The following is a 60,602-nucleotide window of genomic DNA, read 5'->3' as shown; positions in this document are numbered from 1 at the left end:
CCACACACACACACATCCACACATCCACACACACATCCGCACACACACACACATCCACACATCCACACACACATCCACACACACATACATCCACACATCCACACACACATCCACACACACAATCCACACATCCACACACACATCCACACACACACACACATCCACACACATCCACACACACATCCACACACACATACATACACACACAAACACATCCACCCACACACACATCCACACATACACATCCACACACACATCCACACACACACACAATCCAGACACACATATCCACACATACATGCACACACACACACACACATACACATCCACATATCCACACACACATCCACACACACATACACACACACATACTCACAGACACACACACACACATACATACACAGACACACACACACACACATACACACATACACACACACACACACGTACACAGAGCGAGAGAGAGAGAGAGCAAGAGAGAGAGAGAAACAGAAATCTGCTGGTTTAATCTCTTAATTTATAGAAGACAGGAAGCCTAAGGACAGGAAAGGATTCTTATGGCTGATGAGACCCAGACATTCCTGCTGCTAAGCTTAGTGCATTCCCTTAGTAGGTCCAATTCAATATCATTTCTTTGTAGGTAAACTGTTTTGTTTTGTTTTTTCTTCCCTCTGGAAGCTTTTGGGATTTTCTTTTTATCCTTTGGAGTACTGAAACTTCTTCAGGAAGTTATGAGCTTTTCCCTTCATCCTACCTGGCCTACCTCGCAATACGAGGATTTGGGTTTTCTTGGGCAGAGGGAAACTTTCTTCTGTTATTTGCATATCTGTCCTGGGTGACTTGTTTTAATTTGTTCATTCCAATCATTTTCTTTGATACTGTTGGTTCTACTCATTTTGCGTGAACCTTGGTTGCCTTTCTACATTTATGAATGAAAGGTGATGTTATTAATTATCTGATTTGGGATTCTTTTGTAGTTTAATGGATTTGTTTACCCAGAAAAGCACACAGAGATAAATTTAACCTGGTTTTTAGCCACAGGGTATTTACAGTCTAGAGACGGAATAAAACAAGTAAACCAAAAATTCTGTCAAAGTGTCAGAATGTTTATGGTATATCATAAACAAAAAGGCAGTGGTATTAGTTTGTGTACCAGGGAATTCCGAGATGTGTACCTCCTTCAACTTCAGTGGCTGCCTTTGGCTTCTCTGGGGTTGGCCTTGAAATGAGCAGGGTCTGGGAGAGAAAAGGAAGGGACAGAAAAGGTCTGACTCAACCACTACAGTTTGGTGCTGTAGCTTTCTGGGCTTGAAGAAAGTTCAAGGCTTCTGCTTTCTCTTGAAGTATAAATTTCTGGATTTCTGAAGGATTTATCACAGAGAATCTTTTGCTGCAACATTCATGACATAAACAATGCCATTTCTCAGGCTCTTCACTTACTACCTGTAGCCCCTGTGGTCCATTCTACACAGACTCTTTCTGTTTGGGGTCCCACTTCTCTCCCAAGCAGTCCTCCTAGGCGAACAAGAATGCAACCCAAGCCTGGTCTTTTCTCGTGCACTACACCCATGGACTACATCTGGTCCAGGGGAAGCACCTGTACCTCCTTACAGCTATGGAAATGTACCGCTCATTGCTCTCCCATAGGCAAACTGCTCCAGCTACGGCCTTTGCCTTAGTTTTTCTCAAGGATGAGTCAAATGCCTAAAAGTCTTCAATTTCTCATGTGTCCTGGAGATAGGTAATGAACTTAGTCTTAGAAAACTGGAACTGGAGCACCTCTTTGTAAGCTCTGCATAGACTTGGAATGTGGGAATATTTGGCACCTTAATTTTGCTCTCAGTTCTTGGAGTCTCAGCTGAAACAGGAGAGAAAAAGTCTCATTGGAAAAGTCTGTTTCATGCTTCAATGAAAAGTACAGGAGTAATGAAATAAGGAATCTTCCATGCTGTTTCTTGCAGGCAGTAGGCCATCTCCGATGATGGCTTTATTACAATAAAACTGTGTGTCAGAGAACCCTCTGTTAAGCCAGTACTTGTGGTTCTCTGGCAGAGGAAAAGAGAAGCTTGGTTCTCTTCAAAAGCTAGATTATTCTTAGGCTTGGTTCTCCTAAGGAGTCAGCTGAATGTGCATCACTGTGAGAAAAGATTGCTTGGCAGGGAGAAATTTAGAAACATTTTTTACACGAAAGCATTTACAGAGCATGAGCATTGAAGCCAGACAGATCTGAATTTAAATTCCAATGTGGAACTTACTAGCTGTGTGACCATAGACCAACTGCTTAGCGCTCGAAGTCCTTGGTTTTCTGATTTGTAAAAGGGGACTAAGAGCTAACTTGAAGGGTAGCTGTGGAAATTAAATGAGATGTAGTGTGTAAAGACTCCAAAACAGATGCCCTCAATGAGTAGTAGCCACTATCACCATTCCTCCTCAGCCTGGAATTCTCTCCCTCTTCTTTTCTGCCCCATCAATTCCCATTCTTCCTTAAAGACAAGTCAGGCTAAGCCACCTCCTCCAGAGGCCTTCTTGGATTCCTTTTCCCATTCATTATGGTATAGGTTCTTCTAAAGCATTTTGTAATATCTCTATTACTGCATGAACCACACTTACCTAAAGTCATTTGTACCCAAATTTGCTCCCCCCATTAGACCTGGGATTTCCTTGAGTGCAGAGAATACATATAACTCACCCATCATCTCCCATAACTGGGACTGCCAGGGCAGAAATCATTGACCACATAATTGTGACATGTATGGAATCTGTAATTCACACCATCCCATCTCAGAGACATAGGGAGAGAGGAGTTGCAATGTTTCCTCCCTTACATATCTATAAAAAAAAGATATGTTTTTATAGATATGTTTTTATACATATCTATAAAAAAATAGATATGTTTTCTCCCAATCATAATTGAGATAACAGATCCTGATTCCCAGTTTGGCTCATTAAGTCATAGCGTTTTAGGACTGAAAAAAAGCCTTATCATGGGGGAATTATGTTATTTGCAAGAAGCTTGTGTGTATCACGAGGTCAGGAGACCGAGACCATCCTGGCTAACATGGTGAAACCCTGTCTCTACTAAAATACAAAAAATTAGCCAGGTGTGGTGGCATGGGCCTGTAATCCCATAATCCCAGCTACTCGGGAGGCTGAGGCAGGAGAATCTCTTGAACCCGGGAGGCAGAAGTGAGCTGAGATCGTGCCACTGCACTCCAGCCTGGCAACAGAGCAAGGCTCCGTCTCAAAAAATAAAAAAAAAAAAAAAAAAAAAAAAAAAAAAAAAAAAAAAAAAAGTCATATCCAATATTATGAGTTTATAGTGGGAAAATTATCCCAAAAAATCCTTACTTTGTTTTGTTTCATAAATCAGCAAGCCCAAAATACCTTTGGTTGGGTGGGGATATTTATGCCATTAGTCATAATCATGGGGGTGAGGGGAGGGGGTGGTGTGGGGCAACTGGAACTGGTAACAGGGAACATGAGAAAGATCTGTGTTTATCAAAAGGAAGCAGGTGTTACTAAAGCCTGAGAAACACTGACCTATTTTTAACCACTTCTTTATATACAGAAGAGGAAACTGAGGCCCAGAGGGTGAAGAGATGTGTCCAAGGTCACAAAGCTAGTAGGCAACAGAGAGGCAGGATGTGTGCCATGGCCCTGTGTGTGGGAGGAGCACTGGATGAGGAGTGAGAGGTGGGTGCCATGGTGTGACCATGGGCAAGCCAGTAAACCTGAGACCTGGTTTTCTCATCTGAAAAATGGGAAGATAATATTCTGCCACAAAGGGCTGTTAAGGGATCAAAAGAAAAGAGAAAGCCTTTTGTAAATGCAACACATTGTTTAAAACTGGCCTTCCTTGCATTTTAATTATCCAGCTTGTAAAAGAGCACACACTGAAGCTATATATCTAAACTCCAGTTCCTTCAGCATGACCACATACAAGGGTTTCCAGACAGTAAGCAGGAAAACCTATGCTAAGCAAAGCTTCCTGGGAACTTTTTCATCAGGGGTAATGGTATAGGTGGGTAGTCACATGAGAAAAAGGTATAATGGGATCCACTTCTCAAATTGTAAACCAGGATAAATTCCAAATAGAATAGAGACCACATTTTTTAAGATAAAAATATATAAATACTAGCAGAAAACATAAATTAATTCTATAACTTGATAATGGGGAAAACTTTTCTAACTATGGCAATAAGAAAAAGGTTAATTGATTTAATTACATAAAATAAAATAATGCTTCTATAGCAAAACCAAACAACAACAAAGCAAAACAAAAACTAGTAATAAAACAAAAGAAAAATAGCAGCTGGGTATGGTGGCTCACACCTGTAATAATAGCACTTTGGGAGGCTCAGGCAGGAGGATTGCTTGAACTCAGGAATTCAAGACCAGTCTGAGCGATACAGCAAGACCCAATCTCTACCCAATTTTTTTTTTAAATGAGCCAGGGATGGTGGTGTGTGCCTGTAGTCTCAGCTACTCAGGAGACTGAGATGGGAGGATGGCTTGAACCTACGAGGTCAAGGATGCAGTCAGCCATGATCCAGCCTAGGCAACACAGCGAGACTTTGTCTCAAAAAAAAAAGTTAAAAAACAAAATACCATAACTAGGGGAAAAGACAAATGAGAAACTGAAAAAAGAAATTGTAATTTACATCACACACAAGGAGTTAACAGCCTTAATATAGAGGGAGCTTCTAAAAGTAAAAAATTAAAAATAGAAACAAGAATTCCACAGATACATATTAGAGATATAAATAGGCAGCTCATAGAGAATGATACGCAGATGACCCTTATTGACATTCAACCTTACTCACAAATACAATGCAAAGTAAAATTACCCTGAAAACCGTGTCTCACCTGTCAGATAAAAAGCCTCAAATTGGACAAAGTTATTTCGTTATCTATGAAATCTAGGAAAATAGATATCATAGATTGCTGGTGGGAGGGCTTGGGAGAGCAAAATGCTACAACCCCTGTAAAGAGAAATTCAGCAATATCTAGAAATTACACATTCATTTATCTTTTGACCTATAAGTCTCGTGTTTAGAGCTCCACTCTAGGCGCCTGGCGCGGTGGCTCATACCTGTAATCCCAGCACTTTGGGAGGCCGAGGCGGGTGGATCACAAGGTCAGGAGTTCGAGACCAGCCTGGCCAATATAGTGAAACCCCGTCTCTACTAAAAATACAAAAATTAGCTGGGCATGGTGGTGTGCACCTGTAATCCCAGCTACCCGGGAGGCTGAGGCAGGAGAATCGCTTGAACCCAGGAGGCGGAGGTTGCAGTCAGCTGAGATTGTACCACTGCACTCCAGCCTGGGCAATAGAGCAAGACTCTGTCTCAAAAAACAAACAAAACAAACAAACAAACAAAAAACTCCACTCTAAAGATACAATGTCAAAAATATGAAAAGGCATGTGCACAAGGCTTTTAATTGCAGCACTATTTACAGTAGCAAAAAATCTGGAAACAAATGCCCATCAGTAAGGAACTTGTTGAATACATGATGGTACATCCACAAGGGAGCGATCAACTCCAGAGTATTATTAAGTGAAAAAAGAAGCAATATGAAGAAAAGTGAGTACAATAAACTATCATTTAACTAGTGATACATATACATTTTTCAATGGAGGGATAAACCATAATTTTCTTTTTAAATGGCACCTGCATGGGGAAGGATGAGACAGAATGGAGGAGGCAAACAGAGAAACTAGGCTTTTCTACATATACTTTGTTTTGTAGATTGGACTGTGGAATCCTGTAAATATTTTATAGAATTATAAAACACAAAGTGGGCTTAAGCAAACTTTAAAATCAAAAGCAAAATGAAACAAATGATTCTGTGTATCAAGCTTGTGCTATACCCACACAGAGATGAATCATTTCTAGTGACTTTAAAACATGAAATTTTGTTCATTTCTAGTGGGATATACCATAAGGACAAAAAGAACTGCAAAACAATCTTAAGCTGTTAAGTCATTATATCATAGGTAGTTATGTTGGTATTATTTTATTTAGACTGTTATATGTACATTGTGAGATAAAGCAAATGAGCATTTGTGTTGGTGTCATTGAGAATCGGAACTTTCACCATGGGAAAAAAAGAGATGTGGTCATACAATTGATGAAATGAAAACTCTTTTGTCCTGATTTTGAATTGGAAGCATCTGTATAAACGTATCATTTCCTCTTTTTTTTTTTTTGGAGACGGAGTCTTGCTCTGCTGCCCAGGCTGGAGTGCAGTGGCCGGATCTCAGCTCACTGCAAGCTCCGCCTCCCGGGTTCACGCCATTCTCCTGTCTCAGCCTCCCGAGTAGCTGGGACTACAGGCGCCCGCCTCGTCGCCCGGCTAGTTTTTTGTATTTTTTAGTAGAGACGGGGTTTCACCGTATTAGCCAGGATGGTCTCGATCTCCTGACCTCATGATCCGCCCGTCTCGGCCTCCCAAAGTGCTGGGATTGCAGGCTTGAGCCACCGCGCCCGGCCTCATTTCCTCTTAAGAACAAAACTGTATTCCTTCACTCTGTCCACTGAAAAGGCCTAGAAACAAACACCAGTCCAGTAACGACAAGCATCTCCAGCACCTAGAAAATAGTCCAGAGCTCCTTGTAGAAATGGATGACTCCTGGCTGGGCACACTGGCTCACCCCTGTAATCACAGCACTTTGGGCGGCTAAGGCAGCAGGATCACTTGAAGTCAGGAGTTCAAGACCAGCCCGGCCAACATGGCGAAACCACGTCTCTACTAAAAATACAAAAGTTAGCCAGGCATGGTGGCACATGCCTGATGTCCCAGATACTCAGGAGGCTGAGGCAGGAGAATCGCTTGAACCTGGGAGGCAGAGGTTGCAGTGAGCCAAGATCGCACCACTGCACTCAGCCTGGATGAGAGAGCAAGACTGTCGCAAAAAACAAACAAACAAACAAAAAATGGATGACTTCAGATCTGAGGCAGGAAATCTGCAAGAGCCTAGCACATCCTATTATACCAGAAACCAAATAAGCAATAAAATCCAAATAAGATAATGTTAAAAGGATACAAGAGCCAACCTGAAGAGGCTCCTATTGGCTCAGTATGAGACTATTTGCATATTAGTAAGAGTAACTACAGTGGATTAGAATATAACATATCTTTTTCATCATAGCTTCGGTATGATCCTAAAACAAAGAAACCGAAACAAAACCAAATAACAAAAAAGAAAACCCTCACTGATCACCTTTAGAGAATATCTGATTGGGAATTAACTAGAAACATTATAATATAAAGGAAAAGAAGCAAGCATTTATCCTACCTTTCTTATGAGAACTGTACCTCAGGGTTGATGAGAAGTACCTCTTTATAGGGGTATTCTAGTTACTAAGTGAAAAAGGAATGATAGAGTATTACCATTGGGCAACCCTTAGGGAAACAATGATCTAGGCAATGGTCATCAATGGCTGCTAACACAACAGAAGAGGAAACTACATATTACACACTTCTTAATAGATATGCACAATGGAACTTATAAGTATTCAGGTAAAAAAATATTACTTGAATCTGATATTGATCAAACTTCTAGATCCAGTCATCAAGTTTTAGGAAATACAGTGGACAGAGGGTCACATTAAATGACACTGTGGGGAGGGGAATTATGAAAATCTGAATTGGGAAAATTCTATAGGACAAATGACCCAGTGTGATAAACAAATAAATTGGGGTAGCGGAGTAGAGAGAGATAGAGTGAGGGCAAACTTTTAAAGGAGGTTAAGAGACATTTAATTGCAACTGTGGACCTTATTACAACTGTGTACCTTATTACAACTGTGCTTTGTATCAAGTTAAAAATTACCAGATATTTGGGAAATTTAAGCACTGAGTGGGCATTGGGTAACATAGGAAATTATTGTTAATTTGTTATAGGTGTGATAATGATATGGTAGTTACATTTAAAGAGTCCTTATCTTTTAGATACTAACATTTAGAGATATAAGCATACGTTTATAGATGAAATGATAAAATGTTGGGAACTTGCTTCAAAATAATCTGGGGATGTGGGAGTAGAAGGAATATAGATTAAACACATTTTTTCTACTTACATATATAATTGAAGTGTTTCATAATAAAAGTTAAAATAAATAAAACCATAAAAGTTAAAACAAAACAAAAAATTTCCCAGCTGTTGCAGAGACTGTGCAAGGCAAGAAAATCTAAGAATCTTTCAGCCCTTCAGAATAAAGTCAGCTTTACAACTGTGAAGTCACATTCTTAAAATGCAGTCTGATTAAGAGATTCTCTGCATTCTCATTCCTTCTTGTCATAGACTAACAAAATACTTCACTGTAATCTAAAATACATCAGATCATTATATTTCTCTGTTCAAGTCTATCTGTAGCTCCCCAGTACTTTATCTGTACTCAGAAAAACAGCTGATGCCCTTGTAATAGCCTACAGAACTCTCCCTACTTGATATCCCCTCAGTGGTAGCCAGCCTCCAAGACGGTCCCCAAAAATGATCCCTACTTCCTGGTATTTGTTATTCTCTTCCAAGACTAGTCTATGTGATCAGTAAAATAACGAAAATGTGATGGCATGCTACTTCTGAGATTCGGTTATAGACACTGTGGCTTCCATCTTGGTTTCTTTCTCCCTCTTCCTTGGATCACTTGCTCCGGGGGAAACCAGCTGTCATGTCATCAGCAGTGCCATACAGTGGCCACGTAGTAAGAATTCTGGAGAACTGAATTCTCCTGCCAACAGCCCTGTCAGTGTGCATGGAGGCTGATCTTCCAGCTTCAGTCAAGTCACTTTTTCTTAAAGGGTTAGATGGTAAATAGTTCCAGCTTTGCAGGCCATGTGGTTTATATTGCAACTACTCAATTTTTCCATCATACACAACATGCAAAATAATGTGTTCCCAGAAAATCTTATTTATAAAAACAGGCAGTAGTTTGCTAACTCTTCCATGACTTCAGCACATGCTCACAGCTTGATTGCCACCTCATGAAACCCTGAACCAGAGCTATGCAGATAAGCTCCTCCAATTCTTGAGCCTCAGGAACTGTGAGATATATTTGTTTCAAGTTGCTACATTTTAGTGTAATCGATAACTAATATACCATCATCCCACTCTCCACACCCCACATATACCTCTTTTTACTTCTCTAATTTCACTTCTCTCTACTCCCCATCACTCAGTTAGCTGAGGTCACAGAGACCTCCTTGTTCCTTGATTATACCAGGGGTGCTTGTGCCTTTGGGCCTTTGTACTTGCTATTCTCTATGCCTGAAATGCTTCTCCCCAAGACATCTACTTGGTGAGACTCAGTATCTCCTTTAGGTCTTTACTCAAATGAGCCTTTCTCAGTAAAGTGAGGAGGGGAACAGTGAGGATGTTCCCTCATCCTACTTATAGACGCAACACACCTTCCTTCCTACATTCCCTATTTCCTTTATTTTTCTTCATAGCATTTGCCACCATGTAACATATACTTTATTTATTTTATTGTCTGTCTTCCTCTACTGGATTGTAATCTTCATGAAGGCAGGAGTTTCCATTTTGTTTACTTCAGTATCCAAAACAGTACCTAGCCTGCAGTAGCCCTCAATAAATTTTATTATTTAACAAACCTGCCAACACCTTAAAGGCATGAATATCTTACTTGACATAATATACCCAGCCCCTGGCACACAATAAATATTAAATGCTAAATTAGCTTTCAAGAATTTTAAACATGTGAATATTAGATGTGTTTTTGAAAGATCACTCTAGGAAAAGAATAGAAGCAATTGGTGTTTGCTAATACTTGATTCTCATTTGCTCTCCATAGGCAATTTCACCCATCCTCATTGTTCATTACTTCCTAAATGTAATTTAACCTTAAAATTTGCATTGTCCCTGCCCAATTTCCCAAAGCCACCCTCTTTCTCAACTTTGGGTTGCATAACTTACTGTGTGACTTTGGATGAATTACTTAACTCTATGTGCCTCAGTTTCCCTAGCTGCCAATGTGGATATTATTAATACTTATCTCAAAAGAATGATGATAAATGAGTCAATTCATGTAAAATACTGAGAACAGGTCTGGTGCGGTGGCTCACACCTGTAATCCCAGCACTTTGGGAGGCCGAGACAGGTGGATCACTTGAGGTCAGGATTTCAAGACCAGCCTAGCCAACATGGTGAAACCCCATCTGTACTAAAAAAATACAAAAATTAGCCAGGTGTAGTGGTAGGCGCTTGTAATCCCAGCTACTCGGAAGGCTGAGGCGGGAGAATCACTTGAGCCTGGGAGGTGGAGGTTGCAGTGAGCCATGGTCATGCCACTGCACTCCTGCCTGGGCAACAAAGCGAGACTCCCTCTCAAAAAACAAAACAAAACAACAAAAAGTCCATTCTCCACAATACAGTCTGATATTTTTCAAAATGCTCATCTCATCAGGTCACATTACTTTTATTACTCCCATTGCCCTCAAGATGAAAACATGGACTTCAGTCCTGCATTGGCTAGCTTCTACTTTTCCAGATTATCCTCATGATCACATTTAGTCCAGAATGTACTCTGGCCAACCAGACTCCCAATGCCCTGAGAACTTCAGAAGTGCTCCCCCCTCTGTGTGGAACACCCTACTTTCTCCTTCCCAGATACTGTCTACCTTTCCTGTTCTACAAAGTGCTCACAAACTTTGACTTCCCAGATGAAATTCCTTTTATTAAGCCCTCCCTTTGGTAGCAGCAAATTTGTTCGCATGTGATTTGATCAGTTTCCCTCATCATACTAACACAACAGAGTAGGCTGAGTGTTTTTACTCACCATCACATACATCCTCAATGTTCTGCAGCGGTGCACAGTAGTAGGTACCTGGTTAACTATTTGTGAAAACATGAAAATAGGAAAATGGGGTAGAGCCAAGTTAGGAAGTTGAGTCATTCAAGAATCAAGGAGTTGCTGCACTGAGGTATTGCACAATGATGGGAGCACTTAAATTTTTAGGAAAATGCATTAAAACAATTAAACTATCATTTCAAGCAATCCCCAAACCAATTAATGCATATATTAGGTTATAACTGTCAAGATACATTTGGCAATACAATTGTATTAGCATCAGGACTCATCTAAGTACCTGAAGCAGTGGCAGCATCAGGCTCAGTGGTACAAAAAGGCACATCATTCTCGTCTTCCCCAATCTCCTGCAGTATGGATTCTGCCAAACCATTTCGATTAGAGCTTTCAAAGGTCACTTTATTCAGGAGAAAGGGTCCATCCACTTTTAAGTTTTAATAGACAACCAACATTCCAGTGTAGGGGTAGGGGCTTTTGAGAAAGAGATGAAGATGGTCTGAGACAAGATTCCAACCAAGTGAATTAATTTTTCAGACAAGGACCACAGTAGATTCAGTAGCTGAGTTGAGATTTGGTTTTGAGTTTCTGGTTCCTACAAGGTGGGCAGTGAGGGCTTTCTAATAAGCAGTTAAACATTGGTTTATAGCAAGACTCACACCCATAGAGTCTTTGGGCTAACTAGAAGAACAAATTCTGAAGCAGAAGAGTAACACAGAGCAACTTACATGAAAGAACTGCTCTAAGCACTTGAGATTACAAACTATTAAAAATGATATTTGAGACTGTCAAGACAATCATATACATTTTATACAGCTATATAAAAAATTGTTCTACAGTTAAGATTTCCTGGCCAGGCATGGAGGCTCACAGCTAGATAGATCACTTGAGGTCAGGAGTTCAAAACCAGGCTGGCCAACATGGCCAAACTCTACTGAAAGTACAAAAAATTAGTTGGGCATGGTGGTACACACCTGTAATTCCAGCTATTTGGGAAGCTGAGTCATTGCACTCCAGCCTGTGAGACACAACGAGACTGTCTAAAAAAAAGATGTCCTATATAACACTACTTTTACCTGAGTACATGAAAGATTTTGGAAATCCTGGGAAAAAAATTCTACTAGCTATAAGCTATTTAAATACTGTTGACAGAAATTATCAGAGGGAAATCAAAATCATGTAAACAGCATACTCAAATAAAAGAATGAGATAAAAGTTTAAGAGTATAATATTTTTTATTCACTGATAGCAAAGCCCTGTAAGGGGAGCCTTTGCCTAGTCCTCCGACTCTGATTCATCTTCATCTTGACTAATCTGGAAGTAACGAAGTTCATAGGTCTCCTTGTCAGATGCAACCACTCGAAGCCAATCACGAAGATTGTTTTTCTTAAGGTATTTCTTGGTAAGGTATTTCAAATACCTTTAAAATAAAAACATAAATTTCATTAAGAAATACAATTCCTACTATGTAAAGGTTTATTGTATGAAAAATATACATCATTTTCATCTTTTCTGTACCTAGCTTCCTCCAAAGTATTTCATCCTTCCTTTCACACTATGCATTGTGCAAGACTGTTAGGGTAGCATCCTCTTGTCATACTGCCACAGCCAAATTATTTAAGCAATATGATTTTACTCTTCAAATATATTATGTATGTGTATATATATATATATGTGAAAACGTTAACACCCCCTTCACCACTATTAAGCCCCCTAACTCCCAATCCCACCCTGGCTCAAGAGGGAACCTATTAATAGGGTTAAATTCTTACTATGCTCATTAAGTCTCAACTTCTCTGAAAATTCTTAGGCCCTCTCTACATGTAATGTAATCAGAGTTGTATTTCATAGTAATTATCTGATTATCTGTAAGATCCTTGAGGACAGCTACTACATTTTTATCTCTGAATCCTTAGTGATTATAATCTCAGTTAACATGTACTGCAACCACTTTAGTCCAAGCCATCATCGTTTCTTACTGAAATCAGCTCTTACACCTTCAGTTTCCACCAGATGTATCACCCTAGTCTTTTTCAGCCACAATGAACAATTGCTTCCCCTTACACATCCCATGGCTTTCAAGATCTGCTCCCCAGACACCCTCCCACCTCATGCATTCCTCCCAAAACACTACACCCCAGACACACTGGCTTTGTTACTATTACTTTAATCCACCAGGCTTCTGGTTCATCCTGCCTGTAATAATTATCCCCCAATTGCAAGGCTCACTTCTGCATTTCATTTCCTGAACAACTTATCAACTTACGCAAAAACTTTGCAACTAGCTTTATGCCCTTACAGCACTTATCACTGCTTGATTAATTCCATTTCACTCTCTCCCTTCTCCACTAGAAGTTTCTTGGTGGTGGTTAAACTGTCTGCTTGGTTCACTGTTGGGTTACCCAGTCCTGTGCTGCCCATGAAGTATTTAATATATGGTGAATAAAACAAAAACTGGCAGCAAGATGTTAAGACTTTGCTTCTGATCGGCTACCTCTCCTGAATAAATAACTAAAACCTTAAAAAATTTTAAGAAATGGTTTGTATCATTAAGTTGAGACAATCCTCCTATGTACACATTAGACACGTTTCTTGCAACACACTCAAATACTAAAGTACTCAGCATTAAAGGTTATATACAACTTGGATTTACAGGGCCTGTAATTTACGGGACCGGGACCGTGGACACAACTGCCCTATATTCTAGCAATAAATTACACTTACAACTAGAATCAGCAATTGGCACTCATTTACTGAATTTCCCATTTATGTAGGCCTTTAGTAAGTTCTTATTTATTCTTGCATATAAACAGAATACGTGTAATAATTACACATTCTATGAAATATTCCAAAAACTACTATAATTTTATTAAAATTTGCAAAGGTACCAACCTTTTAGAGAACTGTTTCTCAGAAACAACTGTGATTTTATTCTTGAAGCGTTCAATGTGAACAACATTCCCGAGATTTCCAGTTTTGCCATTGACTTTAACCTTCTCCCGTAGAAATTGTTCCTATTTTAAAACAGAAAAAATGCACAGCTAGGGAAGAGAACCCTAGATATTCACTAGGGAAGGTACCCTAGGAATACAGCTTAGGTTATTATCAAATATTACATATTTAAACCACTATAAATAACTCAGATTATAAAAATGAGCCGAGTAGAATGATACTTACAAAATTTCCAGAATCAAAAATTCCATCTTCTACTGGATGAGTGAGGTCCAAATTAAACTTCCAGGTTGACCTTTTGGGCTTCTTGTCTTTCTGCTACATAAATGTGAAATAATTATGTAGCTATATAAAACAATTTATTCAATTGGTACAAACAATTTTAAAGTTTGTACCAATGCAATCTGTGCAATGTACTGTGAGGTTACATATACAGAAATGTAACAAAAATAAAAATTAAAAAACCCCACCCACCCCGGGATTGATGTGAACCTCTAACCAAGTCCTAATATGTTCAAGTTGTCAAAAGGTTATGGACTTTCATTGTTTTCCATACCACCGATGTTCAACTTTAAACTATCATGCTTTACTGCCACCCCACTGCAGATGGAAACAGATTGGTAAACCTCCTAGCCCAAGCACAATTAAGTGCCAGAGCCAGGATTCCATCCATCTATGTCTAGGAAATTCAATTCTTACGTTGTTATAGGCAAGGGAAGAGGACTTCGGTTAAAAAAAAAAAAAGAAAGAAAAAAAATTTTTAAAAACAACCAAATAAACGCTAGGCGCGGCCCCAGCACTCTGGGAGGCTGAGGCAGGAGGATCACTTGAGGTCAGGAGTTTGAGACCAGCCTGGCTAACATGGTGAAACCCCATCTCTAGTTAAAATACAAAAATTAGCCAGGTGTGGTGATGCATGCTTGTAATCCTAGCTATTCAGAAGGCTAAGTCGGGAGGATTGCTTGAACCCAGGAAACGGAGGTTGCAGTGAGCCTGATCATGCCACTGTACTCCGACCTGGTGGACAGACTCTGTCTCAACAAAAAAGAAAAGCCAACACCGTGGAACTTAAATTTTCCATATCCAAACCTTTTATACCAAGACCATATAATATGGCTACATAAGCAAAATGTTGCTGTAGCCAGTAACCAGGTACATTCACTGTAATATAAACAAATCAGTATTTATCAGATGATAACCTCCAATTTCGATCCACCCAAAAGGCTACCAAGCATTACACCTTAGTTTGCTTTCTCAGGTAGCACGGTAACATGTACCAAAAGAAAATCACGCAGTTGGCGCAGAAGTTAATTTGGGAGACACAAACAATTTCTGTCTAATGGAACAGATAACCCTGTAGGGTTTATGGCCATGCTGGGCATTACCCAGCTTTGTAGCTAGCCCAGCAATTTTATCCTAACTTTTTCTGTAAATTACATATATATACCTATCTTTTCAGATATTCTTAGGAACATTTTAACATCTTACTGGTTCCTTTACTAACGACTTAAGTACAATATCTGAAGCATGTTCATTTCACATTGCTGGAATCTAGGCTTTTACTTTTCTAAAAATTACTTCACAGAGAAGTTTCTTCCCCAACTGAAAGTTCTCAGAAACTTCTGTGATGTCGGCCATCGCGGGAGCTGAGCGCCTCGGAGTTCCCTCTGGCCTGGCACAGGTCGTCAGACCGGCCCGATTACTCACCTTTCCCCTACCCAGTCCAGAGTGGCAAAAGCATTATCAGGCGCAAGACAGTAAATAAATGGCTCAGATTGCAGTACCAGTGGCCAATTTACAGCTGTGCCTCCCTCTTTCCCGCGTGTCCAAAACCACCCATTCTAAACCAATTCCGAGCCCAGCTCCAACTCCACTAGACCGCATGGCAGATGCCAGAAGTCTCGAAAAACAATTCAGGATCCTCGCGTTTTGGTTGTGTTTCTGACCCAGCCTCCACTATTCCCCTCCCTTTATCTCGACTGAGACGTCCCCACTCGACAGATGCAAAATTCGTTAGAGCAAAAATCATTAAATTGCCGCACAACACTCCCACGAAGACATCGCTCACTCACCGGCGCCATCTTGCGAGTCGGCCGCGCGAGCAGAGAAGAAGCTACGACCGAGCGTCTGTATTTATACCAAAGCGTGCTGCGTCACGCGCTGAGAGCGTCAGATTGTCGCCTCCAGGAAAAGAAAGCAGGAGGAGCGCGGAGGCCGGTAACCTGGGAAACCAGTGCGCAGTCCGACGCCAGTAGGGAATCGGCTTTCCGCCGGCGCACGCGGGTGGCAGTGGTTGAACTGACTCTCGGGTTTCCGCTCCTGGCTGTACAAGTTGATTGATCGCAGTGGCCCCTACAGTTACCTAGTGGCTGCTCCCGGATACGGACGCACGCGAGGGATGCAGGGGTCATCTTTCACTAATCACCGGAATCCCGTTTCCAATCAGGGCAAGACAGTGTCTCGGGTTGCTTTGGGATCTCCTCTTTTATTGCAGTTATAATCCTCCAGCCAAAAAGTTATTTGTTTGTGTTTTGTCTGTGAGCCTCGTTTTCTAAATGACTGTTGAGGGAAATCGGTGCTTCGGGGACCAGGTCCTCGGAAAAAAAGCATTTATGTATATGTATGGGCGTGGTGGCCCACACCTGTAATCCCAGCACTTTGGGAGGCCGAGGCCGGAGGATCTCTTGAGCCCAGGAGTTCGAGACCACCCTTGGCAGCATAGGCATAGGGAGAATCCGTCTCTACAAACAATTTAAAAAAAATTAGCCCGGGTGGTGGTGCGCTTCTGTATTCCCAGCCACTTGGGAGGCTGAGGCAGGAACATTGCTAAACTTGGGAGGAGAAAGTTGCAGAGTCGAGATCTGCCACTGCACTACAGCCTGCGTGACAGAGTGAGACTCTGTCTTAAAGAGAAAAACACGTAGTGCTTGCTTCTTGTTCATTCGTTTGTATAATTTATCATGGGTTTTAGAGTTAATGCCAGGTCTCTTGATTTCCATCCAAAATGCTCCCCAGTTAAAATTCAATGAATGTTTGCTGTGACCTATCAGTACGTACAAGACATACGAGGGTGGAAGTGTCTTGCTGACAAAAGGAAAAAGTAGCTTTTGAGCTTTGAAGGATTGTAAATTGACATCAGATTAGAAGGTAATACGTTTTCGCGGAGATGAAATTATCATACCTAGGGGTAGGGGTATGGGATGGGGTGGACTTTGTTGTTAATTTGAAGAATGACCCCAGAAAGTAAGAACTGTTCATGGCCTTTATGCCAGCAAGTAGTTATCGTGGAAACTATGCTTTAATAGAGCATATGACTTGTGGAGTCTGAAGAGAGGCCCTGAATTCCTAGAAGAAATCCATTTCAACAAGATTTTTTAGTTGTCTGCCTTAAGAGCCACAATAATTACATTTCTTTTTCCAAACATTAAAGGGATAGAAGGGAGCCATTGGCATTTCCTCCTCAAAGGCTGCCTAAGCTGAGGGGCAGAAATGATTCTTATTTTGCTTGTCTTTAGCAGTCTTCCATGTCTTGACAATAAACTCCTTAAGCACTATTAAGCCATTTGTACAAAGAGGATATGAAAACATACCTGTTTCACAATAACAAGTAATCGCCAAATAACTAATTAGAAACTGTAATGGGGGAAAATTTGTCAATTAGAACAAAAAAAAAAACACCAAAACTTAAGAATATTAACGAGAAATGTATTAAATAATAATACATTTATATTATATAATAAAAAATATTAATACATTTATATTATATAATAAAAAATAATATTCAGATGGGAAGACTAAAAGTTGTAAATAATTCAGTTCTTCCCAAACTGCGTGTGTGGGCATGTATATAGTCACACAATGCTAGTCAATACCCCATAGTTATTTTTTAAAAATTTGACAGCTAATTAAAAAAATGATTTTAACATTTATTTTAGATTCAGAGGGTACATGTGCAGTTTTGTTACGTGAGTATATATAGTGACGGTGGGGTTTGTGGTGCGATTGATCCCTTCACCCAGGTAGTGAAAATAGTACCCAGTAGTTAGATTTTCAACCCTTACCCACTTCTAGTAGTCCCAGTGTCTATTTTGTAAAAATTTACTGATACATCATCATTGTATATATTTCTATATATAATATTGCATGGGATAATGTGATATTTTAATACATGGATACAATATGTAATGATCAAATCACAGTAATTTGGATATTAAACACCTCAAACATTTTTCATTTTTTTGTGTGTTGAGAACATTCCATGATGTCCATGAGTATCCAATGTTTAGTTCCCACTTATAAGTGAGAAGTACAATATTTGGTTTTCTGTTCCTGCATTAATTCGCCTAGGATAATGGCCTCCAGCTGCAGCCATGTTGCTGCAAAGTACATGATTTCGTTATTTATGGCTTGTGTTGACAGCTAATTCTAAATTACGACTCAATAAATGTCTGAAAAGAGCCAAGACACTTTAGAACAATGAAAGGGAGTGTGCCTTTCCAGCTCTTTCAATATAAGATATTGTAATAGATGATAGATATGTATTTAATATAAACTTCAGTCATTGGATCTATATGATGCTGAAGCCTTAGTAAATGGATCAGTAAGCAAAAAAATACAGAAAAACTCCTCCATATGTAACAACCTTACGAATGGCTAAAATATAGTTTTATTTTTATGTATGCATTTATTTATTTTTTAGAGACATAGTCTTGCTCTATTGCCTAAGCTGGAGTGCAGTGGCGCAATCTCAGCTCACTGCAACCTCTGTCTCCCGGGTTCAAGCAATTCTCCTGCTTCAGCCTCCCAAGTAGCTGGGATTACAGGCGCTTACCACCACACACGGCTAATTTTTCTATTTTTAGTAGGGATTTCGCCATGTTGACCAGGCTGGTCTCGAACTCTTGGCCTCAACTGATCCGCCCACCTTGGCCTCCCAAAGTGCTGGGATTACAGGTGTGAGCCATTGTGCCTGGCCTAAAATATAGTTTTATAAATAATTTTTTAATGTATGCTTGAGCTGGTGGAAAAGTAAAATAATTTTTAGGGAGCAGAAATGACAAGCCATGATCCTACATGTTTGGAGCTTGAATTAGCTCTGCCCAGATAGCATGAAAAAGCTCCAAACTGAGTATGTAGTTTAAAGTGTGCTTGTATTATTAACACCAGACAGAAGCAAGGGCAAATGCTCTCTGGAGAAATGCATTTTAGACTCTGGATTTTCTATTCTATTCCATTGACCTATCTTTTCACTTGCCAGTACCTCACTGTTTTGATATAGAGGCTTTGTAATATGTTTTAATTTCTGGTCATGCTAGTCCCCACTCAGCTCTGTCTTTTCAATATTTTCGTAGTGATTCTTGCACGTTCATATTTCTGTATGAACTTTATTAACAACTTGTTTAACTTCATTTAAAAAACTTGGTATTTTTATTAAGACTGTATTAAAATTATAAATTAAATTAGGTAGAACTATCATCTTACTAACTAGCTATCAACCAATAATATGGAATTTGTTCAGGTCAACTCTGTCTTTTGGGAGTGATTTATAGCTTTCCTTGTATAGGCTTTGAACATTTTCCTTTCATTATGTCTTCTAATTGGTTATTATTTGTATATATAAAACTATTTATTTTTGCATGTTAATTTTATTTCCTGCTACCTTGATGGACAACTTTATTGTTTGAGTTAGCTTTATCATTGATTATCTGGGATTTTCCAGATATACTATCAGATCATCTGAAAACAGAAAAGTCTTATTTTTTCTTTTATTCTTAAAATTTTAATACGTCTATTTTCTCTTGTCCACTTGTACTGGCTAATACTTCCAAAACAATAGGGGTCAAGATATTGAGCATTCTTGTCTAGTTCTTGACCTTAGTGAGACTGCCTTCAGCATTTCTCCACCAAGGAAAAGGCTAGCTTTTGGAATTTTATGCAAACACACACACACATATATATGCACATGTTTATACATATGTATACACACACATACATAGCTGTTAGGTGTACCATGTTAACATATATAAACATAAATACATTTACATCAAATAAGTATTCATACATGTCTATTTTCTAAAGAGATTTTTTAAGAATGGATCTTGTTTTACCTAAATTTTTTTTCAGTATGCAGAAAATCATGTTTTTTCAAATTTTTAATTTGTTTATTTGAAACAGATCTTGCTTTGTCACCCAGGGTGGAGTGCAGGCACAGTCATAGCTCACTGTAGCCTCCACCCCCTGGGCTCCAGTGATCATCCGACCTCAGCCTCCTAAGTAGCTGAGACTACTGGTGCGCTCCACCACACCTGGCTAATTGTATTTTTTTGTAGAGATGGGGTTTCGCTATGTTTCCCAAGTTGGTCTCAAATCCTGGGCTCAAGCCATCCATCCGTTTCGGATTACAGGCGTGAGCCACCATGCCCAGCCTTCTTTTTTCCCTTTATACCTATTAATATAGTAAATGCTATGAAAAGATTTCCCAATATATTAATATATGTCCTATGATAGTGAGCTATATTAATAGATTTTCTAATATTGAACCATTCTTACATTTCTGATAGACACTGGTGTATTACTTTCTTCATGTGGTGTTTGAGTCTAAAAACTAGTATTATATTAGGATTTTTGCTTCAATATATTTTTTGTTATTTTAACAGGTTTAGGATCAAAGTTATACTTGCTTCGTAAAAAGAATTTAGATTATTTTCCCTATTCTGAAACATTGTACATAATGTTAGGACCATATGGTCTCTGAAAGTTTGGTAAAATTCTCCTATGAAACCATTTGGACCCCGTTTTGTTTGGTTGGTTTCTTTGTGGGAACAGCAACCCCAGCTTGGTTTCTTTGTGGGACAGTTTCTTGACAACTTTCTGTAGTTCTATTAAAATTACAGTTTAAGCTTTCTGTCTTTACTGAGGTCAATTTTAATAACCATATTTTCCTAAGAAACTGTATCATCTAGGTTTTCAAATTTATGTGCATAGATTTGCAGAGTTTTGTTTTATTTTTATTTCCTCTACATTATCAGTGATTCCTTCTTGTCATTTCCCATTTTTGCATTTGTGCTTTCTTCATGTTTATTAAATAGCTAATGATCAATCTATTTTGTTAATTTTTCCAATAACTAGAATTTTAATCTATTTAATTTGCTATTTTTCTTATTCATCTCATTAATTTCTGCTTTTGTTATTGTTACTTCCTCCTGTGTGCTTCCTTTTGGTTTATTTTTCTAGCTGTTTGATTTACTATTTACTTATGTTCATTCTGTCATTTTTATTTATATAGATGGTAGGGCAATGAATTTTCCTCTGATAATACTTTTACATAGATTCTAATATATAGTATTTTCATTATCTTTCAGGAATTCCTTAATTTTTGTATTTCCCTTTTCATTGTACACTGCATAATAGGTTTTAAATTTCTAGTTAGAAAGACCTTTTTATTTTCTAGTTTTAATTTCACTTGGGACTGGTAACACAGTGTTTTTAATATTTCTGCTTTATAGAAGCTACTGCTGTTTTCTTTATGCTCTAAATGTCCTTTTTTTTGTGTGAAAGTTCTATTTGCCTTGGAAAGAAAATCTCTAACATCAGGATGGTAATATTTGATATATGTGCAAAAGATTTACCTCATTGATTGTATAGCAATTAAAATGAGCTACAGTGACAGCCACATTAAGTGAAATTCGCATAATTATGAAGGAAAAATGCAGACACACTATGAGTGTTAGTCGATGAACTTCTTCATTAGAATCTGTTGGGGATCTGCTGGGCCTTTTTGGCTTTCTTGGGCACTAGACTACAAGTCATTGTGGTCCTGGGAAGTGTCCCTGGGTGTAGCCAAAAATTATTTTAACTGGATTCAGAAAAAAAAAAAAAACAAACTTCTCAAATTGGACAATGGATTGATACAACCTTGTAGGTACGTCCTTTTGAACCAATACACAACCAGTGGTTGTAACTGATATGACTACAAGTATTGTGGGAAACAGATATTTTAAGTTCCCAGTGGAGTGAATAATTTAGACAAGCAGTATGGTTTCCAAATATGCAGTTCCATAGAAGGCCATTCTATTTGGATAGAATGTTTAATGATTTAATGATGGGGGGGTGGGGGAAGGATAAGATGCAGGTAAATTGTAAGAGACACAACTCATAATTAGCCCTTTTCAGTCTTCTTTTTCCCTCCTATGCCTCCCTCTGGGTAACTGGGCTACCGAATTTGCAAGTGGCAAAAAGGAGTGGGGATAGAGGCTAGAAGACCTTAACCGGTACTTCTTTTACTGCCCCACTTTGCATTGTGGTTCTGGTAGATTATGGGTATTTGTAATGATCATAGATACAAGGTGACAACTGCCATGGTATCTCTGGCATGGCTCCCATGTCAGGGAGCAAGAGGGATGTTCTAGAATGGTACAGTGTATAAGGAAGAAACCACTGAGCCACCTAGAAATGAACATGTCCAGTTGGTGTGCATTAGACACAGTGAGGACTGGCAAAAGGGTGAAGCGTTTGCTTCAGGGAATTATCGCACCACTCATGTTGTGGAAAGGGAACAGCAACTCCAGCTTGTAGGAAAGAAACACCTCAGACCCTGGGAAATCAGGGGTGAGGGAAGTAGCATTGCCCTCTCTTACATTAAATATCTCTGGAAGGACACATAGGAAGGGGATGAAGAGGGGAAAATGTCTTTAGTCTTTTGTACCTGCTGAATTTTGAACCAAGTGACTATTTTATATAGTTTAAAAAACATTAAACATTTAAAAATAAAACTGTACCTAAACCTCAAACTAATATTTAGAAATTAATAGTCCCAGCCATAATGCTAGGGCACTACGTGAGGACCTAGAATATAAAAGTACTCAATAAAAACAAGTTAGATTTTTTTTTAAAGTGGCATACACTTAAGTCATACAATTTTTGGGTATGAAATTGTTTTAAAGATGTAGATACACACGAATAGGGCAAGCTGTTAAGTTAACTTTATTTTTATTTAATACAACTGATGAAGTTAACAGACAAATATATTTTAATAATATAACAAAGTTATTATTGTTAGGGTATTATCTACATTTTAAGGTTTTTTAAGTCAAAGACTTAACATCTGAATTTTAACTATTTTTGAAATGTAAAATGCACAATTAGTAATACCCATACTACATATCTTAAAATTTTAAAGTTTTAGTGAAAACATTTGAGTCTCTGCAGGTAAAAGCAATAGTTCTCCTGTATCTAAGGAAAAAAATGTAGTACTAAAAAAGTGCCACTGGATTTAGACAATGCTAAACTGTTTCCTTTTTGGGGAGGAGGACAAAGTACATAATAGTATAGAACTAGTCATTTTCATTATACTAGTGTAGAACTAGTAATTTGCATTTGCTTTGTAACAAGCACAAGAGTGCTTATTTATAGTAGATATTAACCACAATAAGTAACTCCTCAAAAAAGATCACAGCTATGATGGGTGACAAGCTGTTCAGTCATTGCTGAAAATAGTCCAGAGTTTTTTAAAAAGTGCAATCTTGATCTGAGATAAATGTAAGTCTACCAATACCAAGAAACAGTTTTAGGGACTTCATATAAATACAGTAACCTGTCTTTTTTGTTTTGTAAAATAGGATTCTACCTGTTCTAAGGAGGGGAATAGTGGTAGATAGCAAATTCTGGCAACAAGTATGTTTCTAGCAGGTGAAAGCCTGGTATGCATTCTGTAAGATGCATCTTTTATGGAAAGAAAACATGCTTATTAGATGTATACAGTACTTTTCAGGCACTTGACCTCACTTGGTAGCTAAGTTGGTGTTCAGATGTTTGTTTAATGGAAAAACATTAAATTACATATTGGCTTCAAGCCATGTTCCCATAGAACATCTGTGTTTCATAAGCTAAATCCAAATGTTCCCTGCTAAAATCAAATAATGATGCCATATACCCAATTCAGAGAAAAAATTTAATAGATTAAATAGATTGAATTGTCTCAATTTTTAAGGTTTTCCGCTATAAATTTTTCTTAAATCTTTGTTGCCTGTTACTTGTCTGAATGTTAGCAGAAAAAAGGCTTGACAACTGTGAAATACTATGCCTAAATGACATTAAAATGAGAACTGCTGATCAGTACAATATACTGTTCATGGAAATATGCTTATATTTTCACTCTTACACTGCTTAAGAGCCATATTTTCTCATAGTAAATGTGTTCCTAGTTCATATTATAGAATTCAGTATGTAAACATTTCAATGTATCCAAAAGAGCATTATGAATTTACCTATTATCCCTAAATATGTTTGGTGAACCTCTACATCAATGCCTGGCTCCAAAACTATCGTTGGAGTCCATGCCAAAGGAATGCTTTCGGATATAATCTAAGGATAGAATTCTAAGATGAGACTGCCAAATTCTATTCTAAAATGAAAAAATATGGCAAGATTCCAGTATGGATGCCACTGTTTCCATTTTTTTCTTGACTATTTAGCATGTAGTTTAAGTGTGTTGACATTAAGGATTTTTTTATATGCATGTATCACGGTATTACAATTTGGGAAAATTCTGCAATATATTTTCAGGCAATTGGCTTTAAAATAATGAAGCTTCAGCTTTTAGCACAAACAGCCCTGAGAACAATGCATTCATATTACAGCTCAACTAGAAACAATTGAATTGAGAAACCTTAAAGTACAAAAACAAGTTCTGGAAAAGTTGTAAATTAAAAAAAAAAAAAAGTTACCAACAGTTGAGGCACCACCAGACAATACTTTTAAGAGTTGGGAGTTTGGAAAAAAGAACTAACATACAAAGCTATGTGCGTACATGTGCACATGCAAATTGTGTTGTAATGAAAAATTGTGTCTCCAAATTTTACAGCCTAATCATTTTATTGCAGTGTCTCCTATTATAGATATCATGCTCTGACTGCAGGAGAGTTTTGGTAATTAACAGAAAGCGCTGGTACAGAGACTTGTATCATTAAGGGAAACAGAGTCAAGAGCTTGGTTAGCAACAATTTCTTCAAGTGACTGACAGCCCCTGGAAGGGAGCATGAAAAAAACATCATAATTATGTTTATGATGCAAATGCTAAGTCAAAGTAGCAATGATATGATCTATGTTGTAACAAATAAGGTATAACGTCTTCACAGTATAAATAAAATGTTCTACAAAGAAAGAAATATTCAACCTGTTAATAATTGGTGAAAGGTATACAGATAAAAATGGCTTATCACTGTACAATCTATCAAAATGACAGTCCACATTCTATACATGGTAACTTATAATTTTTAACATTTGCTACAAAAAAGTACAACAAATATTAGGAATCAACTTTAACATTGCTGATGTCTAAAAAGAATGAAGTCACTTCTGTTCTATGTTAAAAAATACATGTTCCCTACTTCCTTTTAATATAATTTATAAAGCTTTACTAAATGAAACATTTTGTTCTAGAGAGATATCTACTGACTTATGTGAAAATAAAGTCCCATATCTTTAAAATCTATACTTATATATCAAGAGTATTTATACTTCATATATTACTTAAAATGAAAATATTTATGCATAAACAGCTTTTGCCATTCAAAGTATGAAGATAGAGATGCATTATTATAATTTGTACACCCTTAATTTGTACACAATTGAAAATATATGTGAAATTTTACAAGTTAGGAAGAACAGGGGCATGCTAATCAAGAGTTAATACTAAATCATAACACCAGCATGGTTAAGAGGGGCCATAGGAATGACCTGCAAGCAGCACAGATTAATAATTTTCTGGAATTCCTATGACTTACAGTGCCAACCAGTAGGAATTAAGATACACATTGCAGAGTACTAAGAAACTAGAGCAGTATGTAGTAGGTACTTAAATAGAATACTGGAAAGAATGTAGCCTAATTTTAATTGCGCTTTAGATGGGCAAATGCTAAAATGTTATACTAAAAACGACTACAACCTCACTATTTCTTGTGTTTTAGAAATTTCCTCTTTGCATTTCTCTTAAAGTATCTTGCTTCTTCCCCAAATGGGTTTGCTGAGGCTAAGACAAGATTTAAAAGTATGTACAAATTAAGCAACTAAAATTTGGGATCTTCTGTTACTAATGCTATTACCAGTCACTGATTAGATCAGTTACATCATCATATATGATATACTTTCCTTCAGAAGATAGGAACAAAGCGCTTTTTAGAGGTCAAGGCATGATGGGAGAAGTCTAAGAGCCAGTCTTGGAGAATTAAGGTATTTCTGAGATAGTGATTTTGCTTTATGTTTTGCTCCAATATGATGATTGTTACTGAGTCAAAGGTCCTCACAAACCCTGTGATAGTATCTAAAATTCTGGAAATATACATATGACTCAAAAGATTAAATAGAAATGCAGCGATGTCACCTAAAATACCTTTTAAAATAATTCAGTTTATAGAATTATTTATTAGTTATATTTCACACCACCAACTAAGTCACACAACAATCAGAAAAAAATGCATATACTTAAAATAAGTTAAATAATAATATTCATATAAAGTAATGTTGCTTCCATGATTCACTTTCAATTCACTTTAGAACAAAAAGGACATAAAATTAACAAAAATTCCAAATCAATTTAAGGAATTCTCAGTTTTTGTTTAATAAATACATTAATGTCAAAAAATCTACTTAAAAATGGTTGGAAACGGGCCAGGTGTGGTGGCTCATGCTTGTAATCCCAGCACTTTGGGAGGCTGAGGCAGAAGGATCACCTGAGGTCAGGAGTTCAAGACCAGCCTAGACAACATGGTGAAACCCCGTCTCTCCTAAAAAAAAATACAAAAAAAATTAGCTGGGTGTGGTAGTGCACACCTGTAGTCCCAGCTCCTTGGGAGGCTGAAGCAGGAGAATTGCTGGAATCCGGGAGGCAGAGGTTGCAGTGAGCCGAGATGGCACCACTGCACTACAGCCTGGCTGACAGAGTAAGACTCAGTTTCAAAAAAAAAAAAAAAAAAAGAAAAGAAAAAAAAAGTTGGATAGGAGTATTTACTGATAAATAGTAGTATTTATTCAACATGGTTGGAAAACAAGCATTGCATAGTATCCTGTAAAGCAGATCACTCCCTTTATATGTTGGGGACAAAGTTAAAAGCAAAAACAACTGAAAAGCAACTTTTCATTTTTATGCTGACTTACAAAGTCCTCACATAAAAATGTATAGATTTAATGAACCCTCTTTGCCACTGTCTTTTGTGTCTTCCTTATAATCTTACTTGCTAACTTTCACCCAACAGTTCAGTGCCCTTCTGCCAACCATAAGAAGGGACTAAAACCACCATTTAAGGTTACATCAAGTTTGCTAACAATTTGATAAATAGTATGACCAAAGTAATTACGTGGTTGCATGTGGCCGCCAAAATAACTGCCACTTTTTGATAACATGATTTTTGTTTAAGGATTTGTGTTTGCCCTACACAGGCTGAAACTGCAACAATTCCAGTATATAATCTGTTCATTTAATATTAAATCTGTAATTAATGCAGAGTAGTTCAACTTAAATGTGGTACTTCAATACCACTTTATGCTACATTGTTTGATTTAAAACCCTGGTTTAACATTTAACTAAAACATAGGAATGATTTGCTCAGACATAACATCTGCCGAAGCTATCTTGTTTGTTTCTTGAACTGACATACTGAAAACCACAGGAATATTATAGGAAACATACCTACAAAGTTAAAAAAAAATTATACATGATAATTTTTAAAAATTATCGATTGCTTGCAAAACTAACTCAAGCACAATCTGAAAACAATTAAAAAAAGAAATGAGGTTGCTTATGAAGGCTATAGCTTTGGTGACAACTTAGAACCAAATTAGATCTGCAGTTGATTCAGACCTAAACAGTGTTCATGCCTGATGTTTCCATTTATTTGCAGGGTTTTATGGCTACGGCATATTCTTCACTCATTGCACACATGACAGACACCTAGAAGGAAAAAAGCAGGCAAAAGGTTATTCAGGAGACAATACACATAGAAGATATAATTAGTTCATTATATATTGTATATTTGTGGATATTTTGTACACAGGGACTTCTGAAAGGGGTATTCCAAAACAAGCTACGTTCTTTACAGTTTTCTAAAGCAGAATTTCTCAAATAGTGGTTTGTAAGACAATTTCCAGGAAAAAGGAAAAATAACTATAAATGTTTGAACACTTATTACACGTTACATTTCTGAAAGTTTTAACAAAGACAGTAAATCTCCTTTACTTTTTAACACTCCACTAGCATAATTTCTTACCTGCAAGAATAGCTCAGGGCCGGGCGCCTTGTTCAGGCCTGTAATCCTAGCACTTCTGGGAGGCCAAGGTGGGCAGATCACCTGAGGTCAGGAGTTTGAGACCAGCTTGGCCAACATGTTGAAACCCAATCTCTACTAAAAATACAAAAATTAGCCAGATGTGGTGGCGTGTGCCTGTAATCCCAGCTACTCAGGAGGCTGAGGGGAGACTCACTTGAACCCGGGATGCGGAGGTTGCAGTGAGCCGAGATCATGGCACTGCACTCCAGCCTGGGTGACAGAGGGAGACTCCATCTCAAAAAAAAGAGAAAAACAGGGTCAGTTGCAGAGCTTCAGAACAAATTTGGGTTTGAGAGTAATGTTGATGTAGCAAAAACAAACTTTGATACTTTCTTTGGTAATCAGTCTCTAAGGGTTTTATGGAAAACCTGCCTGAGAGATCATTTTCAACATTTTAGCAGTATTTTTAAACCACATTCCATATGTAGTATTTTATGTTAACTAGTTGAGGCTGAAGTTTTTACAAAATGGTTTTAAAAAACAATCCTTCTCTAAGTCTTTACCTGTACATCTTCACCTGCATTGTATTTTCCTTCTATTTCTTTGCCTAGTTCACCTTCTGGCAGTTTAAGATCCTCACGAACTTCACCAGTTTCTGTCAGCAGGGAAAGGTAACCATCTTGAATGCATATCAGCTATTAGAAGAAATTATATCATTGTGCTGATTAGATTATATCCACTTCTTTGTAATGTTTACACAGTTAAATTGCAATTGATATTCTTGTAAGTACAAAGTAATACATTAATATTCTTGGTATTTAAAATGCTAAAATATAAAAAATATAAAATATGTACAGAATGGAAGTATAAGTTTACTCCTCCCGGTACTTCCCATACCCAATCTCTGCATTATTAAACAGTTTAGGTTTCTTTACAGTGTATTCCATTTATGTTTACAAAATAAATATAGTTGTTTTTTTTTTTTTTAAATGGGATATTGTAAATACTTTACAGTGAGCTGTTTTGACTTAATAATATGTCTTAGAAATACTTTCTAACCAGAAATTATAAACCTACCTTAGTTAACTACCATATAGCTGCATGGACATACTATAACTGATTTAACCAATTTCATATTACTGGGCATAAAAGTTATTTTTGCTATTACAAACTGCATTTTCTAATTTGAGTATGAGCCAAATTAAGTGGAAAATTTTTGGTCTTCAGCCAACAACAACAACAACAACAACAAAATCCACTAGTGTATGGATAACAGTAGCGAAAAAAAAAAAAAAATAGTTGTCAACCCAACCTGCAAAAAAGCACAGTTTTGATACCACTGAACTTCTTTTACTACAGGAATGAGGAAACAACCAACCTCCACTCATTTATTCCATTAATGAAAGCATGTACACCATTAGTATGCCTAGAATCCTAACACGTTTTATAAAAGGCTATTATCCAGAATATCGGCTGCTAATATCTACAAAAGGAATCAAAGACAATGGCCCTTGAACCCCTGTAAACCACTACGATATAACCCAGACATATCGTTGGGATTGTTCTCCTCCACATACGGCACCTATCAAAACTGACTATGGCTCTCCACAGAAACTCCATCTACCACAGGAAATTTGTTTTTATGTCTAGAAATCTCAAAAATAAGAAATCCTACAGAGCTACAACAAAGAATTTTAACTAACCTCTTAGACCCTCAAATATTTGTGTGGTGGCTTGTAGAGAAGTAGGAGCAAGGAGGTTAAGGTAGAAGTGTAATTTTTAAAAATATATATATATAGTTAAAGATGGGGGTCTCATTATATTGCCTAGGCTGGCCTCAAACTCCTGGGGTCAAGTGAGCCTCTGCTTTAGCCTTCCCAGGAGCTGGGACTATAGGTGTGCACCAATCCACCTAGCTTGAAGTGTAATTTTTAAACAACCACAACATTCCAAGGCAAAACTTTCTGATTTCTGTTTAGTTATTCCCTAAAGCAGAGCTTGTCTATTTCAAGAGTTAAATGTTCCTACTGTGCCACTAGTGACTGAAACACAGAAGCCAAATAATAATACTGATATTTTGAAAATGATGTATGTAATGGAGTTATTTTATTTTTTAAGAGTTAAGAATCAAACTGTGGCATGAAATATATAAAACATTTCAAATGTGAAACGTATAAATATCATAAAACATCTAGTAAAACAATGCATTTACAAACATTAAACATCTTATAAAATAAATTGCTATATTAAATACAATTAGAGTTTTAAAATAAAACTAAGCTATGAAAAACAAAAATAATGAGGACAAATTAATCTTTGATATGGTTTGGCTTTGTGTCCCCACCCAAATCTCATCTTGAATTGTAATCCCCACATGTCGAGGGAGGAACCTGGTGGGAGGCAACTGGATCATGGGGTCAGTCTCCCCAATGCTGTTGTCATGATAGTGAGTGAGTTCTCTTCAAAGTGTTTAGCAGACCCCGCCTCACTTGCTCTATCTCCTGCCGTCATGTAAGATGTGCCTTGCTTCCCCTTCACCTTCTGCCATGGTTCCCGAGGCCTCCCTAGCCATGTGGAACTGTGACTCAATTAAATATCTTTTCTTTATAAATTACCCAGTCTCAGGTAGTTCTTCATAGCAGTGTGAAAAAGGACTAATACAGAAAATTGGTACCAGGAGTTTGGGCCACTGCTATAAAGATGCCTGAAAATATGGAAACCACTTTGGAACTGGGTGTCAGGCAGAGACTGGAACAGTTTGGAGGGCTCAGAAGAAAGAAAGATGAGGGAGAGTCTGAAACTTCCTAGAGACCTGTGGAATGAATTTGACCAAAATGCTGACAGTGATATGGACAATGAAGTCCAGGCTGAGGTGGTTTCAGATGGAGATGAGGAACTCATTGGGAATTGGAACAAAGGTCACTTCTGCTGTGCTTTAGCGAAGAGACTGGCTGCATTTTGCCTTGCCCTAGAGATCTGTGGAACTATGAACTTGAGAGAGATGATTTAGGGTATTTAGGGTATCTGGCAGAAGAAATTTCTAAGCAGCAAAGTGTTCAAGAGGTAACCTGGCTTTTTTTGAAAGCATACAGTCATATGCATTCACGAAGAGATGATCTGAAACTGGAGCTCATGTTTAAAAGGGAAGAATAGCATAAAAGTTTGAAACATGTGCAGCCTGACCATGTAGTAGAAAAGAAAAACCCATTTTCTGGGAAGAAATTCAAGCCAGCTGCAGAAATTTCCATAAGTAACAAAGAGCTGAATATTAATAGCCAAGACAATGGGGAAAATGTTGTAAATGGGGAAAATTTTGTAAAGATGGGGTTTCACCACATTGCCCAGGCTGGAGAACTAGTTTTTAAAAAAAAAATTCACAGAAATAAGTTTCTGGACATTCCAGATATCTTCATGGCATCCCCTCCCAACACAAGCCCAGAGGCCTAGGAGGGAAAAATGGTTTCGTGGGCCAGGCCCAGGGCCCTGATGCTCTGTATAGCCTTGGGACTTAGTGCCCTGTATCCTAGCCACTCCAGCTCCAGCTGTGGCTAAAAGGGGCCAAGGTACAGCTTGGGCTGTTGCTTCAGAGGGTGTAAGCCCTAATTCTTGGAGGTTTCCATGTGGTGTTGGGCCTGCAGGTGCACAGAAGGTAAGAGTTGAGGTTTGGGAGCCTCTGCTTAGATTTCAGAGGATGTATGAAATGTCTGGAGGTCCAGGCAGAGGTCTGCTGCAGGGGCAGAGCCCTTATGGAGAACCTCTGCTAGGGCAGTGTGGAAGGGACAGGTGGGGTTAGATCCCCCACACAGAGTCCCCACTAGGACACTGCCTAGTGGAGCTGTGAGAAGGGGATCACCATCTTCCAGATTCCAGAACGGTGCACCATGTGCCTGGAAAAGCAACAGGCACTCAATACCAGCCACTGAAAGCAGCTGCAGAGGCTGTACCCTGCAGAGCCACAGGGGTGGAGCTGCCCAAGGCCTTGGGAGCCTATCTTTTGGATCAGTGTGCCCTGGATGTAAGACATGGAGTCAAAAGAGATTATTTTGGAGCTCTAAGACTGAATGGCTGCCCTGCTAGGTTTCGGACTTGTATGGGATCTGTAGTTCCTTTGTTTTGGCCAATTTCTCCCATTTGAAATGAGAGCATTTACCCAATGCCTGTACCCTCATTGTATCTAGGAAGTTTATGCTTTTCATTTTATAGGCTCATAGGCAGAAGGGACTTCCCTTGTTTCAGATGAGACGTTGGACTTGGACTTCTGGGTTAATGCTGGAATGAGTTAAGACTTTCAGGAACTGTAGAGAAGGCATGATTGTGTTTTGAAATGTGAGAACATGAGATTTGGAAGGGGCCTGGGACAGAATGATATGCTTTGGCTCTATGTCCTCACCCAAATCTCATCTTGAATTATAATCCCCACATGTCAAAGGAGGGACCTGGTGGAAGGTGACTGGATCATGGGGCAGTTTCCCCATGCTGTTCTCATGATAGTAAGTGAGTTCTCATGAGATCTGATGGTTTAAAAGTGTTTGACAGTACCCCCCAGGCTTGCCGTCTCTCCTGCTGCCATATCAAACATGCCTTGCTTCCCCTTCACCTTCCTCCATGATTATAAGTTTCCTGAGGCCTCCCCAGCCACGTGGAACTGTGCGTCAATTAAATCTCTTTTCTTTATAAGTTACCCAGTTTCAGGTAGTTCTTTATAGTAGTGTGAAAATGGACTAATACAATCTTTTAAATGGAATTATTTATTAAAAAATCTTAAGTTCTATAGAAAAGTTGCAATAATGCAATGAAATCCCATATCCTTTACCTAGATACCGCCATTGTTAACATTTAATCACATGTGCACTATTTTCTCTATGTATACATCCAACATATATAACATCTATCATATACATTCTTAATATTTTTACAGAACTATTGAGAGTAAGTTCCAAAGATCATGATTCTTCAGCAGTAAATACTTCAGTGCAACAGCCATGACTTTTCAGCAATTAAAACTTCAGTGTATTTTTCTCAAGAACAAGGATATACTCTTAGATAACAACAATTTATTTTTCAAAGTCAGGGAATTAATACTGATAACCTATTATTCAATATATAGTACATATTTAAATTTGCCAATTATCCTAGTATTGTCCTTGATAGCAACTTATTTCCCTAACTCCAGGGTCATATCTTGTATTTATTTGGCTATTATATCAGTTTAGTCTCTTAATTCTAACAGTTTCCCCCACCCCTTAACTTTCATGGCATCAACTTTTTGTTTTTTGGGGGGTTTGGTTTTTGTGAGACCAGGTCTTGCTCTTTCACGCAGGCAGGACTGTGGTGGCATGATCATGACTCACTGCAGCCTCAACCTCCAGGGCTCAAGTTATCCACCCACCTCAGCCTCAAGAGTCACTGGGACCACATGCATACAACCACTATGCCTTTTTTTTTTAAATTTATTTTTATTTTTTGTAGATACAGGGTCTTTCTCTGTTGCCCAGACTGGTCTCAAACTCCTGGGGGTTCACTATTTTATAGATTATTCCTCAGTTTGTGTTTGTCTCACGGTTTCCTCATGATTAAGGTAACATTTTTGAAAGGAATACTATACAAATGATGTTCCCTCAGAGTATCCTATCAGGAGGCAAATGTCAATTTGTCCCATTACGAGTGATGCCAACTTTGATACGCTAAGGTAGTTATCTGCCAGATTTTTCCACTCCAAAGTTACACTTTCCCCCTTTGTAATTTGCAAGCTTTAAGAAAAAAAAAAAAATCCAACAGTGTCACTGTCAAGTCCCCAAACATATTTTTGTGCAAATGTTTCCATCTTCTCTCTAACTCCATAGAGTTGGAAGGTGGGGATGGTAAGGAAATTGTTCTAAGTATCTTCTTCTGGTCCTTTACCTTTAAACAAACCTACTGATTTGATCACTTTTAGATGTTTTTGAACAATTTTTTTTTTGGTAGAAAGTAATTATTGTTAGTAGCAAGCAGGGAGACAGCAGAGGTGAGGGTCAAAAAACTTTAGAGATGTAAGGCATGTGGAGGCGTACCAAGCTCCTGAGCAGTATATGAGGTTATAATGCTATCAGAATGTGGTATTTTTGGCCGGGTGCGGTGGCTCACACCTGTAATCCTAGCACTTCAGGAGAGGCCAAGGCGGGCGGATCATTTGAGGTCAGGAGTTCGAGACCAGCCTGGCCAATATGGCAAAAGCTTGTCTCTACTAAAAATAAAATAATTAGCTGGATGTGATGGCATCTGGAGTCCCAGCTACTTGGGAGGCTGAGGCAGGAGAATCACTTGAACCCAGGAGGCGGAGGTTGTAGTGAGCTGAGATCACACCACTGCACTCCAACCTGGACGGCAGAGCAAGACTCCATCTCAAAAAAAAAAAAAAAAAAAAAAAAAAAAAAAAAAAAAAGAATGTGGTATTTTTTATTTCCTACTAAAATAATCCAGGGCTCCTTGGATAATTCCAGGTCCAGATCAGGAAGTGTGTAAGATGAACCTGGAGCAAGCTGTTGTACTAAAAAGCAAGGAACTATCAAGGAGAATTAAAATTTGGCCCATGTCAAAGGGACTCAAGAGCTAACTTGAATAAGCTCCCATTGGCCAAGATGGAACAATGTGAGAATCAATAAGGACAGTAACAACAGTGGATTCAAACACGAGTATGTCTAAATGCTTGAATTTATAATGAAAAAATATGTATTTGGTCATCTTCAGTGGATGCTAGGAACCAATTTATTTTATAAACTGTACCTTAAAGGGGAAGAGTCAAATACACCCACCCCTGCTACAGACACACACACTGTCTCTTAAGGTAAACAAAAATTGATGAAGGGAAGTTTCTTTTTATAGAAGTATTCTGGCTAAAAAAAAAAATGAAGGAATGACAGATCATAAATTTTGTCTCCTCCAATTAATAGATTGAGACAGTGATCACAAATCTGATAATATCACAAAAGGAGAAACAATCAGACTTATTTATCTAATGACTGCATAGAACATTATGGAGTAGTCCTGTTAAAGGAAAGAAAGAAAGAAAATAAAAATCTGAACTGAATCTGATCAAGACTCTACATCTTACTACCAAGTTTCAGGAAACACAAGGGACAGAGGAACATGTTAAAAAACAAGGAAATGCAATTAGCAAAACCCAGACAGTGGGAAAGTCTACAGAAGAAATGACCCAGTGTCTTTGTCAAAAACTTGCAGAGACAGAAGTAATCATACTGGTAATTGTTGAAGCTGAGTGACAGGTACACAGGATTCATTATACTATACTTTGAAAATTTCCACAATAAAAAGTGAAACAAAAAATGCTATAGTATATATGAATTCTAGAACAAGCACCATAACCACTAAGTGCTGGGAGGCACAGTAAGCTAAGGAAGCAAAACATGATCTAAAAGGGAGTGTGGGGAGAGTTAGTGACTGCAGATTCTGTCTTAGATATAGTCAGAATAGGAAAGAACACTGAAAAGGGGGAATTATTGGGAAACTACTTTGCCTCATTTGTACTACTGATACACAACAGAAGGCTGGAGAAGGTATATTATCCCTACAGGTGCCTTCCTCTTTTTTTTTGAGATGGAGTCTAGCTCTGTCACCAGGCTGAAGAGCAGTGGCGCAATCTCAGCTCACTGCAACCTCCACCTCACTGGTGGTCTCGAACTCGTGATCTCGTGATCTGGCCGCCTCAGCCTCCCAAAGTGCTGGGATTACAGACGTGAGCCACCACGCCTGGCCAGGTGCCTTCTTAGTTCTAATTTCTGAATTTAATTTTTTTTCTCAATCTATTTCAAAACAACCAGACTTGTTTAGTAACAACTATTCCTTTTTATTTCTTCCTTCTTTTCCCCCAGAGTGTAGCACTCTTGCGCTACTTCCTTAGAGTTGCTGGTTCCTGGTAGAGACTGAATGCTTGATCACCATTATTATACAGCCTAAGCAAATAACACCACCATCACCTGACCCATCATCTGACCCACCAAGCCACACAACTGGGAAGGCACAGCAGCTCTCCATCATTGAGTGGAAGTAGCGTACATGAGATCAGCTTGAGAAGGACCTAAAGGTACAAACAAGTTGTATAAGAAGTGGCTCAGACTCAGAAAACACCTTCTCTTACCACATTGACACTTCTCCCTCAACTCATACCAATGACTTGATGGAGAGTTGCCTATGACCAGTTGACTGAGAAAGGAAAATATTCACAATGGTTTCTAGATGGTTATGCATTATATGATGACACCATTCAGGGGTCAGCCTGAAAGTGGGTTTGGGAAGAACTTCAAGCACTGGACCTGAAAGAAGATAGAACCAGAAGTGTGTATTTGCACTGATTATCAGCTGTAGCTAACAATTTGGCTGGAAGGTTAAGGACACAGAAAGAACAAGATAGGAAAACTGCTGACAGTAAGGTTTGGAGAAGTGGTATGTTGACAGACCTCTCCAAATAATTGAAGAATGTGTCCACATGAATGCTCACCAAAGGGAATCTGTAGAGATTAGGCTCTAAAAAATTAGGTGTACAAGGTGATTCTCACTGTGAATGTGTGAATGCCATTCAGCTTTTTTTTTTTTTTTTTTTTTTGAGACTGAGTCTTGCTCTGTTACCAGCTGCAGTGCAGTGGTGTGATCTCAGCTCACTCCAACTTGCACCTCCTGGGTTCAAGCGATTCTCCTGCCTCAGCCTCCCAAGTAGCTGGGGTTACAGGTGCGTGCCACCACACTGGCTAACTTTTGTATTTTTTGTAGAGACGTACAGGTGTCTTTTTTTTTTTTTTTTTTTTTTTTTGAGATGGAGTCTCGCTCTGTCGCCCAGGCTGGAGTGCAATGGCAGGATCTTAGCTCACTGCAACCTCCGCCTCCTGGGTTCAAGTGATTCTCCTGCCTCAGCCTCCTGAGTAGTTGGGATTACAGGCACGCACCACCATGCCCGGCTAATTTTATATTTTAGTAGAGATGGGGTTTCACCATGTTGGCCAGGATGGTCTCGATCTCTTGACCTCGTGATCTGCCTGCCTTGGCCTCCCAAAGTGCTGGGATTACAGGTGTGAGCCACCGCACCTGACCTCAGCTTCTTTTTATAGCTTCCCTCATCTTTGCTCAGTGGGATCAATGACACAGGCTTTCTCTCACCAATACTAATCTGACTACAGCCACTACTGAAAACCTCACAGAAACAGGAGAGTCTTGATATGGCAGAAGAAGAACATAGAACAAATGAACAAGAAGTCTTGATATGTTCCCCAGAAGAACAGCTGGTTACCTGACTGTACGCCTTCCATCATGAAACAGGCAGCAATTTTTTCTTATTGCAGTAGTTTTACTCTACATATGGATTTGCCTTTCTTGCCTGCAGTGCTTCTGCTAAAATCTCATCCCAATTTACAGAATGCCTCATTCCTGTCATAGTATCTCACATTGCATCACTTCTGACTAGAAAACTAATTTTACAGGCAAAGTAACGAGGGAGTGAAACACCCAGATAATTCGCTGGTTCATGTACCCTATCATTCCAAAACAGCTTGCCTCTGTGGATCGGCCTAGTGAAGACTCACATATGGTACCTGCTGTGGTACTTTGTTGGCCTGGAGTGTTGTTTTTGGCAGGTTACAATATATTTCAATATATGGTGCTATTTTTCCCATAACAGAATACACAGGTCTAGGAACTAAAGTTAGTGGCTCTTCTCATGATTACCCTTAATGATCCTGTAACAAATATTTGCTTCTAGTCCTTGCAATATTGGGCCCTATTGGTTTAGAGGTTTTCCATTTCCAAAGAAAGACTGCTTCCATCTGAGAACACAAGGATTCCCATGAAACAGGTAAAAATTATAGACAGACTTTAAGCTCAGGGAATTCAATTAACATATCTAAACATTCAAATAATATACTACTTATTTGAATTCAATTAACGTATCTCAACATTCAAATAATATACTACATATTTGAAGAATATACTAGGATTTAATAGTCACAGTTTTGGCAATTCACTAATAGTCCAAAGATCCACAATATGTACTTTATTTGTCTGTAGTAATTAGTTTTCCTTCTGGAAAATGGTCTTCAAATGGCAGGTAAAACTTTAGTAAATGCAGAAACGGCATTTAACTTGTGGTGAGGTTTATATCAACACAGAACTTTCCAAAGAAATATGATTCCAGAGAGTACTAACGTCTGAATAAGCATTTCTCTATGAATTTGGGGATTCCCAAAGTTATATCTGGATGTGTTTATAATTTATACCACCACTGAGTCCCGGACATCTATAACTACTTTTGGGAGAAGTAATGTAAATAAGCAATTCTAATCCAAGCTAATCTTGAAAAGAAGTCAGGAGACAATTTTTCTTTCATTCTGAACTTATTTTAAAACACATAAAATTAAAACTATAAATATTAATATGTTTTGTTTCCTGTTTACTTTTTAATTATTATAATGAACAGAATACATATTTCTCTTTAGCCAACTGCCAAACTGGCACTCAAAATATTGAATTCAGCAAATATAAAGGATTACACACAGCCAAATAATGAGTAGGTATTTAATCAAGGCACTTGGTTAGGTAAGTGAAGACCACCAAAGCACAATAAATATAAATAGAAAGGCTCACAGAACTTTTTTTTTTTTTATACAGCATCCCATTCTGTCACCAATGCTGGAGTGCAGTTGAGTGATCATGGCTTAGTGCAGCCTTGACCTCCAGGGACTCAAGTGATCCTCCCACCTCAGCCTCTGGGTCTGCTGGGACTACAGCTGCGTACACCACCATGCCTGGCTTTTTTTCTTTTTTTTTTTCCGTATTTTGTAAAGATGGGGTTTCACCACATTGCCCAGGCTGGAGAACTAGTTTTTTTAAAAAAATTAACAGAAATAAGTTTTCTATGCTGACTTGAAAATGAAGAGCTGAGAAATAATGAGTAATTTCTATGCCAGACATTGTTGTATTAACTAATTAAACCTCAAAATGATCCCATAAGACATTATTATTTATATCTTTGCTTTACAAAGAAAGAAATGAAAGCAAAACAGGTTAAGTAACTTGTCAACCAAGGTCACACAGCTATTAAGTGCCAAAGTAGAGACTAGGACCAAGCCTGACTGGCTTAAATCATCCTCTTACCCACTTTGCAGTGCGGTATACATACCAAGGGCTGGGATAAGGGTGAAGTAAGACACTTGTCTTGGGTGCAAAATTAAAGAAGGCACCAAAAAAACCTCAGTGACTAGATAAGCATTTTAATGCAATATTTTAAAAATTTAGAATTAATGCAAAAATCCTATGATAAAATACCAACATTTTAAATAAAGATGGGATCAGAATTAATTTTCTTTGCGCCTTGAGCTCCCATATGGCTTGTCATTGTTACTAGTTCTGTCTCTATTTAAAATTTTGTGCCTGAGGCAAGAGCCTCCCTCACTTCATTCGCCTCATCCTAGTCTAGGACTCAAACCAAATTTTTCCTTTAAGTCTTGAGCTCCGATCAATGACTGGCTAACCTTATCATAGTATAATAGTAATTATCTGAACTGCTGATACCATCTTTCTGAAACATGCAACATGCAACAGGCAAAAGCATTCTATATTGAATGAATATTATTGAATATAATTAATACTGAATATTTGAAGCATTCACATTTTAAGATGAAGAGAAACCCAATTTTGACAAAATTCTATGCTCAGCTTTAGCCTGCTGTACTATCCTTACCACATTCAGTAATCACATACACATTTAACAAATATTTTTTGAGCACCTACTATGTACCACATCAAATTCGGTGCTCCAACAATAATGAAATGATTAAGTAGACTATATATTTAACAAATGTTTTTTGAGCACCCACTATGAACCACATCAAATTTGGTGCTCCAACAATAATGAAATGATTAAGTAGAATTTTTACATAGGAAAAGAGGGAAACAGAACAGTACTTTTTGGTACATATCTACTTATGGAGTTCTTATGGGGTCCATTTTCTCATTTAATCCTCATATTATCCCTATTTTGTAGATGAGAAGACAGGCTCAGAAAGGTTGTATTACTTGTCCAAAATCATCCAACTAGAAAGTGACAGAACTAGATCCAAACCCAGATCTACCTGGTTAAAAAAACCCACTTGCAAAACAATTCAAATTTCTACAAAGACTTCAAAGCAACCTAGAAAACATTTATGACAAGTCGGAAAATGAAAATATAGAAGTGTTTACTAGATTAAAACTACAAAAAAGTATGTTTGCATGTGGACAAACAGCAAAGGAAATCATTGCGTAAATGTAGTTGATAGCAACATTAAAAAAATTTACACAATAAAGGGTACAGAAAAAAATCAGTTTCAGTTGGATAAAACAAATACCAGTGTCAACTTTGTAGTTTTACTACGTAAAATGAGCAGAAATGAGTTTGATATATGATATGGTTGATGTAGACACTGAAGACTTTCAAGAAAAGCTTTAGTTATGAGTAATCTGAGCTTCCACATTCTATAAGGTCAATTATTTGTTTATCATCAGTACTCCAAACAACAAAATGCTATCATTAAATATGACCTACCCAAATGTATAGCTGGAACTAAAACTTGAAATTTACATATATAATTTAGCAAAAGGTCACAGCATGGTCACTGAACGTAATTTAACCAATTACATAGTTTTTGTGTTTTCTTCACCATACTCAGTGACCATGTACTTTATATTTATGGCTTTCAACTTATTTCCCTACTTAAGAATGTCAGGTTCTGACTAACATTCATTAATACAAAAACTTGGCAGGAACATGAATTTCAGTAGTTTCTTGAATGTCTTAGGTCTGATCAGTGAAAACAAACAAAACATCCAGGAGGGATGTTTTAAATTAGAATAAGAAATATATTACAACAGAGAGAATAGTACTTTTACTAAACATTGGACTTAATTGCAATATGCAGTCACTTGGTCTGAGGAGCACTAATAAGTATTTGACTTTTTAAAAAATGCAAGAATGTGAAAAAATAGCAAACTAGCAATAATCCTAGAAAAGGTATGTTAAACATCACTATTTCTCCAGTTTCTAAGATAGGTGGTGCCTAATAATTGGTTAGAAAAACCTACAAAACTACTCTTGGGTTTTGTCAAATTATTATTGATAGTACAAAGTATTTGCACCTTGAAGAAACAAGCAACATTCTAAAGAAAATCAGTGCTTACTTGATAATCATTTCTCTTAATATTTGGAACATCCATGTTGTGAGTAGAAGGACAAATATCTTCATATTTTTTGCCCGTGAAAATATCAATTCCAACAAGGTGAACCTAACAGAGGAGAACAGGAAACCTGTTTAATCTCTGCCAAGTATATCACTCATTACACACACAAGAGCACAATACCAACACTGATTACGACAGATTCTTTTTCTCCGCCTTCCAAGGTCATCTGATTTTACTTAAAAAAAAAAAAAGTAGTGGTCTTAAAATTAAGAGGCAGTAAACAACTAAACAGTATCACGACATGTCAAGACCCAATATAGTCCAGTGATTCAACTATGAGATTACACAAGAAAAATAAACTGTAGGTTTCTTAGAATTGCTGGAACAGGTTTTCTCATCTGTAAACTGAATAGATCTTCTAAGTCACTAGGATTCAGGAAAGTTTCAGTTCCCAGTTAATGAACATTGTTAAGGGCCCAAGAAGGGAATGCTACCTTTCAGTATTCAACGTAATAACTGATCACCCAGTAATTGTGGGAAGGAAAAAACAGTGCTTATTACAAAATTTTAAGTATAGAAATCTCATGATCTGTAACGGAACACAAATGATCAAAGTCCCAACGCCAAAGCCAAAGCCTGATCTGCAAGGGCACTTACCTTGGCATGACCATGCTTTCCAGTTTTGGAAGTTGACATTTCCACTATTTTGCATGGTCGTCCTTTGAGCACCACGAAGCCGTTTTTGCGCAAGGCCGAACACTGCATAGGGTAAGTGCTGGAAGCCCCGGCATCTCCAGTAGTGAAATCAATTTCGTCCGCCATGGTGGGCTGGGGAGATGGTAGTTTTTCCGTGGGAACTACACACAAAAAGTTTGTGTTTGCTTTTCAACAACGGGTATGTAGGCAGGAAAACGTCTCATTTCGGACAAGTTATGTGCCAAGCATCACGGGCCTGTTATTTCTGCACGTAAGGAACGCCCACCCTAGACTAGTGGACACTTTCTAACTCTGGCCTCTACAAACTTTTCCAGCTATTGCTTGGGGAGGTGGGATGAGAAGTCGCAGAGGAGCTCGCTGAGGGTGGGGACACCCGCCCAGGGCGCTCCTCCGCGCTGGAAACAGCAGGTTGCGGCCCCTATCGCCCCACCGCAGAAGCCGGCGACCTTCCCGCGCCGCCCAGCACTCGGCCGCCGCCCTGAACCCTACTGCGGGGTATCCAGCCCAGGCCGCACGTCCCCGCGAAGGATGCGGGGTAACAGAACCTGGCCGGCGGCACCCGGCCCTCTGCTAGCTGGCGCGCACCCCGCCCTCCACCCTTCAACGCCGCCGCCGCGGCCGCACACGCGCCCCCTGTTCTGCCGGCATCCTCGGCTCAGCTTGGCCTGGCCCGGCCCCACCAGGGCCTGAGCCCCGGCGGTCCCGCGCTCGCCTCTGTTCCCCCATCCATTCTCCTTCCTTCCCTCGGGCAGCGCTTGGCTCTGGGCGCCTTCCCCGGCCCTGCCTCCCTCTGGCCCCATCCCCACCAGCTTTTCCCCAGGTCCTCACCTTTCAGCTGGCAAAGAGTGCCTTTCGTCTGCGTACCCGCGCTGGTTCCCTACAGCTGCGGCGCCGGCGGCGGCGGTGGCGGCCGCGGCAGTTCCAAGAGACGGGGCGGGGCCGCCACACTTTCCACACCCCAGCCTCCCCGCCCTTACCCGCCCCCACCTCAGCCCTATTTCCGGGATAGGCCCCGGAGCGTCACAGGCACCGCCCTCTCGGGCTACCATTGGCTACCAGATTCCCGAGGCTCCGCCCAGTCACGTGAAGCGCGCCCTGGCAACCCCACGTGCTGCGGATTAGTGCACTTCCGGCGTGGAGCGCACTTTCAGCACTCTGAATACCGAGGTTGAGCTCGCTGGCAGAGGAACTCGCGCCTTCCAACTCTTAGGTTTGTTGCGTTCGGGTCGCAGTCGACTTTAATGGGAACCAAGCAAGGCACCCAGTGGCCCCTGCCATCAGGTGCGTGGCAGTTATCACATGACGATTGTCAGAACTCGCGAGGCACGCCGATTCAGCGAGTGCCAGTGTGGCTGGCTGTGAAGCGAACTTTAGGTTCGAGCTTCTGGTTCAGCTTGCAGCCTTTCTTGGGGTTCGAACCTCCTCCTGGTCCTTGAAGAAGAACTCAGGTGCCGTATTTTATTACCTAGCTCGGCACCGCGGGTCCTGAGGACCCCATTCACCCCTTGGTGAGATTTTTGGCAGCGACTGGCGCGGGTTGCCCCTGTAGAGTCAGCGCTGCTCCCAGGAGTGGAAACTCCTGAAGCATCCGCCACCTAACAAGCCAGCAGTGAAATGAATTAACCCACTTCTCACAGCAAAGGCTGTTGTGAAGTTGTGGAGGCGAAGGGTGTCTGACTTCTACGGCATTGTGGGTCCAGAGAGGTGTTCTGCCACCTCATCCCTTCTTTCATCCTGGCATTGGCATTCATTAGAGTTTGGGGTTTAACCCTGCCACATTAGAACACTTAGATGGTCTTCAAAATTGATCTAGAGCTTGTAGACTGCAATAGAAAGGTTCTTAAAAGAGATGTGCTCCCCCTTCACTGTTTCATTTCACAACTCACCACAGTGTCCTCTTGGGGAGGTGACCTAGGAAATTATTTCCCATTCCACACCCGCATTTATCTGGTACTTTGATTTCCTATTGCTGTCTCATAAATAATCCCATACCTCACATTCCTATATGACTCTACAGTTTTCACGTATCTTTCAAACATGTCCAGTTTAACTTTTGCAATAAGTTACTGCCCTCTCATGTACTGAATTCAGCCTCTAGCTAATATACGAAGGAGCCATTACAGCAGTGGCTCATACCTGTAATACCAGCACGTTGGGAGGCTGAGGCAGGTGGGTTGCCTGAGCTCAGGAGTTCGAGATCAGCCTGGGCAGCATGGTGAAACCCCGTCTCTACCAAAAATACAAAAAATTAGGTGCGTGTGGTGCCATGCACCTGTGGTCCCAGCTACCTGGGAGGCTGAGGTGAGAGGATCACTTGAGCCTGGGAGGTGGATATTGCAGTGAACCGAGATCAGGCCACTGCACTCCAACCTGGGTGACAGAGTGAGACCAACCCCCTCCCCACGCCCAACCCCCCAAAAAGAAAGAGCCAGATTAGAATCTCGGTTCATTAGGTGTTTCTGCTTTTCCTTATACCTCCTAACTTTTCCCTATTGTTTTTAGAATGATCACTAATAGTATTTAGTATTTATATAGGCAGGTAGTGTACTAAATTTTTGATGTGCATTATTCCTTTGATTGTGACTGCTCTCTATTTTAACCTTTTAAGTTATTCACAGTAAAATTTGTCCCTTTTATGAGTTTTGAAAACATATCTTGATCATCTACTATGATCAAGATATGGAATATTTCCCGCATTCCAAAAGTTTTCTAGTGGCTTTTTGTGGTCAGTTTCCTCCTTCTACACCCAGCCCCTGGCAAATATTAACAGTACCGTTTTAACCTGCATTTTTAATTATGGAAAAAGGAGAACAGTTCAGCAATTTGCCCCAGAATACAAAGCTAGTAAGTCAGAAAACCAAAACCAAGACTGGAACCTAGGCAGTTTGGTTCCAGAGTCACTGCTCTACCTACCAACATATACTGCATTCACAAAAGATTTGGATTTGGAATCAAATGACTGGGCATCACTTATTCAATATATACAGTCAGTTCTCCTGAAGTCAGTAAGAATACTGAATTGGCAAATACTAAACCGGTGCTCCTAGGGGAAATACAGGGTTAGGTTCCTCTGAGCCTCTGGGCCACAACATTGGTTAATATGTGATTTTTAGTGTGTTTCTGTTTAGAGACACCTGATTTACTATATATTGTTGCTTCATTAACATTAAACTCATGGCCAACAGCAATGTAATTCATGCCTGAAGGTAGCTTATCTAACATATGCTCTCTGTAAGGCACGCTGTAGCTTTCTTGTGTTTTGGAACATTAGACAGCTCTTCAGCACAGTGTTTGGGGGCCATTTCGTACAGTGAAATCACCAACAAAAAGCACAGCAATGCAAAAACTGGCGATAAACAGACTGAAAAGAATACTGGTTTACAGTTTGATAACTGAAACAAGAAGGGAGAGCATCACTGTGTTTGACCTCAGCTAAATGTGCATTAGATGGTGCAAGTCTCTCTGCATGTTCACAAATGACTTCAAAAGCACTGCAAGTATTGATTTTGAGATTATAAGTAAATTATGTCAAGTATGCGAATTTGCAAATATGGAATCAAAAAATAATGAAGATTGACTGTGTGTACTTTAGCAGCCTTACCTCTGGTATTACTATGTTGACCAAGAAAGCCTCTTGTTCCTAAGGTGCTTGCAGTCTAGTGCAGAAGACAGTCTAGTAATTTTAAAATATAAAACAAATGCTAGTAAAGAAACAACTATAAGGCACTGAAAAAAGGGGCTTATCTAGGCTAGCTGGTGTCCAGTTAAAATTTGATACAAGCCACATATAATTTTGAGTTTTCTTTTAGACCCATAAAGTTAAAAAAGGAAACTAATTTCAAAAGTATATTCTGTTTAACTGAATATGTCCAAAATATTTTATATGTAACCAATATAAAATTATTACTAAGATATTTGACTTTTTTTCCATACTAAGCCTTCAAAATCTGGTGTATTTTACACTTTCAGTACATCTAAATTCAGAGTAGCTGTAATTCAGTGCTCAATAACTAGGCATGGTTGGTGGCTATCATATTGGGCATCATAGGTCTAGAAGGTTCAGGAACTGCTCCTCTGGGAGGATATCAATTTGAGATTTGAAAGACAAATAGAAATTAGCAATGGAGGCCAGGCGTGGTGGCTCAAGCCTGTAATCCCAGCACTTTGGGAGGCCGAGACGGGCGGATCACGAGGTCAGGAGATCGAGACCATCCTGGCTAACACAGTGAAACCCTGTCTCTACTAAAAAATACAAAAAATCTAGCCGGGCGAGGTGGCAGGCACCTGTAGTCCCAGCTACTCGGGAGGCTGAGGCAGGAGAGTGGCGTGAACCTGGGAGGTGGAGCTTGCAGTGAGCTGAGATCCCGCCACTGCACTCCAGCCTGGGCGACAGAGCGAGACTCCCTCTCAAAAAAAAAAAAAAAAAAAAAAAAAAATTAAAAAAGGAGAGAAGTTTAGAAAAGGCACTTTACGCAAAGGAAATGGGGTTACAAAGGTGTATTGTATTGTGACAGAATCATGGCATCATTTGTACTGTAAATGGCTTAGTATGATGGTGTGTACCATAAAGATGGGTGAATTTGGACTTTCTCCCAAGGGCAATAGAGAAGCTTTGGAACAGTACATACAAGAAAATGATAAGAACTTTTTATTTTTTAAAATTTATTTATTTTTTGAGATGGAGTCTCGTTCTGTCACCCAGGCTGGAGTGCAGTGGTGTGATCTCGGCTCACTGCAACCTCCACCTCCCGGGTTCATGCCACTCTCCTGCCTCAGCCTCCCGAGTAGCTGGGACTATAGGGTGCCCACCACTACGCCCGGCTAATTTTTTTTTTTTTTTTTTTTGTATTTTAGTAGAGATGGGGTTTCACTATGTTAGTCAGGATGGTCTCAATCTCCTGACCTTGTGATCCACCCACCTTGGCCTCCCAAAGTGCTGGAATTACAGGCATGAGCCACTGTGCCTGGCCTTTTTAAAAAAAATTTAGACCATTCTAGTTGTGATATGGAGTATTTTTTAGGAGAAAATATTGGAGGTAGGAAATCAATTAGACATAATTATGTTGAACAAACATGATGAATAAGAAGATTGCAGAGTTACAAGGGAAAATGGAAAAAATGTCATAATTAATTGAATGTTAAGGGTCAAAATGGGGAAGCACAGAGTACGAGGAAGAGGAAAGAGTCAAATTAAGACTCAACAGTTTATGGTGTAAAAATCTGGGTGAATGGTGGTGAATTGTCATTGAGATAGAAAATACAGGAGAAAAAGCGGTTTGCAAGGAAAGTTGAGTTCACTTTTGGGCAGATTGAGTTTAAGGTTCCTATGGGAAAGGGAACTATCTGAAGTAGAGATACATGTTTATGAATCAGTATATAGGTGATTATTAAAGCTATGAAAGTGGAATATTTAGAGGAAGAATGCATAATGAAAAAAGAGGAGTGAGAAATAGAGCTCTGTGCTATTTAAAGGATCACCAGCGCAAGAGGAGAATGAGAAAGAGCATTGTATTTCTTAGGGTTTTTTGGTTGCAAGCAACAGAAAACAGTTCCTACCAATTTAAGCAAAAAGCACGTCTTTATAGGACTCATATGGAATAACTGCAGGTTTGAAAGGAAGCCTGAAAGGACAGAAACTGTGCAACTTTAGAGTTTCTGTGGAAAGAACCATTGTATAGTTTCATCTGATGCTATTAGAATTAACAACCTACAAGTGTTAATACAAAGTCTAAGAGTTAAAGTTCGGGGAGATGGAATTCTGATTGCTCTAGCTTTCATTTCCCGTCCACCCCTTAACAAAGTGCCTTGCTTCAATAGTCCTATTTCTACCTCTTGCAAACCAAAAGTATCTGGGACAGATCTCAATCAATTTAGAATGTTTATTTTGCCAAGATTAAGGATGCACTTGTGATACAGCTTCAGGAGGTCCTAATGACATGTAACCAAGGTGGTCAAGGTACAGCTTGATTTTATACATTTTTTTTTTTTTGAGACGGAGTCTCACTCTGTTGCCCAGGCTGGAGTGCAGTGGCACGATCTTGGCTCACTGCAAGCTCCACCTCCTGGGTTTACACCATTCTCCTGCCTTCGCCTCCTAAGTAGCTGGGACTACAGGAGCCCGCCACCACACCTGGCTAATTTTTTGTATTTTTAGTGGAGACAGGGTTTCACCATGTTAGCCAGGATGGTCTTGATCTCCTGACCTCATGATCCACCTGCCTTGGTTTCCCAAAGTGGTGGGATTACAGGCATGAGCCACTATGCCTGGCCAATTTTATATATTTTTGGGAGACATGAAATGTTGGTCAATACGTATAAGTTGTATGTTGTTTCAGTCTGAAAAGACAGGACAACTCAAAGTGGGGTGGGGTTGGGGGTGGCGGTGGGTCTTCCAGGTCATGGGTAGATAAAAGACAAATGGTTGCATTTTTCTGAGTCTTCAATCAACCTTTCACTGAATATACAATTCACATGTGAGAGGGGTTTAGAGGAATAGTTATTTATGCCTTAGTCTGGCTCGTGAATCTGCATTTTTACATGAACAGTGGGGCCTAGGAAGCAATCAGATATTTATTTGTCTCAGTTGAGCAGAGGGATGACTTTGAGTTCTGTTTTTTGTCCCTTACCTGTGAAGATAAGCTATCAATTTACTTTGCCAGGGTGAAAATCAGCAGAACTGTTTTAGCGTAAAGATCATGAGGTCCATGAGGAATTTTCTTGTGGGCAAATTGTGAGGGAGGTTTGTATCTTTTTTATCTTTGTAGCTATCTTATTTAGGAATAAAATGGGACGCAGGTTTGCTTGATGCAGTTTCCAGCTTGACTTTTCCCTTTGGCTTGGTGAGATTTGTTTTCCTTTCACACTTTGCTTTATATCAAGGAGGTTCAACCATGTTGATTTCTTTTTAAACGGAATAGCCCTGGATTTAGAATAGCATTAACTAAACCAGCAAACTGTCTGACATAGCTGCACAAAAATACAACGACATCTATACCTACATCAACAAATTAAGCCTGATTTAATTTTATTGATCTATGGTTGGGCACCCTGCGTTTCCAACATAATTTTTGTATTTTTGACCGTATAAATCAACAAATGCCTGTAACTTATTTTGTGGCCAAACTTTCACTTTCAGGTGGTTTAATTTCAATTTCAGGTAGTTTAATTTGACTTTCAGTCTCCACGTTGGGATTGGATCCTGGCCTAAGTAACAATGAAGGGTGGAGCATAAGGGAATTAATGGCTTCCTCCTCAAGGGAGTGACGGTTTCCTCAGGCAAAGCAGATACAGTTGTTTACAAGAAACACTCCTTGTCAGATTTATGTGTTGTTGATAGCATTTACAGAGGATTTGGAGGTTTGGAGTACTTCAACTTCTATGTCCCCATTTTTCCTTAGAGCTTTCCCTTATCAGTTGCCTAAAGTTTACAAATCAGACCAGCAATGCACAGATTCAAACTCTTAAATTTGTTTCAAAGAAATCTTAGCTTTTGAGTCAGTATTTTTTTCTTGTTCTAAGGTGAAATTTAGGGAACAAACTTCTCGTGGTTTAAGTTAGCTGGTCCTGTCTGAAGCTGTCATCTCACCCCCAAAGTCCTAAAACTTTTTACATCCTTTAAACTCTTTAAATTGTTGGGTGGCAGCAGTTACCAGTTTCCTTCAGTTACAGCTTCATTTTCAGTGGCCATGCAGCCTAAGAGATAATTTGTTGAGCGGTTTCACCACTGCATAACACAGACTACTATGTTCTGCTTTTGTAATTTGAACTTAGAATTAACGATCTTCTACCCCATCTTGGCTCTATCCAATTCTTAATAACCTTATTTGCAAGATAATGTATGGGCTGCAACTCTCTGGTAGATTAGTTAGGGTTCTTTGGTTGCAAGCAAAAGAAACAAATTTTTAAAAAGTTAAGCAAAAAGGGAATTTTATGAAATAGTTTGAAGGAGCTGCCACAATTGAGAGAAAGAAGGAAAAACTATGTAGAAAGGAATCAAGCAGCTCTGGGCATCTCAATAGCAAATATGGCTCAGCCATTGAAACAAAGAAGTTCATATCGTTTGAGATGATACAGTTGTTTCCTTAGTGGGTGAATGTGTTTTAACTTCAGGAAGGTTCAGAGTTATGTATAGAAATAAAGAAATAGGGTCCTCTCCCGGGATTGATGGTACGAATTTGATTTTTAGTTGTATGTAATATTAAAGATAATTTAGTATATTCAAGTGAAGATAAGCCTTGAGATTCCAAATTTTAAAATGTATAATTGAGTGATTGGATTAAACTTGTAGTTTTAAATTGAAGTCTTTCTAAGTGCAGTGGCTTGAATGTTCCCTCCAAAACTCATGCTGAAACTTAATCCCCAATGGAACAGTATTACGAGGTGAGGCTTTTAAGAGGTGATTGGGTCATGAGGGCAGAAAGATGGATTAATGCATTAATCGATTAATGGGTTATCACTGGAATGGGTTAGTTATCACAGTGGGTCTATTATAAAAGTCAGTTTGGCATGCTCTTTTCCTTTCCATGTGATGCCGTCTACCATGTTATGACACAAGAAGGTCCTTACCAGAAGCCAACTGAATGCCAGCACCATACCCTTGGAATTCCCAGAATCCAGTATTGTAAGAAATAAATTAATTTTCTTTAAAAAACAACCCAGTCTCAAGTATTCTGGTATAACAACAAAAAACAGACTAATGACACTAAGTTTTAAAATAATATGGTAACATTTAGAAGATCTTAAGACTAGCCACATTTATGACTTAAATTTATTTTATTTATGAGAGCTCTGTTTATACTTGGGAAGGTCTTATTTATTTACTATACTATTGAGGTACTTTTAAAAAAAGCAATGTATTGAACTTTTAAATACAATATGTACTGTTTAAGAGTGTTTAGGTTTGTAATTGGGACCAAGCATTCATTAAAAGCTTGCTTAAAATTGATTAAACTTCTGTGCTATATTTGTAAGTAGAATGATGAGATTTATAAGTCGAATTTAAGGAAGACTCCAGATGGAAATGTAAATCTATTAGAAGGTAGGAAGAACACCTGAAATGGTAAATATATGGGTAAATATAAAATATTATATATTTTTCTTCTAATTTTTTAAGAGTCATGTGATTGATTAAAAAACTATAACAATACTGTAATCTGGGGTTTATTACATTTGTAGATGTAATGTATATGATAACCAGCACAAAAAATGAGAGGTAAGTGAAAGTATATTGTTGCAAGGTTTTTAGATTTCTTGTGAAGTTTTCTAATACTACCTCTAACTAGACTAAAATTAGGTAACAATGCATATTATAGTTCTTAGAATAACCATTAAAAGCAATATAAAGAGAAATCACTAAAAAGCAACTGAAATAATTGAAATGGAATTCTAAACAATATTAGATTTACCACCCCCATGTCCAAAAAAGTAGCAGGAAAGTATAAACAAATAAACAAATCAGATGGGGTAAATAGAAAACAAATAACAAATTGATAAGTTTAGCCATATGCGTAATTACATTAAATATAAATGGATTAAACACTCAAAAGGCTGAGATTGTCAGATTAGAGATCACACAAAATACCCAACTATATGCCATCTATAAGAAACACTTTAAATATAAAGCATTTTTAAATATAAAATTTCTTGAAAAATACAACATACCAAAATGGACACAAGGTGAAATAAAATCTTAATATTTATTTATTTATTTATTTGAGTTGGAGCCTTGCTTTGTCATCCAGGCTGGAGTGCAGTGGTGCGATCTCAGCTCACTGCAACTTCTGCCTCCTGGGTTCAAGTGATACCCCTGCCTCAGTCTCCTGAGTATATATATACACACACAAAATTAGCAGGGTGTGGTGGCAGGCACCTATTACATGTATATATATACACACACACACAATTTTTTTTTTTTTTTTTTTCGGTTTAGACGGAGTTTCACCACATTGTCCAGGCTGGTCTCAAACTCGTGACCTCAAGTGATCCACCTGCACTGGCTTCCCAAAGTTCTGAGATATGTATGGGGGAGGAGTCTAATCTCCTTCTTCTCCTTCTTTGACAGAGTTACAGCTTTTGCTGGGAAACCTGAAAAGCCCGGGTATCTAAAACTAAATCTTCCTAAGTGAAGGAGAAATACAATCCTTTCCAGATAAGCAAATGTCGAGGGGGTTTGTTACCACCAGAGCTGCCTTACAAGAGATCTTGAGAGGATCAGTAAATACAGAAAGGAAAGACCACTACCAGCTAAAACAAAAACACACTTAAATATACAGAGCAGTGACACTATACAGCACCCACACAAACAAGCAAGCACGATAATCAGCCGACAGCACAATGACAGGATCAAATCCACACATATCAATACTAACTGATATGGTTTGGCTGTGTCCCCACCCAAATCTCATCTTGAATTGTAGCTCCCATAATCCCCATGTGTTATAGGAGAGACCTGGTGGCAGGTACGTCAATCATGGGGGTGAGTTTTTCTTTTGCTGTTCTCAATAGTGAACAACTCTCATGTTTTTATAAAGGGCAAATCATCTGCACCCTGCACACACTCTCTTGCCTGCCACCGTGTAAGATGTGCCTTTGTTCCTCCTTCCCATTCCACCATGATTGTGAGGCCTCCTCAAACATGTGAAACTGAGTCCATTAAACCTCTTTTTCTTTATGAATTACCCACTCTCAGGTATACCTTTATTAGCAGTGTGAGAACAGACTAATACAAGTAAATTGGTACCAGTAGTGGGGGGCAGGGGAGTGCTGTTATAAGGATACCTGAAAATGTGGAAGTGACTTTGGAACTGGGTAACAGGCAGAGGCTGGGGCAGTTTGGAGGGCTCGGGAAAAGATAGGGAAATGTGGGAAAGTTTGGAACTTCCTAGAGACTTGTTGAATGGCCTTGACCAAAATGCTGATAGTGATATGGACAATAAAGTCCAGACTTAGGTGGTCTCAGATGGAGATGAGGAACTTGTTGTGTAACTGGAGCAAAGGTGACAGTTATTATGCTTTAGCCAAGAGATTGGCAGCATTTTGCCGCTGCCCTAGAGATCTATGGAACTTTGACCCTGAGAGAGATGATTTAGAGTATCTGGAGGAAGAAATTTCTAAATGGCAAAGTGTTCATGAGGAAGCAGAGCATAAAAGTTTGAAAAATTTGCTGCCTGATGATACAGTAGAAAGAAAAACCTATTTTCTGGGGAGAAATTCAAGCCCACTGCAGAAATTTGCATAAGTAATGAGAAGCTGAATGTTAATCATCAAGACAGTAGGAAAAATATCTCCAGGGCATGTCAGAGACCTTCTTGGCAGTCCCTCTCATCACAGGCCCAGATGCCTAGAAGGAAAAAATAGTTTCATGGGCTGGGCCCAGGGAACCCCTGCTGTGTGCAGCCTGGGGACTTGGGATGTCCTGCATCGCAGCCTCCAGCTGTGGTTAAAAGGGGACAAGGTACAACATGATCCATGACTTCAGAGGGTGCAAGCCCCAAGTCTTGGCAGCTTCCATGTGGTGTTGAGCCTGTGGGTGCACAGAAGTCAACAATTGAGGTTTGGGAACCTCTGCCTATATTTCAGAGGATGTGTGGAATGTCCAGGCAGAAGTTTGCTGCAGGGACTGATCCCTCATGGAGAACCTCTGCTAGGGCAGTGTGGAAGGGAAATGTGGGGTCAGAGCCTCCACACAGAGTCCCCACTGGGGCACTGCCTAGAGGAGCTATGAGACTACCATCCTCCAGACCCCAGAATGGTAGATCCACCAACAGCTTGCACCGTGTGCCTGGAAAAGCCACGGGCACTCAACACTAGTCCATGAAAGCAGCCAGGATAGGGGGCTGTACCCTGCAATACCACAGAAGTGGAACTGCCCAAGGCCTTGGGAACTCACCTCTTGCATCAGTGTGACCTGGATGTGAGACCTGGAGTAAAAGAGATAATTTTGGAGCTTTAAGATTTGACTGCCCTGCTGGATTTTGGACTTGCATGGGTCCTGTAGCCCCTTTGTTTTGGCCAATTTCTTCCATTTGGAATGGGTTTATTTACCCAATGCCTGTAACCCCCGTTGTATCTAGGAAGTAACTAACTTGCTTTTGATTTTGCAGGCTCATAGGCAGAAGGGACTTGCCTTGTCTCAGATGAGACTTTGAACTTGGATTTTTGGGTTAATGCTGGAATGGGCTAAGACCGTGGGGGACTGTTGGAAAGGCATGATTGGTTTTGAAATGTGAGGACTTGAGATTTGGGAGGGGCCAGGGATGGATTGATATGGTTTGGCTCTGTGTCCCCACCCAAATCTTGTCTTCAGTTGTAGCTCCCATATTCCCCATGTGTCATGAGAAGGACCCGGTGGGAGGTAATTAAACCATGGGGGTAGGTTTTTCTTGTGCTGTTCTCATGATAGTGAATAAATCTCATGAGACCTGATGATATTATAAAGGAGAGTTCCCCTGCACCCACTCTTTCCTGCTGCCAGGAAAGATGTGCCTTTGCTCCTCCTTCACCTTCCACTATGATTGTGAGGCCTCCCCAGCCATGTGGAATGGTGAGTCATTAAACCTCTTTTTCTTTATAAATTACCCAGTCTCTGGTATGTCTTTATTAGTAGTCTAAGAACAGACTCTTAGATTAACCTTGAATGTAACTGGGCTAAATGCCCCACTTAAAAGGCACAGAGAGGCAAGCTGAATAAAAAAAGCAAGACCCAATGGTATGCTGTCTTCAGAGACCCATCTCATACGTAATGACACCTGTAGGCTCAAGTTAAAGGGATGGAGGAAAATCTACCAAGCAAATGGAAAACCGAAAAAAGCAATCCTAATTTCAGACAAGACAGAGTTTAAACCAACAAAGATTAAAAAACAAAACAAAACAAAATACAAAGAAGGGCATTACATAATGGGAAAGGGTTAAATTCAACAAGAAGACCTAACTATCCTAAATATATATGTACCCAACACAGGAGCACCCAGATTCATAAAGCAAGTTCTTAGAGACCTAGAAAGAGACATAGACTTCAACACAATAATAGTGGGAGATTTAAACACTCCACTGACAGTATTAGATATTATTAGATCATCCAGGCAGAAAATTAACCAAGATATTCAGGACCTGAACTCAACATTGAACCAAATGGATCTGACAGACCTCTACAGAACTCTTCACCCCAAAGCAACAGGATATACATTTTTCTCCTCGGCATATGGCACATACTCTAAAATCGACCATATAGTTGGACATACAACAACCCTCAGCACATACAAAAGAACCAAAATCATACCAAACAGTCTTGGACCACAGTGCAATAAAAGTAGAAGTCAAGACTAAGAAAATCACTCAAAACCATGCAATTACATGGAAATTAAACAACATGCTCCTGAATGACTTTTGGATAAATAATACAATTAAGGCAGAAATCAAGAAGTTCTTTGAAACTAACGAGAACAAAGATACAACATACCAGAATCTCTGGGAAACAGCTAAGGCAGTGTTAAGAAGGAAGTTTATAGCACCACATGTCCACATCAAAAAGTTGGAAAGATCTCAAATTAACAACCTAACATCGCAACTGAAAGAATTAGAGAAGGAAGAGCAAATCAATTCCAAAGGCAGTAGAAGATAAGAAGTAACCAAAACCAGAGCTAAACTGAAGGAAATCAATACACCAATAACCATTCAAGAGATCAACAAATCTAGGAGTTTGTTTTTTGAAAAAGTTGATAGGCTGCAAGCTATAAAGAAGAAAGAGAAAAGATCCAAATAAACACAATTAAAAATGACAAAGGGAATGTTACCACTGACCCCACAGAAATAAAAATAACCGTCAGAAACTACTATGAACACCTCTATGCACACAAACTACAAAACCTAGACTGAACCAGGAAGAAATTGATTCCCTGATGAGACCAATAATGAACTCCAAAATTGAATCTGCAATAAATAGCCTACCAACCAAAAAAAGCCCAGGACCAGATGGATATACAGCCAGATTCTATCAGATGTATGATGCCATTCCTACTGAAACTATTCCAAAAAACTGAGGAGGAGGGACTCCTCCCCAACTCATTCTATGAGGCTAGGTTCATTCTGATACCAAAACCTGGCAGAGACACAACAAAAAAAGAACTTCAGGCCAATATCCTTGATGAACATTGATGCAAAAATCCTCAACAATATACTTGTAAACTAAATCCATGAGCAAATATAAAAGCTAATCCACCATGGTCAAGTAGGCTTCATTCCCAAGATGCAAGATTCATTCAACATACACAAATCAATAAATGTGATTCATCACATAAACGGAACTAAAGACCAAAACTGTATGACTGTCTCAATAGATACAGAAAAGACTTTTGATAAAATTCAATACCTTTTCATTTTAGAAACTCTCAATAAACTAGGTGTTGAAGGAACGTACCTCAAAATGAGAGCTATCTATGAAAACCCACAGCCAGCATCATAATGGGTGGGCAAAACCTAGAAGCACTCCCCTTTAAAACCAGTACAAGACAAAGATGCCCTCTCTCACCACTCCTATTCAATATAGTATTAGAATTCCTAGCCAGAGCAATCAGGCAAGAAAAGAAATAAGGGGCATCCAAATAGGAAGACAGGAAGTCAAACTATCCCTGTTTGTAGATGACATGATTCCATAGCTAGGAAACTCCATAGTCTTGGTCCAAAAGCTCCTTGATCTGATAAACAATTTCAGTAAAGCTTCAGGATACAAAATCATTGTTCAAAAATCACTAGCATTTCTATACACCAACAACAGCCGAGAGCCAAATCAGGAAGGCAATCCTATTCACAATGGCCTCAAAAAGAATGAAATACCTAGGAATACAGCCAACTAGGGAGACAAAAGAACTCTACAAAGAGAACTAGAAAACACTGCTCAAAAAAATCAGAGAAGACAGAAACAAATGGAAAAACATTCCGTGCTAATGGATAGCAAGAATAAACATCAAAATGGCCAGACTGCCTAAGATAGTCTGCAGATTCAGTGCTATTCCTATCAAAATACCAATGACATTCTTCACAGAACCTGAAAATATTTTAAAATTCATATGGAACAAAAAAAGAGCCCGGATAGCCAAGGCAATCCTAAGGAAAAAGAACAAAGCTGTAGGCATCATGCTACCTGACTTCAAACTATACTACAGGGCTACAGTAACCAAAACAGCATAGTACTGATACAAAAACAAGCACATAGAGCGATGAAACAGCATAGAGAGCCCAGAAATAAGTTGCACACCTATTACTGTCTGATCTTTGACAAAGCTGACAAAAACAAGCAATGGTGATAAGACTCCCTATTTAATTAATGGAGCTGGGATAACTGGCTAGCCATATGTGGAAGACTGAAGCTGAACCCCTTACACCTTATACCATATGCAAGAATCAACTCAAGATGGATTAAAGACCTAAATGTAAAACCCAAAACTATAAAAACCCTGGAAGACAACCTAGGCGGTATCATTCTAGACATAGGAATGGAGAAAATTTCATGACGAAGACACCAAGAGCAGTTGCAACAAAGGTAAAATAGAACAAGAGCTCTAATTTAACTAAAGAGCTTTTGACAGCAAAAAAAAAAAAAAAAAAAAAAAAAACAACAACAACAAAAAACCCAGAGTAAACAGCCTATAGAATGGGAGAAAATATTTGCAAACTACGCATCTGACAAAGGCCTAATACCAAGCATCTGTAAGGAACTAAAACAAATTTACAAGTGAAAGCAAACAACCTCATTAAAAATTGGGCAAAGGACATGAACAGACACTTTTCAAAGGAAGACATACATGCAGCCAACATACATGTGAGAAAAAGCTCAACGTCACTGTTTGTTAGAGAAATACAAATCAAAACTACAATGAGATACCTTGTCACACTAGTCAGAATGGCGATTACTAAGTAAAAAAAATACAGATGCTGGCAAGGTTGCAGAGAAAAGGGAACACTTATACATTGTTGGTGGGAGTATAAATTAGTTCAACCATTGTGGAAGGAAATGTGGTGATTCATCAAAGAGCCAAAAGCAGAACTACCATTTGACTCAGCAATTCCATTACTGGGTATATACCCAGAGGAATATAAATCATTCTACCATAAAGACACATACATACACATGAATATTCATTGCAGCACTATTCACAAAAGCATGGAATCAATCTGAATGCCCATCAATGACAGATTGGATAGAGAAAATGTGGCACATACACACCGTGGAATACTATGCAGCCTGTAAAATAATGAGATCATGTCTTTTGCAGGAACATGGATGGAGCTCGAGGCTTAGCTAAATGATACGAACTCATAAGCACAAAGAAGGAAACAACAGATATGGTCTATTTGAGGGTAGAGGATGGGAGGAGGGAGAAGGGTAGAAAAGTTAACTATTGGGTACTGGGCTTCATACCTGGGTGATGAAATAATCTGTACAACAAACCCCTGTGACATGAGTTCACCTGTGTAACAAACCTTCACATGTACACGTGAACCTAAAATAAATGTCATTTTTTTAAAGAAACAAAATTGTTTGTGCCTCAAAGGGCACCATCAAGAAAGTGAAAAGAAAACCCATCGAAAGGGAGAAAATATTTCATATATATATACATATCATATCAAATATATAAAATACCTGATAAGGGATTTTTATTTAGACTATGTAAAGAACTGTTACAAGGGCCAGGCGCAGTGGCTCACACCTGTAATCCCAGCATTTTGGGAGGTCGAGGCGGATGAATCACTTGAGGTCAGGAGTTTGAGACCAGCCTGGCCAACATGGTGAAACCCCATCTCTACTAAAAACACAAAAATTACCCAGGCATGGTGGTGCACTCCTGTAATCCCAGCTACTCAGGAGGCAGAGACTGGAGAATCTCTTGAACCCAGGAGGTGGAGGCTGGAGAATCGCTTGAATGCAGGTGGTGGAGATTATGCTGAGATTATGCCACTGCACTCCAGCCTGGGTCACAGAGCAAGACTCCATCTTAAAGAAAAAGAAAGAAAGAAAGAAAGAAAAAGAACTGTTTTAAGTCAACAGTAAAGACAACCCAATTAAAAAATGGGCAAACAGTTTCAATAAACATTTCTCCAAAGAATACATAGAGATGGTCAATAGGCAAATAAAAAGATGCTTAACATCATTAGTTATTGGGGAATACATATCAAAACTACAATGAGATACTTCTTTGCACCCAGTAAGATGGCTAAAACAAAAAACACAGACAATATCAAGTGCTGACAAAGATTGAAGAAATTTGAGCTCTCATACATTGTAAAATGGTGCAGTTGCTTTGGAAAAGTTTGTCAGTTTCTCAAAATGTTAAACTTAGTGTCAGCATGTGACCTAGGAATTCTATACCTTGATATATGCCTAAGAAAATTGAGAATGTACATTTATCAAAAAACTTGTATGCCGATGTTCATAACAGCATACTCATAATAGTAAAAAAGTGGAAACCACCCAAATATCAACTGATGGATGAATAAATGAAATGTGGTATTCTGTAATGGAATATTCAGGAATAAAAAGGAATGAAGTACTTATATATAGATCAGACTTGAAAAATTGTACAGTATAAAAGAAGCCAGTCACAAAAGGCTGCATATTCTATAATTCCACTTATGTGAAGTGTCCAGAATAGGCAAATCTATAGGTTAGTGGTTGTCAATGCTTGGGTGGAAGGGAGAATTTAAGAGTGACTAGTAATGGGTACAAGGTTTTTTTTTTTGGTGATGACAGTTTACTGAAATTAGATAATGTTGATGGTTGCACAATGCTGAATATACTAAAAACCATTGAATTATATTTTAAAAAGATGAATTTTATGGTAAGGGAATTATATCACCAAGTTTGTTACTTAAAATACTTTAAAAGGATGCAATTTATAGTAAGGGAATTATATCTCGATAAATCTGTTAATTAAAAAAGAAGAAACATAATGATTAATACTCTCTCACTTGTAATTCTAACATGCCATGGTGGAGGTCTTATTACAGATTTATTCCTTTGTATGCTTTCTATGAAAAATTACATTTCTTTCCATGACTCTCCTACAGAGGAGATAAAAAAATTAATATAATTCACCACATTAACAGAAAAGTGTTTAAAAAATTATATGATTATCTGTATAGAAAAAGCATTTGACAACACCTAATACCCATTCTTGAAAACAACTCTCAGCAAACTAGGAGTGTACAGGAACTTCTGTAACGAAATAAAGTGCATTTATGAAAAAAGCCCAACAATGAACATTATACAGTAAGAGTTTGAATGCTTTCCCTCCATTATTTATTTTCTCTTGTGACCATAGCAAGTTGCCACAGATTTGGTGTCTTTTTTTTTTGTTTACATTTTGTTTTATTATACTTTAAGTTCTAGGGTACATGTGTACAATGTGCAGGTTTGTTACATATGTATACATGTGCCATGTTGGTGTGCTGCACCCATTAACTCGTCATTTACATTAGGTATATCTCCTAATGCTATCCCTCCCCCCGCCCCCACCCCACAACAGGCCCCAGTGTGTGATGTTCCCCACCCTGTGTACAAGTGTTAATTCTCATTGTTCAATTCCCACCTATGAGTGAGAACATGCAGTGTTTGGTTTTCTGTCCTTGCGATAGTTTGCTGAGAATGATGGTTTCC

General features: G+C 38.9%; 2 protein-coding genes and 1 long non-coding RNA gene across 5 annotated transcripts; 1 reads left to right on the top strand and 2 right to left on the bottom strand.

The window, feature by feature from the left end:
• Positions 1 to 11,769: 11,769 nt before the first annotated feature.
• Positions 11,770 to 15,947, bottom strand: RPL22L1 (ribosomal protein L22 like 1). 2 transcript variants are annotated; one of them, XM_017851582.1, is made up of 4 exons: positions 15,851 to 15,947; positions 14,004 to 14,096; positions 13,719 to 13,840; positions 11,770 to 12,246 (listed from the first exon to the last, which is right to left on the bottom strand). In XM_017851582.1, the coding sequence occupies exons 1-4, from the start codon at positions 15,857 to 15,859 to the stop codon at positions 12,102 to 12,104; spliced, it is 369 nt and encodes a 122-aa protein (XP_017707071.1). In that variant the 5' UTR covers positions 15,860 to 15,947; the 3' UTR covers positions 11,770 to 12,101. The 2 variants fall into 2 exon arrangements, with proteins under 2 accessions (XP_017707071.1, XP_017707072.1); XM_017851583.1 differs by having other exon boundaries at positions 14,004 to 14,093; positions 15,851 to 15,941.
• Positions 15,948 to 16,799: 852 nt separating this feature from the next.
• Positions 16,800 to 38,727, top strand: LOC108515012 (uncharacterized). Its single transcript, XR_001881411.1, has 4 exons — positions 16,800 to 16,925; positions 28,651 to 28,710; positions 35,908 to 36,119; positions 38,690 to 38,727. It is a non-coding gene; the product is annotated as an uncharacterized LOC108515012 (long non-coding RNA).
• On the bottom strand, positions 22,745 to 42,940 carry EIF5A2 (eukaryotic translation initiation factor 5A2). 2 transcript variants are annotated; one of them, XM_017851581.1, is made up of 6 exons: positions 42,782 to 42,940; positions 41,894 to 42,093; positions 41,237 to 41,341; positions 28,603 to 28,734; positions 27,634 to 27,723; positions 22,745 to 24,801 (listed from the first exon to the last, which is right to left on the bottom strand). In XM_017851581.1, exons 2-5 carry the CDS (start codon positions 42,056 to 42,058, stop codon positions 27,664 to 27,666), a joined length of 462 nt encoding a protein of 153 aa, XP_017707070.1. In that variant the 5' UTR covers positions 42,059 to 42,093; positions 42,782 to 42,940; the 3' UTR covers positions 22,745 to 24,801; positions 27,634 to 27,663. The 2 variants fall into 2 exon arrangements, with proteins under 2 accessions (XP_017707070.1, XP_017707069.1); XM_017851580.1 differs by having other exon boundaries at positions 24,632 to 27,723.
• Positions 42,941 to 60,602: the final 17,662 nt, after the last annotated feature.

This window comes from Rhinopithecus bieti, unplaced genomic scaffold (assembly GCF_001698545.2).
Source record: "Rhinopithecus bieti isolate Rb0 unplaced genomic scaffold, ASM169854v2 scaffold_33903, whole genome shotgun sequence".
Classification (NCBI taxonomy): Eukaryota; Metazoa; Chordata; class Mammalia; order Primates; family Cercopithecidae; genus Rhinopithecus; species Rhinopithecus bieti.
Note: the sequence above shows the minus strand (reverse complement) of the source record. Positions and strands in the feature narration are given on the sequence as shown.

Excerpts from the sequence above, each read along its gene's own strand:
- RPL22L1 (XM_017851582.1), bottom strand. Across the intron at positions 13,841-14,003 it reads TTTTTGATTCTGGAAATTTT|GAACAATTTCTACGGGAGAA; the intron begins GTAAGTATCATT and ends GTTTTAAAATAG. Across the intron at positions 12,247-13,718 it reads GAGAAACAGTTCTCTAAAAG|GTATTTGAAATACCTTACCA; the intron begins GTTGGTACCTTT and ends TTTATTTTAAAG.
- EIF5A2 (XM_017851581.1), bottom strand. The coding sequence starts at position 42,058 with ATGGCGGACGAAATTGATTTCACTACTGGAGATGCCGGGGCTTCCAGC. Across the intron at positions 28,735-41,236 it reads TTAAGAGAAATGATTATCAA|CTGATATGCATTCAAGATGG; the intron begins GTAAGCACTGAT and ends TTCTTCTAATAG. Across the intron at positions 27,724-28,602 it reads ATGCAGGTGAAGATGTACAG|GTGTCTGTCATGTGTGCAAT; the intron begins GTAAAGACTTAG and ends TTTTCCTTCTAG.